We start from the raw sequence: 71599 nt of genomic DNA on the forward strand, positions 1-71599 counted from the left end.
ATTTCCTTCAGTCTCCCACTTGCACTAGAGTCAATAATCTAGTTCACATCGCCATGTGATTTAACATGAATAGTTCACAACACCATGTGATTAACACCCATGGTTCACATCGTCATGTGACCATCACCCAAAGGGTTTAATAGAGTCAGTAATCTAGTTCACATCGCTATGTGATTAACACCCAAAGAGTACTAAGGTGTGATCATCTTTTGCTTGTGAGATAATTTTAGTCAATGGGTTTGTCACATTCAGATCCATAAGTATTTTGCAAATTTCTATGTCTACAATGCTCTGCATGGAGCTACTCTAGCTAATTGCTCCCACTTTCAATATGTATCTAGACCGAGACTTAGAGTCATCTAGATTAGTGTCAAAACTTGCATCGACGCAACCTTTTACGACGAGCCTTTTGTCACTTCCATAATCGAGAAACATATCCTTATTCCAGTAAGGATAATTTTGACCTCTGTCCAGTGATCTACTCCTAGATCACTATTGTACTCCCTTGCCAAAATCAGTGTAGGGTATACAATAGATCTGGTACACAGCATGGCATACTTTATAGAACCTATGGCCAAGGCATAGGGAATGACTTTCATTCTCTTTCTATCTTCTGCCGTGGTCGGGCTTTGAGTCTTACTCAATTTCACACCTTGTAACACAGGCAAGAACTCTTTCTTTGACTGTTCTATTTTGAACTACTTCAAAATCTTGTTAAGGTATGTACTCATTGAAAAAACTTATCAAGCGTCTTGATCTATCTCTATAGATCTTGATGCTCAATATGTAAGCAGCTTCACCGAGGTCTTTTTTTGAAAAACTCCTTTCAAAAACTCATTTATGCTTTGCAGAATAATTCTACATTATTTCTGATCAACAATATGTCATTCACATATACTTATCAGAAATGCTGTAGTGCTCCCACTCACTTTCTTGTAAATACAGGCTTCACCGCAAGTCTGTATAAAACTATATCCTTTGATCAACTTATCAAAGTGTATATTCCAACTCCGAGATGCTTGCACCAGTCCATAGATGGATCGCTGGAGCTTGCATATTTTGTTTAGCACCTTTAGGATTGACAAAACCTTCTGTTGCATCATATACAACTCTTCTTTAATAAATCCATTAAGGAATGTAGTTTTGTTTATCCATTTGCCAGATTTCATAAAATGCGGCAATTGCTAACATGATTCAGAAAGATTTAAGCATAGATACGAGTGAGAAACTCTCATCGTAGTCAACATCTTGAACTTGTCGAAAACCTTTTTGCGACAATTCTAGCTTTGTAGATAGTGACACTACTATCAGCGTCCGTCTTCCTCTTGAAGATCTATTTAATCTCAATGGCTCGCCGATCATTGGGCAAGTCAATCAAAGTCCATATTTTGTTCTTAATACATGGATCTTATCTCAGATTTCATGGCCTCAAGCCATTTTGCGGAATCTGGGCTCACCATCGCTTCTTCATAGTTCGTAGGTTCGTCATGGTCTAGTAACATAACCTCCAGAACAGGATTACCGTACCACTTTGGTGCGGATCTTACTCTGGTTTACCTACGGGGTTTGGTAGTAACTTGATCTGGAGTTACATGATCATCATCATTAACTTCCTCACTAATTGGTGTAGGAGTCACAGGAACAGATTTCTGTGATGAACTACTTTCCAATAAGGGAGCAGGTACAGTTACCTCATCAAGTTCTACTTTCCTCCCACTCACTTCTTTCGAGAGAAACTCCTTCTCTAGAAAGGATCCATTTTTAGCAACGAATGTCTTGCCTTCGGATCTGTGATAGAAGGTGTACCCAACTGTCTCCTTTGGGTATCCTATGAAGACACATTTCTCCGATTTGGATTTGAGCTTATCAGGATGAAACTTTTTTCACATAAGCATCGCAACCCCAAAATTTTAAGAAACGACAACTTTGGTTTCTTGCTAAACCTCAGTTCATAAGGCGTCGTCTCAACGGATTTTGATGGTGCCCTATTTAACGTGAATGCAGCTGTCTCTAATGCATAACCCCAAAACGATAGTGGTAGATCGGTAAGATACATCATATATCGCACCATATCTAATAAAGTACGATTACGACGTTCGGACACACCATTACACCGTGGTGTTCCAGGTGGCGTGAGTAGTGAAACTATTTCACATTGTTTTAACTGAAGGCCAAACTCGTAACTCAAATACTCTTCTCTACGATCAGATCATAGAAATTTTATTTTCTTGTCACGATGATTTTCCACTTCACTCTGAAATTCTTTGAACTTTTCAAATGTTTTAGACTTATGTTTCATCAAGTAGATATACCCATATCTGCTCAAATCATCTGTGAAGGTCAGAAATTAATGATACCCGCTACGAGCCTCAACACTCATCGGATCGCATACATCAGTATGTATGATTTCCAACAAATCTGTTGCTCTCTCCATAGTTCCGGAGAACGGCGTTTTAGTCATCTTGCCCATGAGGCACGGTTCGCAAGTATCAAGTGATTCATAATCAAGTGATTCCAAAATCCCATCAGTATGGAGTTTCTTCATGCGCTTTACACCAATATGACCTAAACGGCAGTGCCACAAATAAGTTGCACTATCATTATTAACTTTGCATCTTTTGGCTTCAATATTATGATTATGTGTATCACTACGATCGAGATCCAACAAACCATTTTCGTTGGTGTGTATGACCATAGAAGGTTTTTATTCATGTAAACAGAACAACAATTGTTCTCTAACTTAAATGAATAACCGTATTGAAATAAACATGATCAAATCATATTCATGCTCAACGCAAACACCAAATAACACTTATTTAGTTTCAACACTAATCCCGAAAGTACAGGGAGTGTGCGATGATAATCATATCAATCTTGGAACTACTTCCAACACACATCGTCACCTCGCCCTTTTACTAGTCTCTGTTTATTCTGCAACTCCTGTTTCGAGTTACTACTCTTAGCAACTGAACCAGTATCAAATACCGAGGGGTTGCTATAAACACTAGTAAAGTACACATCAATAACATGTATATCCAATATACCTTTGTTCACTTTGCCATCCTTCTTATCCACCAAATAGTTGGGGTAGTTCCGCTTCAGTGACCAGTCCCTTTGTAGTAGAAGCACTTAGTCTCAGGCTTAGGACCAGACTTAGGCTTCTTCACTTGAGCAGCAACTTGCTTGCCGTTCTTCTTGAAGTTCCCCTTCTATCCCTTTGCCCTTTTCTTGAAACTAGTGGTCTTGTTAACCATCAACACTTGATGCTCTTTCTTGATTTCTACCTTCGTCGATTTCAGCATCGCGAAGAGCTCGGGAATTACTTTCATCATCCCTTACATACTATAGTTCATCACGAAGTTCTACTAACTTGGTGATGGTGACTAGAGAATTCTGTCAATCACTATTTTATCTGAAAGATTAACTCCCACTTGATTCAAGCGATTGTAGTACCCAGACAATCTGAGCACATGCTCACTAGTTGAGCGATTCTCCTCCATCTTTTAGCTATAGAACTTGTTGGAGACTTCATATCTCTCAACTCGGGTATTTGCTTGAAATATTAACTTCAACTCCTGGAACATCTCATATGGTCCATGACGTTCAAAACGTCTTTGAAGTCCCGATTCTAAGCCGTTAAGCATGGTGCACTAAACTATCAAGTAGTCATCATATTGAGCTAGCCAAACATTCATAACGTCTGCATCTGCTCCTGCAATAGGTCTGTCACCTAGCGGTGCATCAAGGACATAATTTTTCTGTGCGGCAATGAGGATAATCCTCAGATCACGGATCCAATCCGCATCTTTGCTACTAACATCTTTCAACATAATTTTTCTCTAGGAACATATCAAAAATAAACACAGGGAAGCAACAACGCGAGCTATTGATCTATAACATAATTGGCAAAATACTATCAGGACTAAGTTCATGATAAATTCAAGTTCAATTAATCATATTACTTAAGAACTCCCACTTAGATAGACATCCCTCTAATCCTCTAAGTGATCACGTGATCCATATCAACTAAACCATGTCCGATCATCACGTGAGATGGAGTAGTTTCAATGGTGAACATCACTATGTTGATCATATCCACTATATGATTCACGCTCGACCTTTCGGTCTCGGTGTTCCGAGGCCGTATCTGTTATATGCTAGGCTCGTCAAGTTTAACCTGAGTATTCCGCGTGTGCAACTGTTTTGCACCCGTTGTATTTGAACGTAGAGCCTATCACACCCGATCATCACGTGGTGTCTCAGCACGAAGAACTTTCGCAACGGTGCATACTCAGGGAGAACACTTATACTTTGATAATTTGGTGAAGGATCATCTCATAATGCTACCGTCAAACAAAGCAAGATAAGATGCATAAAGGATTAACATCACATGCAATCAATATAAGTGATATGATATGGCCATCATCATCTTGTGCTTGTGATCTCCATCTCCGAAGCACCGTGCTTGTGATCTCCATCTCCGAAGCACCGTCATGATCACCATCGTCACCGGCGCGACACCTTGATCTCCATCGTAGCATCGTTGTCGTCTCGCCAACTTATTGCTTTTACGACTATCGCTACCGCTTAGTGATAAAGTAAAACTATTACATGGTGATTACATCTCATACAATAAAGCGACAACCATATGGCTCCTGCCAGTTGCCGATAACTCGGTTACAAAACATGATCATCTCATACAACACATTATATCACATCATGTCTTGACCATATCACATCACAACATGCCCTGCAAAAACAAGTTCGACGTTCTCTACTTTGTTGTTGCATATTTTACGTGGCTGCTACGGGCTTAGCAAGAACCGTTCTTACCTACGCATCAAAACCACAACGATAGTTTGTCAAGTTGGTGCTGTTTTAACCTTCGCAAGGACCGGGCGTAGCCACACTCGGTTCAACTAAAGTGAGAGAGAAAGACACCCGCCGGTCACCTTTAAGCAACGAGTGCTCGCAACGGTGAAACCAGTCTCGCGTAAGCGTACGCGTAATGTCGGTCCGGGCCGCTTCATCTCACAATACCGCTGAACCAAAGTATGACATGCTGGTAAGCAGTATGACTTATATCGCCCACAACTCACTTGTGTTCTACTCGTGCATAGCATCAACGCATAAAACCAGGCTCGGATGCCACTGTTGGGGAACGTAGTAATTTCAAAAATTTCCTACGCACATGCAAGATCATGGTGATGCATAGCAACGAGAGGGGAGAGTGTTGTCCACGTACCCTCGTAGACCGACAGCGGAAGCGTTAACACAACGCGGTTGATGTAGTCGTACGTCTTCACGATCCGACCGATCAAGTACCGAACGTACGGCACCTCCGAGTTCAGCACACGTTCAGCTCGATGACGTCCTCGAACTCCGATCCATCCGAGTGTTGAGGGAGAGTTTCGTCAGCACGACGGCGTGGTGACGATGATGATGTTCCACCGACGCAGGGCTTCGCCTAAGCTCCGCGACGGTATTATCGAGGTGTAATATGGTGGAGGGGGGCACCGCACACGGCTAAGAGATCTCAAGGATCAATTGTTGTGTCTCTGGGGTGCCCCCCTGCCCCCGTATATAAAGGAGCAAGGGAGGAGGAGGCCGGCCCTAGGAGGGGGCGCACCAAGTGTGGAGTCCTACTAAGACTCCCTAGTCCTAGTAGGATTCCACCTCCCATATGGAATAGGAAAAGAGGAAGGAAAAAGAGAAGGAAGGAAGGGGGCGCCCCCCTTCCCTAGTCCAATTCGGAACAGACCAAGGGGAGGGGTGCGGCCACCCTTGAGGCCCTTTTCCTTCTTTCCCGTATGGCCCAATAAGGCCCAATACGTATTCCCGTAACTCTCCGGTACTCCGAAAAATACCCGAATCACTAGGAACCTTTCCGACGTCCGAATATAGTCGTCCAATATATCGATCTTTACGTCTCGGCCATTTCGAGACTCCTCGTCATGTCCCCGATCTCATCTGGGACTCCGAACTCCTTCGGTACATCAAAACTCAATAAAACTGTCATCGTAACGTTAAGCGTGCGGACCCTACGGGTTCGAGAACTATGTAGACATGACCGAGACACGTCTCCGTCTCCGGTCAATAACCAATAGCGGGACCTGGATGCCCATATTGGCTCCCACATATTCTACGAAGATCTTTATCGGTCAGACCGCATAACAACATACGTTGTTCCCTTTGTCACCGGTATGTTACTTGCCCGAGATTTGATCGTCGGTATCTCGATACCTAGTTCAATCTCGTTATCGGCAAGTCTCTTTACTCGTTTCGTAACACATCATCCCGCAACTAACTCATTAGTCACAATACTTGCAAGGCTTATAGTGATGTGTATTACCGAGTGGGCCCAGAGATACCTCTCCGACAATTGGAGTGACAAATCCTAATCTCGAAATACGCCAACCCAACAAGTACCTTTGGAGACACCTGTAGAGCACCTTTATAATCACCCATTTACGTTGTGACGTTTGGTAGCACACAAAGTGTTCCTCCGGTAAACGGGAGTTGCATAATCTCATAGTCATAGGAACATGTATAAGTCATGAAGAAAGCAATAGCAACATACTAAACGATCGAGTGCTAAGCTAACGGAATGGGTCAAGTCAATCACGTCATTCTCCTAATGAGGTAATCTCATTAATCAAATGACAACTTATGTCTATGGCTAGGAAACATAACCATCTTTGATTAACGAGCTAGTCAAGTAGAGGCATACTAGTGACACTCTGTTTGTCTATGTATTCACACATGTATTATGTTTCCGGTTAATACAATTCTAGCATGAATAATAAACATTTATCATGATATAAGGAAATAAATAATAACTTTATTATTGCCTCTAGGGCGTATTTCCTTCAGTCTCCCACTTGCACTAGAGTCAATAATCTAGTTCACATCGCCATGTGATTTAACATGAATAGTTCACATCACCATGTGATTAACACCCATGGTTCACATCGTCATGTGACCATCACCCAAAGGGTTTAGTAGAGTCAGTAATCTAGTTCACATCGCTATGTGATTAACACCCAAAGAGTACTAAGGTGTGATCATGTTTTGCTTGTGAGATAATTTTCGTCAACGGGTCTGTCACATTCAGATCCATAAGTATTTTGCAAATTTTTATGTATACAATGCTCTGCATGGAGCTAGTCTAGCTAATTGCTCCCACTTTCAATATGTATCTAGACCGAGACTTAGAGTCATCTAGATTAGTGTCAAAACTTACATCGACGCAACCTTTTACGACGAGCCTTTTGTCACTTCCATAATCGAGAAACATATCCTTATTCCAGTAAGGATAATTTTGACCTCTGTCCAGTGATCTACTCCTAGATCACTATTGTACTCCCTTGCCAAAATCAGTGTAGGGTATACAATAGATCTGGTACACAGCATGGCATACTTTATAGAACCTATGGCCAAGGCATAGGGAATGACTTTCATTCTCTTTCTATCTTCTGCCGTGGTCGGGCTTTGAGTCTTACTCAATTTCACACATGTATTATGTTTCCGGTTAATACAATTCTAGCATGAATAATAAACATTTATCATGATATAAGGAAATAAATAATAACTTTATTATTGCCTCTAGGGCATATTTCCTTCAATATTGTGTTGGTCAGGCTCAACTTCCCTCTTTCACCAAACCTCTTTTACTTCGCGATGTTCTAGTTGCACCCGCCCTCATTAAAAATCTTATCTCTGTTCGCCAATTTACTTGCAACAATCTAGTTTCGGCTGAATTTGACCCTTTTGGTTTATCTGTGAAGGATTACCTGACCAAGGCCGAGATCGCTCGCTTCAATAGCTCCGGTGATCTTTATTCTCTTAATGGAGTTCCTGCCGCCACTCCTCCAACATCCATGCTGGCCTCCGTCGATCTCTGGCATCGTCGCCTGGGCCATCCCAACCCCGCCGTCTTAGCTTCTATGCTTAGTGAATTTACCATACCATGTAATAGGGACTCTCATAATTCTGTGTTTTGCGAGTCTTGTCAATTAGGCAAACATGTGTGTCTTCCCTTTAGTTCCTCTAGTTCTTGTAGCACTTATCCCTTTGAATTAATACATTGTGATTTATGGACCTCTCCCATTGCAAGTGTTTCGGGTTTTAAATACTACCTCGTTATCCTAGATGATTTCACCCACTTTGTCTGGACTTTTCCTCTACGCAACAAATCCGAGGTCCATTCTCTTTTCCTTAATTTTCAACGCTATGTGTCTGTTCACTTCTTCCTCCCAATTCGCTTTATCCAATGTGACAATGGTCGCGAGTTTGATAACATTAAAAATCGTACTTTCTTCTTACAACATGGCATCCTGCTTAGGTTCTCATGTCCCTACACCTCCCCTCAAAATGGTAAAGCAGAACGCTCTCTTCGCACCCTCAATGATATAGTTCGCACTCTCCTCATTCAATCATCTATGCCTCCCAAGTTTTGGGCTGAAGCCCTACACATGGCCACCTTCCTTCTAAATATTCGACCTTCTAAAACTAAACCCAACACTACTCCCTATTATTCCCTCTTTCTTTCCCACCCCGACTACTCCGCGGTTCGTGTTTTCGGCTGTCTCTGTTTTCCCAATGCCTACGCCACTTCTGCAAATAAATTGTCACCACGCTCTATCCCATGTGCTTTTCTCGGCTTCTCTGACGAGCACAAAGGCTATCGCTGTCTCGACCTTCACACCGGACACGTTCATGTCTCTCGTCATGTCACGTTTGTTGAGCACATTTTTCCTTTCTCACAATGCACTACTACACCATCCAACACCCCTAGCTCCGCAAACACCCCCTCTCCCCGTCCTTTCCAACTATATACTCCCCTACCTGCCGAACACAACTTATCACCACCACCATTAACACCCACCATAGCCAATCCCAACCATACACTCACCCCACCCGAGACGTCCCCAACACCCCTGACCCCTGCTCCCTCCCCAACACCCCTGGCCCCTACTCCCACTCCACCACCCAGCCCTGCTCCCACTCCACCACCCAGCCCTACTCCTTCGTCCGACTCTTTCACTGCGCCGGACTCACCAATACCCACCTTACCCCCTCGTGCTATTCCTACAGCAGCCCCGATTAATAATCATCGCATGCGTACTAGGGCCAAATCAGGATTTCATCAACCCCAAGACCGCCTAAACCTTCATACCTCCGTATCTCTCACTTCTCTTCCAAAGAATTACAAAACTGCTCTAGTTGATCCCAATTGGGCCGCTGCCATGCAAGAAGAATATAATGCTTTACTTCAAAACAACACCTGGCAACTTGTTCCTCGTCCTCCCAATACCAATATTGTTTCTGGCAAATGGATTTTTCGCCAAAATTTCCACTCCGATGGGAGCCTCTCACGATATAAAGCCAGGTGGGTTTGTCGTGGCTTTTCTCAGCAACAAGGAATTGATTACGAAGAAACCTTCTCTCCTGTTGTTAAACCTAGCACCATTCGCACCGTTCTTAGTGTTGTTGTCTCCTCTTCATGGCCCATTCACCAACTTGATGTTAAAAATGCTTTCCTCCATGGTTCCCTTCAAGAAACTATCTACTGCCAACAACCTCTGGGTTTTGAAAATCCATCCTTTCCAACTCATGTATGTCTTCTTCAGAAATCTCTCTACGGTCTTAAACAGGCCCCACGAGCTTGGTTTCAACGCTTCTCCTCCTTCATTCAAACAATAGGCTTCACTCCATCTCTCTCCGACACCTCTCTTTTTTTGTATCATCAAACTTCTGACACTGCCTATTTACTTCTCTATGTAGATGATATCATTCTTACCGCCTCCTCTCAAAAGTTCTTAGATCATATTGTCTTTCTTCTTAGATCTGAATTTTCTATGACTGACCTAGGACTCCTTCATCATTTCTTAGACATTGCTGTTGCTCGAGATTCCACCAGCCTTTTTCTTTCCCAACGCCAGTATATTCTTGATCTTCTTAATCGTGCTGGTATGCTTGACTGTCAATCATCTCGCACTCCTGTCGATACTAGTTTTAAACTTTCGGCTACCGGTGAACCCTTTTCCGATCCTACTCTCTATCGTAGCCTAACAGGTGCTCTCCAATATCTCACCATTACTCGTCCTGAAATCTCTTTTGCTGTTCAACAAGCATGTCTCTATATGCATGATCCCCGGGTTCCTCACTATAATCATGTTAAACGCATTCTTCGGTATTTAAAAGGAACTCTCAATCATGGTCTCCACCTCAATAATTCTTCTCCAAACTCGCTTACCGCATACTCTGATGCAGACTGGGCTGGTTGTCCTGACACTCGAAGGTCCACTTCCGGTTTTTGTGTTTTTCTTGGTAACAATTTGATTTCTTGGTCTTCGAAAAGACAGGTTACAGTCTCACGTTCGTCGGCCGAGGCTGAGTATCGCGCTGTGGCACATGCCGTTGCAGATACAATCTGGATTCGGCAGTTACTCTCCGAGCTACACAGGCCTATTGAGCAGGCCACTATTGTCTACTGTGACAACATATCAGCAGTCTACATGACCAGCAATCCAGTTCAACACCGACGCACAAAGCATATTGAGATTGATATTCATTTTGTTCGTGAAAAGGTTGCTCTTGGTCAGGTTCGGGTGCTTCATGTTCCCTCTACGGCTCAGTTTGCTGACATTTTCACCAAGGCACTGCCTACTAAGCCGTTTCAAGATATCTGTTTCAGTCTCAACGTCGTCGAGCCTGCCGTTGATACTGCGGGGGGATGTTAGAGTAGTCATTATGGTATACGACTTCTAGTCCAAGTCAGTTTTGTACCCCTACCCCAAGTCGGTTTGTACCCTCTTATATACTCTTGTATGCCGCACCAAATCATCAATAAGCAACAGTTTTATTCAGCTTTCAGTGATCATGTCGTGTGATTCATATCTGCACCCATCTTTCTACTTCGTGCGGAAGCCTGACAAATGCTATGTTTTGTAACAGTTCTGCACTCTTGCAGTAAATCCTCTAGCTGCCCCGGCCGAAAGTTGAAACGTATTCTGGTAGACTGCCGCCCATTTTTGGCTGCAAATCAGTGGGCACGACTAAGCTAGTCCTGCGCTACTTCACATCACATGGGTTAGGTTCCTCGGGATAGCAAATAGAAACATAAGTAGATGGACATACAAATTTTAAGCTAAAGGCCCAGCTACGAGTCTGTGGCCTTTGTTCGGGTAAAGCGACCATTTTAAGCCAAAGGCACAGCCATGAGCCTGCACTACTCGTTTGCACAAACTAGGGAAAAAGGACGGTCCATCATCACTACACGCCTGGCCTGACCGGCGCAGTTGGTGGTGGAGAGTATAAGCAGCACCGATATGCCATGGCTGTGAGCCTGTGACCGGCCTGTACCCGCATCAATGGCGCGTAGCTAGAGTAGTGCTAGAATTGAACAGTGGACTGCGCCATGCCGGTTCACATTTGGGGAGGAGGAAACTTCGTGGAAGTTGCAACCTCAAGCTCACATCGATCGCATCATGTCATTTATCCATGCAGGTAATCAGGCTGCTAGAAAGAACGTTTAGTTTCCGTCAATTGTAGTAGCTCAAGCTTAGTTTGAGCTTACTGTGAGTTAATCGGGGGGTGGGCAGCTTCCCGGAAGTTTTTATTTAGAACGAAGACGCTAGAAGTGTCCGACTTTAAATTAATAAAGCCCACAACTTAGGCAACGTAACAAACAGAGTCTTAGAACATCGAACACGAGCACGGAGGCTCAGGCCACGCCGACGCGGAGTCTCGAGAGTTTAAAACAGGCCAAAAAAAGCACGCAGCGAGGCAAATACAAGGCCCGAAGTCAGAGCATAGAGCACGCAGGCTCGCTCGCGTGACAAAAGGGCCACTTCACGGCATAGAAGTGACAAACGGCTCCCTAGCCAAAACGTAGACCTGGCGAAGACGATCTTGAGCTTGCTTTAGTTTCTCAGCATCCTTGCGCCTCGCCAACGGACTCCACTGCTGCAGGAAAAGGTTGCATTTGTAGATTATGTTAGCAGGGTGTGATGGGAAGATTCCCTCGATCGCTAGTTTGTTCCTAGTGAGCCAGATAGCCCAGGCCAAGGCTCCTATGCAACTCCAAAGCACACGTTTGTTGCCTCCCTGAACGGAGTCTATTATGGCCGCGAGGTCGGAGGCCGACCGAGGGTCCCAGGAAGTATTGGCCGCTGCACGAACGGCACTCCAAGCAAAACGTGCCAGCGGACAGCGGAAGAATACGTGGTTCACATCCTCCGTGACGTTACATATCGCACACAGGCCGGTCGACCGGCCATTGCTTTTGGCGATGTTAGCCGAAATGGGCAGTCTATTGCGAAACAGTTGCCAGAAAAACACCTTAATCTTATGTGGGAGGCGCGAGTTCCACAAGCCCTTCGGCACCTGGAAGGACGGGCCCTGACACAGCTTACGGTAAAGTGACTTGACCGAAAACTTGCCGGACGGGGTGAGGGCCCAGGTCACTGTGTCCGCGGACGAAGACAACGACTCCGGCTCGGTGAGAGCAAGCAACTCCGTTAGGTGTGCTTGTTCCGTCCCCGTTAACTCTCGACGGAAGTGGATCGCCGGGGGGAAGAGGCAAGTGTCGTGGCAACAGTTTGCTCCGGGTTGACAGCCAGAGCGTAAAGGTCCTGGAAATCTGACCAAAGGGGTTGGGATCCCACCCAATGGTCTAGCCAGAAACGGGCCGAACGGCCGTTGCCAATGGAGAACTTGGCTCCCAGTGCAAAGGCCGGTCGGACCGCTTGAAGATCGTTCCAGAAAGGAGATCCCCTCGCCACACCCTCAAAAAAATTCCGTTCGGGAAGTACTTGGCACGCAACAGGTCAACCCACATACCCGTCGCCCCCTGCGAAAGCTTCCATATCCATTTGCACATAAGTTCAATGTTTAAGATTCTGGTATTTGTGATCCCGAGACCTCCCAGGTCTTTGGGACGGCACACCGCAGCCCATTTAACCATGTGGTACTTGCGTTTGGGTCCCGATCCTTCCCAAAAGAAACGAGACCGAGGTGTGTCCATATTGGCATGAACCCCTTCTGCCAGGAGGAACAGCCCCATAGCAAATTGCGGCAGCAAGGAGAGGCTCAAGTTCGTGAGAACCAGCCTAGCTACAGAGGATAGGAACTTCTCCCTCCACGGACATACCCGCCCTCCCACCTTGGTCCAGAGCGGAGCCCACCCGTCGATCGTGATGCGTTTGGCGTCCAACGGGAGACCCAGGTAGGTAAACGGTAGTTTGCCTAGTTTGCAATTGAGAAGGTCAGCGATACGCCTACCTTCTTGCGCCTCCATGCCCATAGGCATCCCTTCACACTTGTGGAAGTTAATTTTAAGCCCCGACATGAGTTCGAAGCTAATTAACAGGGCTTTGACCGTAGCCACACTATGGAGGTCTGGTTGGAACAACAATAGCGTATCATCCGTGTATTGCAAGTGTGATATCCCCCTGGGATGAGGTGTCCCAACACCCCTTTTATGTGCCCTGCCTCCGTGGCTGTCCGCAGCATAGCCGCCACGCGTCGGCGACAAAATTGAACAAGAGCGGTGACATGGGATCGCATTGGCGCAAGCCTCGCTTGTTCCTGAAGAAGTGCCCTACTTCTCCATTCACCGAGACCGCAGTTTGGCCCCCCGAGACCAATTGCATGACTCGATGCACCCACACCAGCGAGAAGCCTCGACTGGTGAGAATCTGACGGAGGAAATCCCAATTGACGCGGTCGTAAGCCTTCTCGAAATCTAATTTGAGGAGAATCGCAGGCTCGTCCGTGCGCTTAAGCTCGTGAATGGTCTCTTGCAAAGCTAACGGCCCCTCCAAAATGTTTCTACCACGTATGAACGCAGATTGGGAACGACTTATGGTGCGATGTGCGATTGGCGTGAGCCTTGTGGCGCAGCCTTTGGCACCGATTTTAAACGGTACATTAATGAGCGCGATGGGTCTGTACTGGCGAATGTTGTCCGCCCCAGACACTTTCGGGATTAACGAGAGCACGCCGTAGTTTAGCCTCGCGATGTCCACGAAACCACGCATGAAGCCATTACACACATCCTATATGGGATCGCGCAGCATAGGCCAAAAGTGTTTAAACATCGCCACCGGCCACCCATCCGGCCCCGGAGCCGTGTCTGATTTCATGCTAAGGAGTGCATCATCTATCTCCTTAGGGAGAAACGCGAGCCCCAACTCTTCGTTCTCGCTATCTAGGACCTTTTGAGACAGGAGCCAGATGTCCGCTCGCAGACGCGCGCGTTGAGCCTCGTCGGTCCCCATCAGACTAATATAAAAGTCGTAGATATGTTGGGTAATCTCCGATTGCTGTAGAAGTAGCCCCTGCTCCGTCTGCAACCTAAGAATTGAGCATTTCCTACGCCAGCCGTTCGCGTACGCGTGGAAATACTTAGTGTTTGCATCGCCTTTGAGCGTCCACTTGAGGCCTCCCCTACACCTCCAATATTCCTTCTCAAATTGCAACAGTGCTTCGACTTGCCCTTCCAAGGCATATCGATGCTTCCCGGAAGTTGCTAGCTTGGCAATGCGTATAAAAAGGCCACCGCCCGGCCGGCCACTCTCTCACGCCGTAGCTAGCATCCAGAACAGGTCGAGGAACGAGGTCCGTCGCGGCGCGCGTGTCTCCAAGCAGAGGCCGCCGGCCGGCTCTGCTCCGGTCGTCTCCAACTACGATCTTGGACGGACGGCGGCATACTAGTCCGACATCCGTCACGGGGACACAGCCGCCGGCACGGCGCACTGGAGGCCCTGCGCGCGCGCGGTTGGACACAGGTACGTTATTCATCCGGCCTGCGCGCGCGCGGTTGAACACAGGTACTAGCTGTAGATCAGAGGGGAACTTCTTTATTTACCTTTTGTACTAGTTGATCTGAATCTGATTGCTAGCTAGCTGGATAGGATTTTATGTAAGCTTAATTAGCTTGGCAGTTAATTTGGTGCATGCATACATGCACGCAGTGGCGGAGCGTGATGAGCAACTAAGAGGAGTCAATCTCTTTTCAATCCAAAATCAAAATATGCATGAAAATATGTGCGATTAAGATCTAATGCTCCATGGCAGTAGCATACACCCGAATGAGGGCCTGTTTGGTTTCAAATAAGTCACCAACTTATACGTCGAAAAGTGAAAAAAGTGACTTATTTTGCCAAACAGACCCAACTTATAAGTCACCCCAACTTATAAGTCATAAGTTGTTCCACCCCAACTTAAAACTTATAAGTCACCCCTTTTGCGTGGATCCCACCACCTTTACATTAAAAAACAAGGTGGGAAGGTGTAGTCAGGTGACTTATAAGTCAGGTGATAACCAAACAGGCGTGACTTATAAGTCAGGTGACTTATTGGAACCAAACAGGCCCTGAGAAAAGTGGAATAGTAGAATAGTTTGCATGCTGTCAAAAAAGTAGAATAGTTTGCATTGCAGCTACCATCCTGCTGCTAGGTGACATGATTGACTCTGCAGTGCATACACATGCATCTATTATTATTTTTGGTCAGTCATATAAAATAGAACAAATAGGTATAAACAATTAAATATACACATGAAAGGGCTGTTTGGTTGCCGGCCGCACCTTGCCACGCCAAAGTTGCGGCGCGCCACAGCTCCCTAGGCTGCTGTTTGGTTTCCTACGAAGGTTAGGCTCACCACAATCTACAGTGTATTTTGCGGCAGACTTTTTCACCAAATGTGTGGTGCTTGTTTTGTACGCCACACTCTGCAGCGTGCCACACAACTGTGGCTCAATAAGTTTGGCAATTTAAGTAACCAACCAAACAGGCCTGAAGTACATATATCTGGATTTATCGTGCATGCATGTACAATATATATTACTTGATGAAACATGTGTTTTTTTCATCAATCCATTTACAGTACGTGGTATTAAATGAACACATTAACTCTAGCCATTATTTCAGTTTCCTATATTGGACAAGTGAAGTGTGGTAGCTGCTCACTGACACAATGGAACAACTTGACATTTGGGCGTCCATCTTGGCCGATCCTCTTCCAAGCCAACGGGTACTCACTTTGTTGATCAGATCACATATCTATGTTAGAGACGATGACTAGTTGGATGAATAGTTGGATGCTTGGGTTTATTTCAATATAAAAGTGGAGCCAGCCTATATGTCTAAACTAGAAAATCTTAAGTTATTTGAAAGAAGAGTATAAGCACAACCAAAATGGTCAATAAAAAGTATTGAAGCATACTCCATGGTTTATGCAAGCTTTATTTTAACTGGATGTAATATATGTCAACAAGCATAGTTCATATACGATCCCCACTCTTTAGATCTTATCAAAATTGACTTGGATATAGAGTTCGGAGTAAATTGCAAAAAACCACCACATTCGTGGACCCTAAATCAAAAAACTGCCACGTTTTTTTTTTTTTTTGCAAAAACACACCGCCATTGTACTGACAAATTGCAAAAAACGCTGATCAGTCAATAAGCAGCGATTGACGCCAAAACTAACCGATGGGTCCCACTTGGCAGGCTGACATGGCACCAAGTTTTCACACCGTTTGACTAGCCCATTAAAAGGTTCCCAGGGCCCACCCGTCAGCTTCTTGGCTTCTTTCTCTTCTCCAGAGCCTCTTATCCACGGATGATGGCCTCGCCAGCGCCGCTCCCCCGCGCCTCACCTGCTGGCCAAGCCTTCCCTCCCTCCCCTTCCATTGCCGGCAACCACGGCAGTTCCCGTGCTTCCCGGCGGAGGCAGGGCCCGACGGAGGCTCGGTGGTCACGGGCTCACGGCGGCTGGAGGTAGCGGCGGTGCTGTCGTAGGTCGGGTCGAGCTCCCCCACGCCGAGCTCGCCGGTGACCTGAGACCAACACGAAGAGCTCCCCGACCTCCAGTGCTCCTTATTTCCCAACCCCGCGACCCGCCCCATACTCGATTATCCCCGTCGCTGTTGCAAACCTCGGCCCGCCATCGACGCCGTTCATGGTTGTCGCGGCCAACGACCACCGCAAATCACTGAAACTTGCCGAATAGACTCGTCGTCGTCTGAATACTCTCTTCCCCAGAGGAATCGGCGTGAGGAGCCAGGAACGGAGGAACCGTCGGCGTCGCTTTCATCTTCTCTGCCTCCGGTGGAGCTCCGCGGCGCGCTGATCTCCTCTACAACTAACCCATGTGATCTACCTCAACTACATCTGCTTCGCAAGGACGTGCAGAAGGCACTGATGCCTCTTCCTCGAGCTCTCTGCATCCAAGGCCGCCCCCGCCCTTCACCTCTGCTATGTCATCCGCCACCGACGTTGCGGCTAACTGCCGTGTCCCCGTGTCCTGGACCCACCTAGGCGTGCTAATCCATTGATTTCTGCCTGCACATTGGCAGCTCACAACCCCACAGCAAACACACCGCGCGGCGAAGCTTCAGATTTGCTCTAGATCCAGCTCGCCGCCGCCCTCGCAGTTCATGTCGATGGCCACCTCCGGCGCCCGTTGCTCCTTCCCATCGCGTGCATGGCCACCGCCACGGCGTCGGGCGGCTCGACGAGGAGCAGGTGGTGGCGGCGCGTCCAAAAGAAGAAGGTTGCGGTAGCCCAGCAGCAAGGGGCGGCGGCGCCGACGAGCGTGCGGGCGCGGGCGCGCTGTGGCCTCGGGGGCGCGACTGGTTCGATTTTGACTGGTCAAACCTGACCAGTTAGCGCCGTTATTCCCTGCGTGACGGGCGCCGTCTCCCCCTCCGCTAGGTGGCATCTGACAGTGGGACCTAGCGGTCAGTTTTGCATCAAACGACTCTAATCAACCTAGCAGCGTTTTTTGCAAACTGTCAGTACAATGGTGGTGGGTTTTTGCAAAAAAACGAAACGTGATGGTTTTTGCAATTTACTCTACACTTCGCAACAGGGCTCGTCGAAATCCCGACACAATAACAACATATATTTCATTGTTCTTGATGACAGCCGGAGATTAAAGTTAACTCAACATATGTGGATTACGCCACCATGGACTTTCAAGCACTCTTGGAAGGACCCCATGATTTGGACAGATGGCTGAAAGGTAAGATGTTTAATTCTTGTGGTCTATTCCAAACTTTGTTACACAAGCAAGCAATTTATCAATGGTTCAACTTTCAAACCAAATAATGTATGATTCCTTGCAGGTGCATTCATTCCTACTTATATAAAGGAGGCGAATTTAACTCATGAGGCAAGATTTTCGCACATCCAAAAGTACAAACTTGCAAAACAAATGAACGTGGCAAATGGCATTGAAAAATTGTTTCATCATTGTAGAATGAATGCAAATTTTATTCACCAACTAGGGACCATGGCATGACAATACAAACACCTATGGCTGAGAAAGAGGAGGCCACTGCCACCACGACTCTCAATGGCGGAGGAGGAGATGAGAGAGGGAGGAGGGGCCATGTACCCGCTGCCTTGTCACCGGAGAAGCAGAAGGCTTGCGGCCACCGCCACACCACCGGAGGAGGGGACCTGCGATCTACTAGGTGTGAATTATGAAGGCTACATTTGTTGCAATGTACCATTTGTCATTGTCTCAAGTAGTTAAACACATATGCTATGTGCTTCAGATTACATAGCAAAAAGTGGTTGGAGGCATGGAAGTCGTGTGAGAAGTGCACGTGAGAGAGGAACATGGTCGATAAACATAGAACCATGCTCCCGGGACTTGCGTTCTACAAGTGAAGGCCAAAAACATGGGAGCAGAAGAAACAATGACCATTGGACATCTGAAGAGGTGAAAGAACTAGTGGATGGCGTATCTGTATATGGGGTTGGACCATGGACTAAGTTGAAGAATGAAAGGTTTCCAATATCAATTCGAACAGCGGTGCACCTTAAGGTATAGTCAATTGGTGATTAATTGCACTAAAGCACAAGCATTACATGCTCTCTCTGCTCAGTGGTTTTTTGTATTTCACACTTTCTCTGTTCATCTTTTATTTATCTATATATATTTTATTGTAAAAGATGCTAATTTTTATGTTTTGTTTAATCTTTCAGGATAAGTGGAGAAACCTAGTGAAAGCCTTCACGGTCAGGCCCACATCTAAAAATAAGATTTTATATCATAACTTTATCAAACTCATCATGGAGCAGCACTGATTTTTTCATCTCTTGCATTTCTTGAATTCCAGGGAAATGTGAAAAGAAGGATCTCGCCTCGTCTAGATAAGGATTGCGTCGAAAAGATCAAGAGGCTAGCAGCTGATTACCCTCGAAAATGAAGTAGCACTCGTGAATGCTACGCGAAACATCATACAGTACTTTCGGTGTAGCAGTGACCCTGCAACAAGAGTTCTGTTATTTTTCCAGAACTGTGAAGCATAGGCTGTCATATTAAGTGTGTCGAGAGTAGAGAGTAGACTGAACCATCTGAATGGAACAGCCTCTATCTCCTGCCTGACTGCCCTGTGAAGTACTATTTTACTATATTAATGAAATGGGAATAGCGCTCGCTCCTCCGACCTGTTTGCCTTGCCGGTTTTGCTACAGTGCTGTAATTAGCTTGACCTTTGGTTTTGCTACAGACCTGTGAAGTACTCCCTCTGTAAACTAATATAAGAGCGTTTAGATCACTAAAGTAGTAATCTAAACGCTCTTATATTAGTTTACGGAGGGAGTACTCTCTTATTTATTAATGAAATACTCTCCTATTATATTAATGAAATGAAATGGCACATTTTGCTGGAAGCTTATGGACCTGTGAAGCTTAAATGATATCGTCTAGCACTGCTTCAAGCACCAGGTTTCTTCACTACTCTGCTTGTACCTTGAGCGACCATCAGGTGCCGGAATGGCTGCTTGTACCTTGAGGCCAGCCAGCTAGGGTAGTGTCTTTCTTGCTGCTGTATGGTATGGTTTGTTGTGCATCCTGTCACTCACTCAGCCGGTCTGGTTGTTTGCACCGATAGTCTCTTGGGTTTCATCCATTCTGCAAAAACTGGAGCCTGGATACGTCCCTCTTGATCTTCTCTACAAAGGAATTCAGTATGTACCCTTGAAGATTTTAATAGACGTTCAGGTTGTTTTCGAGCTTAATTAGAAATGGATACCATAAAAGGTTTATAGTTCAGCACTTACTTTAAATTTTATTTATGGTGAAGAAACAACACAATTGTTCAGGTGTAAACCTTTTGCTCAATGCCTGAACCTGAAGAAATGCTACTATTGTTCATCAGAGTCAGAGACCATGCATTTTTGTTCAATTGCCTAATGTGTGTTTGAGTTACATTTCCACCACCTGATCAAACCGTAACAGCTATATATATACACGCGTAAAAAAAGCACAGCTATATTATATATACACCATGGCTGGCTATACAAAGAAAGTCTGGATGTGATACTCAGCTATGGCTTTTGCCTGGAGAACATGATGAATGACCTCTGCACCTTGCTGCTGTAGTTGACCAGGCCACAGGATCTGCACAGGTCTTCCAGCTCTCCTTCAATGAAGAAGTTGTAGCTGCTGTTCACTGGCCCAACAATCTGCAGCGCATAGCAGAGAAGGTGCATCAGACTAGGTGCCATGCAGAAAAGAAGTAGTAGTGCTAGATGTTCGACGACTTCTTTTACCTGTCTCAGTGGCTTTAGTGCATCGATAGAGAATAGGCCGCTGTTCGTGGGGGTGGATAAGAAGGTTGTCGCTACGAATACACCGCCGGGCTTCAGCACACGGCTGATTTCAGCTATCTGGTTTTCAAACAGCAGTGGGAAATGTCATGGTGATGAATAAGTTCATATGACAAAAAGATAGGTACACAGGTCAGATGCCCTGTTCCTGCGCAAAGCTGTTCAAAGCAAACTAACTAAGCACTAAACTATCGTGGTTGACTTTATACACGCATTCAGCGGTCAATAATTAACAGAAATACAGAATATTATTTCTCATGTAATCCCGAAGTGGTTTAAGCTTTCTAGATTGGCTAATTGTTCAATGGACTCTGGTGAATAAAATAGCAATTCCGAAGACACCAGTTTTAATATGTTAAGTTATGAATCACGTACAATATTGAATCAAAAGTGCAAACGAGACAGGTACTATACCGCATTTGAAGGGGATGGCCAACAGTGGATAGCGGCTCCAGCATGAATGGCATCAATTGAACATGAAGCAAAAGGGAGCCTCAAAATATCAGCCCTTACAAGTGCGAGGTTCCTGCAGAACCAAAAGAAGAAAACAGAAAGTATTTGCTGTACTGTACTTAGAACAAAAAGAACATTCTGAGGTAGTAACAGATTGAAGTAAGGGAGCAGATTATCACATATCATTCAATTACATACTGAACACATAGATCCAAGTCTTTTTTGTTATTAAACTAAAATAATCACTAGTTTCCACACGAAAATTTGTGATGGCCCAAGTTGTCTACTTGATGGTTTGTTGGAGTTGGATGTTGCAAGACATATTTTCATGCCTCACAGGAAACGCTCAAAATAAGCACGAAGGAAAGCTCACGTGTTCATAGGGGTTTCTTCTTGTTTGATGTAGTCATAGCATTGGCGGAGCATATTCTCAGAAAAGTCCAAAGCAATCACAGATGAGTAGGCCCCAGAGCTTGCAAACTTCCTTGAAAACAAGCCACTGCCGCAGCTGACATCAACGAGTATACCACCAGCAACTGATTGGAACTGATAAAGCAAACGGTACATCAGAATTATACGCATAAAAACATGACTATTATGTAGACATGAAAGAGTGGTGATCATGTTTTGTTGCAACACCAAAACATGAAGCACCAAATCTTACCTGCGACGGATGTATGAATTTACAGGCCAGGTGTGTAAGAACTTAGTGAGCAGCAACAACTTAAGGTTATGCAATAGAAGAGTGAGGCGTCCTAGAAATCTACCTCTTCGTCGCGGCCAGGGAAGCCACTCCGATTGAAGTTCTGACGCCACCCCCTCTCGTAAAGAAACGAGACAAGTGGACTCCTGAATAGCTCAGTTCTAGCAGGCTTGAGTTCACTGTATTCTTTTATTCCTGAGGTGACAGTGAGATCCAAGAAGACGTCTTTGCTGGTGAATGACTTGTTGCATTTTGAACACTTGAATCCGGACCTATAAATCGCTGGCCTGGGACACACGTAGAAGCCAAAACAAGATAAATCTTAATCCAGCCAACAGATATGCATGAGAGATGAAAGAACGTAACTCATGAACTTTAGACGTACAGGTTCATGCCTGGCGGCCCTTTTCTTATCAGCGGTTCATAGCAAACAGGGCATGCGAACACCTCGGTTTTTGAGGCATCATTCAGCTCGGTTTTGATCTCCTGAAACTGTAAGCATAGTGAGCGTCAGTTTCACACGGTATGAATAAAGTCCAACCTTGGCATAACATCAAGCGCTTACACTTAACACGACTGTAAACTATGCTAGGAGTATTAAGCAGGCTGCTTCTTTTCCGAAGCATACACGAACGATTGCTAGCAAGATTAGCTCTTGAGAGTTAAATAGTGGAAGCTAGATTCCAGTCATCCTATGCATGTAAGGCAACACAAATACAGATATCAGCAGCCATATAAATATAACCATTTAGCTCAGTCACTAATCCACCATGCGAGGTTCAATCTTTGCATCTGGTGGCCAAATATCAGCAGTGCAGGCCATGACTGAAAATATCTGCTAAACTTACGCGTAGCTCTCAACTGATTACTCTTCGAGCAAATATAAAGCCCGGTTCCTGCCAAAAGCCCCGACTAGGCATAACACCAAACATTTGGTGTGCGACAATCGTTCCCCCCTTTTTCTAGCACACACACAACGTGTTCCCTTGCCTTCCCTTAGACGAGAATCAGCAAGAGGCGTAGGTACGTACCGGGTCGAGGGCGATGGCCGCCGCGGCGGCGACGGCCACCCGGCGAGCCGGCAGCGGCAGCGGCAGCGGCTGCGACAAAGGCGGCAGGGTACGCGCGGGGGATGGAGGGACGGGGAGGAGGAGGAAGCCGCCGCGGCTCTCACTGCGAGCTCCATGGGAGCTGCAAAGCAATTGCAGCCTGGAGTGTGGAGACGCGCCGGGGAAGAGAAGGAAAGAAATGCTGTTTGGCAAGCTCGGGCAGAGGAGAGGAGCAGGGGTGTGGTGGTGGTGGTGGGCTCAGGCGTGGCGCCAGCTGCGTCCGTTCGGGCCTTCGGCCGGCCGTTGCATCCCGATATTAGGGGCAGCACTCTTGCGCCGGTCGATCGGCTGGATTCCAGATCGGTCACCTCCTGAGCCCTTGGATTCGCACAACTAGAGTCGTTGGATCAAGTTAACCCCTTCACACGCACGACTCGTGCTCTCTGCTGCACGCGCACTCCACACTGGGAAAAGAGAAGGGGGACGCCGGCCCGCATCCCAACCGAGTGTTGGTCTTCGACCTCAGCAACGCCGGCTGCCACGGGAGGCGGCACGCAGAACCCGCTCGCCGCTCGCATCACCACTAGATCCTTCTCGCAGCACCCGTTGTCCCCGCTTCCGGCGATCGAGCACGAGGTCGTCGCCATTGCAATGCAGCCCACCGCAGCATTCCTTCTCCGATGGTCGTAGCATCTGTCGTGGCCAGTCCCAACATCCTCGATCGACACCCCTAGGTGGTCGCCGGGACGATGAGCGTGTACTCATTCGACTGCACTTGACGTAGTTGTCAACAAGCGGGTAGCTTCAGACTTCATGGGAGTATCAGAAGTACAACTCAGCAAAAAAAAAAAAAAAAACGTTCCCTAGTAGCCACCAAATTGCAAAACCCGGAATTTCTTTCCAGTTTGCACTGCCCCCCTCCACCCACCCTTGCAACCGCGCAGCGGACGCACTGCCAACCACGCTACCAAACAAACATTCAAAGAGAAAAAGGGGAGGAGATGTAAATTTCCTTCACAGTTCATCTAGCAGAAGACAACCCCATTGTTCAAATGCTTCTTCTTCTTGTACATTTACTTCAGTTACAATGGCGAACAACCGGGACATTGACTTGTAAACTGACAAAAAAAATCATTTACGCACGTATGGTAGCTGCTACTGGTAGGATGGTACCTCCTGAATTGCTTACAAAATCAGAGAGACAGAACCTACACAAGTAAAAAACGACGGTTGCTAGCTACTATGATTCAGTTCAGGCGATGGCGACCGTGGTGAGACGCCGGGCAGCCGGTGTCGGCAAGGGCGGAAGTCGCGAGTTGAAGTTCCTGTACCGGAAGGCGTCGTCGTCGCTGCCGCCCTCGTCGAAGTTGAGCGCATAGCTGAGCGGGTCGTACCTGAACTCCCCCATGGCTGCCACGCGTCGCCTCCTCCTGGCCCTGCCGCCGCCGGTGTGCGGCCTCCCCGCGCCGGTGACCGGTGAAGAAGGCGAGCCGAAGCAGCCGCATACGGTGGTCCGCAGCTTGTGGCGCAGCTCGGGAGGCGAGTAGGGCGACGAGGACTCCACCGCGTCCATGGGGACTCCCTGCTCTTGTACTTGTGGAGTTGGAGATGATGTGGTTGGTCGAGTTGTGAGGTGTGTGATTCACATTTGACAGTGTGCTCTGCTGCTGGTGTAGCAGAGCACACTGTCAAATGTCAATCAGAGACTAAACCAGCGAATACCAAGCCTTGTCTCATTTTCATGAGTCACGCTGGCAGGAGGGGAGAACAGAAGAAAAGTAGAAACAGCCAGGGAAAAAGAAGAAAATGGAAACCTCTCACTGTCATTGCGAACAAAGCTTCTTAAACTGTAAGTAGCCATGCTGGCACCCTGATCTCGCAAATGCTGACCACACAGGGTAAGCCTGGACAGAAGGGAAGTCATAAGTAAAAATTATGTATGTGTATTGATATAGCAATCATTCACTCAAAAATTAAAGTTAAACAACATGGTACAATTTCAGGACATTTTTGGGACGTCAGATAAACCCGTTCCCATTAATTTATCAATAGGAGTAGCCTCCAGCAACATTCTAAAGTCATGCAAAAGGAGAAAGCTCAAAAGCCTGCTCCCTCTCTCCACTATTCTGCAATTGGGAACAAAAACAAATCCGTAGCCAAAAAGTAGGGAACACGAAAACTGATTAGGAAGATAAAAGATTCCTTTTCAAAACAAGCAGTGTTTCTTATTTCCAAAATTGACCACCATATTAGGTTGCCGCCATAAAAAAAAATAGGTGATCAACTTTCTCCTTCGTAGTACAAAAACAACACCTTGTATGCGCAACTTGTGTATATAGATACCACATAACGAATTCACACCAATATAAATTTCTGGGAGAATCTCATGTGGCCATCCCGTAAAATAAACACCCCCTTGAGCAGTACTAAGCATAGCTTATGCCAAGAATCATTCAAGTTGACCAAACATACTTGACTATGACTGAATCCAAGACTTTAAATTCTAATTATGTACTTCTAATGAGAAGTCCAAGAAATCTGCTTCGACAATACCAGGCACAGACAATTACATTATAACTGGAAATTATACTAAATAATGACAAGCACAAAGACTCATCTTCCATCCAGGGGTCAACAAACTATATAATCTAAGCAATTGTGCACCGTAAAAACATGAATGGTAAAACAAGGAAGGATAAGGTCTGGCAGTACACTTGAAGTAATTACCTGTCCAGAGGCCATCGGAAATTATCAGTTGAAGCATTTCCGAAGTAAGAAATGGGAGTACCAGCCTCCAAGATCTGCCGAAATAAATTGACCACAACCAGTATGAACATCACCTGCACAAAATTTCGGATTGAGATGATATCAGGATAATGTAATTGTTTGGTGTAAGAAGGAACTGTCCATGAACGGGAAAGACATATAGGGGAACCTAGCCGAGCACCATACTAATGGATGTTGTGTTGCCGGAGTGGAAAGAATTAGTGAAGAGTGGTAGGGGCATAAATACACGTACCTGTAACGAGTCAACGTAAGGATGGGCACATCACCTGCCATGAATGCCTGCAGAGAAACTGAAGGATGGTGGATTCTTCAAATCCCAGCGGGGCAGTTGTGCTCAGCCAAACAGCCATGGTGTCGGCCTACATCTCCCGCGCAGGCTCTCCTTGCCCTAAACCATGGGACCGATCGATACATCACCTCCTCTCTCTAGCAGAGACTGTCCGCGTCAGCTCGCTCCCCACCCCCGTCTCTCTCTCTCTCCCCCTCTCCCTCCTCCTCCTCTCCCTCCCTCCCTCCTTTCTCCCTCTCTCTCTCTCTCTCTCTCTCTCAGCCTAGTTACCATAGGGCTTCAATTTTTCCTCTGGAAAAGCAGCCCTCTAGGACTTTTTGGCCCAGGAATCAGAATGTATGGTGAAAACCGGAGTAGACAACAGACTAACGTTCAAGGTTGCCCAAGTGACGAAAATGGATGTCCAGAAACGCGCAGGGCGTTAGACGGTTGGAAAGCTGCTCAGTTTTACTGTCCTAAAATGTGGCTAAATTTCCATATATCAGAAACATAGCTCGTCACGACATAGTTCATTGACCGCGAACGAAGGCCTAGATTTTGTTTGTTATTGTGTGAATCACTGAATCGAAAATGACCTGAGCGGGTTGTGATAACTCGGGTTGCCAATTTCGCTGCTTGTTTAACAGAAGAAAATCGCATCTTCTAACATTTTCCTAGAGTGTTTACAAAAGCAACTGTTGAAAAAGCACAGTTCAACAACCACAAACCAGAGAATTTCTTGAACGGACTAAGCAAATCTATACCAATATAAGAAAAAATGAGTTAGGATGAGGTTCGTTTGATCTAAGCTCACCAAAAAATATATTTAAATTTTATAACCATCAATCCCATGGTTGTGGGCAAATATTATACATTTGTTTGGCTAAGCTCTGTTAGGATGGTTGTCACCAAGAAAACACCAATATGCATGGCTTTAAAGTATATGTTTGGCTAAGAAGAACTGGCGAGTATACAACTGCATCTGACCATCGGAGTGCTACACCGATAAATAGAAAGGCTAACTTCTGTCCCAATGCTCTTTTTTGCGACGAAAATCTCATAGCAGCGCTTTTTAAACTATATGATTTCATCGGCATGGACAGGATGAACCCGCATCAGAAAATCCCGGTGCATCTTTTTCATCCTCGTTCACCTCTTTGGTTCTCCCTTCACCACCATTTCCTTCTATTCTCTTGAGCTCATCTCCCACCTACATGCTAAGAGTCACCACCACGATGTAGGCTTCTAGGATCTCCTTCCTACTCCTAATAGTCGCCACCAGGATGTAGCGTCAGAATTCAAGTGCATGGATCCCTAACTCCGGCAAAGGAACATTCATATAAAAGTTTGAATCATCATTTTTGTCAAGGGATGTAATATATTTTTGTGTTGTTATTATTTTGCTAGACACAACCTCAGCCTAAGGTTGACAAAGGGATAGAAATAGAAATATGTTCTCTCCAAAGGACAATATAGGGATCTCACAATTTCAATAGATGTTCCAACATCTTCTGCGCGCCAGAATTCTCCGCATCCTTTACCCTTGACATCTTATCACTTAAAGTCACCCAAATACCACCTTGGGTTTCTACCTGAACGGAGTAAACAAATGTCCTATCATGCGCCAGGCCTTCTTCCTTCTCTAACCTGAAAAAAAGAAAACAATGAAGCAACTGTGTAGGGCTGATCTAGGCAAAATGTCAAGTTAGATAATGCAACGAGTGGTAAGCATTCAAATCCCCAATGTGTCACTAAACTTTGCTGGTCATCTCAACTAAAACCATCAGTTAAATTAAAATAATTCTCAATCCACCACCCAAACATAATGGCATTACAATCCAAAGCTATACTTTTACTTCCATGTTGCACCTAGTGGTTTCTGATGAATTGAATTCTCACGATGAAAGATTGACTGAACCAATATTCATACCTTCTCTCCAGGGACATAAAGATCATCAAACCATGATATGCATCAAAAGACAAAATATGTTTGGATAGAAGTAGTACATGGATGATGACCACTGGTGTGACAGGGGCTGCAACTCAGCCCAGATCTTAGTGAACATGCAAGAAACCGGCGCGCCAGATGCACACTATGGGCCATAGGACGAGGCTGCAGACCGACCCTCCTGGTCAGATCTAGCAGAGGGCGGCAACTCTATGCGTGGGCAAGCACCTCCCAGCCCAAAGAACCGACTGACCAAGGTCAGAGGCCATGACCGCATCGCCGCCACGCGGCGACGATGGAGGACAATAGCTCCACTGCAGAGGCCAACAAACGAGGCCATCGACTGGCCTTCTTGGACAGATCCAGCGATGCACATCACCTCCATGCCTCGGCGGGCATCTCACGTCCCAACGCAACAACAGGCCGAGGCAGCGGCCAAGAACGTGTCGCTCGTGCGCGCAACACCACGGGAGTTGCACGCCACCATGCCCGAGTGGAACCCCACAGTTCTCCGAGCCGCGTAGCTGACAACGCCATGCGCGGAGGTACAGAGAGGAGGAGCAAGGGTAGAGGGAGGGAGGAGCGCCCCGCCGCCGTCGTGAGCCAGCCTGTGGCCGGTGACGGCGGTGCGGGGAGGACACGAAGAGAGTAGCGGTGGCGATGAGAAAACCTAACCCACAACCCACCCAAGAGGGCGATGCGAGGTCCTCGCAAGGAGTTTTTTCACGTCGTCGTTTACTGCCCATTTTCTGAAAAAAGAGGGATAATAATACTACTATTGAGCAAGAACAATGAAGGATCAGGCTGCCAACATGTATGGAAGTTAGGATTTTCTTGATTTGTTCAATATATTTCTCTACACGAACACGGTAAGGTCAAGACTGAAGGTGAGGAAGGATGGTGACGGGTGCATGGAAAGGAAGATGTGTGAGTGGGTGATTTCTGTGTGTGGGTGGGGACAGCATGAAGTAGGCTAGGCGCGCAAAAACAGATATGGGAGCGAGATAGGAGATGAATGTTACAGGAAGTAAGAGAGGAGAAATGTGGGCATGGGCTACTAGGAAGGAACACAAAAGCGATGGAGGGAGTGGGACGATGCCCGGAGTAACAGCGGTGGGCAGGAAAAAGAATGGGATAAAGCAAGGATACATGCCCATCAAATTTTCTATTTTTCTGATTGGTTAAGATAGTAGCTGACTGCAAGGTGGCTCAATGCATACATACAAATAATCATGTCAAGTAGCTGCCGACTTAGTCAAAATAACTTTGTTTCGAAACTAACAAAGTGCACATTTTTTACAATTCAAGGTAATGTTTTAGACGGTTTTGGAGTTCTAGGTTGAAAAGACATACTCAAACCATAGTTTAAGGTTGAAAAGTGTCACTTTTTTCATTTCAGAAATGTCTTAGCACTAACTAAGATGCTAAAATGTACAACGAATGCTGAACTGATTTTATGAGTTCCCAAGGACGGTATATATAGTACAACCATGATTCAGACAAAATAAAGAAATCATTCTGGTTTGAGTATTAAATCAACATGAAAGCTTCCCCAACAGCATTAGCATATAGTTTTTTTAGTTTATGGAGTATGGCATTACTCTTTGCAATCTGAAGCTTGAATTCCCAGCAAACCAGGACTTAAGAGAAACAAAACAAGTTTAATCTAAATAGTTACTTTTGTTTTCCACTTTTATGCTTTTTAAACATACCTTATTCAGAAATTTCCTTTTTTTTGGTAATAGAGAAGATATGACTAAACAAATTTTGAATTAAGAACTATCTAATCAAGTTTTTTTTGGGGGGGGGGGGGGGGGGGGGGGGGGTGTTCATGCTATAGTGTTTGGCAATCAAACCAAACTAGTGGTTTCCATACTGCATCTGAGTGATGGTCTCGACAAGTCTGTTCCAGACCTACCGAGGTCAAAGTACTAGGTTGTTTAACAGAAATGACCAAAAGTTACTACCCTAAGATAAATGGGAACAAAGGTGAAACTACAATAAAGAAACAAAATAAAATGTGCAGCGGTGAAACAGTTCTAAAGATGCCCAGAACAAATATATGATAAACAAACAGTTGTACTGTAGGTGTGGGAAAGAGGTGCCTCATCTGAGGAGCATTGCAGGAAAAGTTCAACTAATGAACAGGATATATAAAACTAAAAACTGACAGAGTAGTAAAGAATCTTACTTAAAGATGGGTTTTGGCCAATGCTTCCTGCTGCACTGCTCAATAAGCTTCTGCTTGCATTCCCTAAGCTCTCCAACCTCAACCCCCAATCCATGGCCAACTCCGGTTGTCAACACTTGCTGATTGCCCCCACCAAGAAGCTTGCTTAATGCATCCCTGGTGGCATTGAGCTTAGCGATTACCATCTGCTCTGAGGAGCCCATCCCAACAAGTGCCCCACCAACAAATACATTTACAACCACTGTTCCACCCTTCTGCCAAGTCTTGAATTTTACATCTTTCCCATGTTTCTGGCACAGTTCATGCAACGTAGACACAGGTTGCTCGTCTATTGTTTCTGCCGTGACAATGGGCTCAAAGAGGAACCTTGTTACCTACATAATAAACAGTGATATCATTATCACCACCCATTATTCTAGTGAACTACTCTCTTCGTAAATAAATATGTCGTTAGAGAGCAGAGATCCATTTTTTTTTTAACTTTCACAAATATTATTGGTAAAGCTATCTTGGATTGGTCATACCAAAATGAAATCATTCGATTCTTCATGGAAAGTTACATAGATTTTTATCAGCGTATTATGACTAGAATTATTAGTTAAGTTATTTTCTGGAAACCTCAGATCAACATATTAATGAATGGGAAATAACATGAAAAATGGATTACAAACCTTCCAGAGCTTCTCAAGATTAAAGTTGCAATCCACATAGACAGCAGCGGCAATGGCCTCAACTATATCAGCAAGCACCTTGGGAGCCTTAAATACAGTGCCACCATAGGGCGTAGTGCCAAGGTCATCCTCTAATTCTTGTTTCACTGACTGGATAAACTGTCCTACCTGCATAAAGGTATACCCAGTAAGATAACAATGGTAGCCAAAAACAGTTCATCTAATATCCACATCTCCAAGAGATAACATCAATCACTTAACAATTGAAATGTATTATGCCTTACGAACCCGAACGGAGCGGCGGGAGTACTTACCAATTCCAGCATTCCTAAATACAGAAATAAACTTATTCTTGCATCACTAAATCAAAACTAAGATGTGGCGAGAGCTGCTGTAGATACAGTAGATGTTTAGCTCTATGTTTTGCCCTCAAATTAAGCCCATCGAACCGCTCGAACGGACAGCCAAACGTGGATGCTTTTAATATATAACATCTATATGTAAAAACAGAGTCCAACAAATCTATGACTTCTAACTCAGGGGAGGAGGATCCGAGGATGCATACCAAGAGATCGAGGCGAGGACAGTTGCGTCGGAGCAGCGGGTAGAGGTCGTGGCGCACGGCGACGCGGGCCAGCTTCTCGGTGGAGATGTTGGCGGCCCGTAGCGTGGAGAGCACGCCGGGGCCGACTGTGGGGTTGGTGAGGTAGAGGAAGTTGGAGAAGGCGAGGCCGAGCGCCGCGTCCCCGACGAACTCGAGCCTCTGGTACGAGGCCGCGGCGAAGGACTGGTGGGTGAGCGCCTCCTCGAGCAGGGAGCGCTTGTTGAACTGGTACTGGAGAAGCCGCTCCACGCGGGCCGCCGCCTCCTCCCTGTCCGCCACGAAGCCCGGCGGCGGCAGCGTGACGGGGGCCGACGGCGCAGGCGGCGAGGCGCGGCGCTTGCGGGAGCCGGGCTTCATCATCTCTCCCTGGTGTGCCGGTGCGCGTGACCGTCTGGCTAGATCGGAAGGCGGGGAGATGAAATTTTGGAGAGGAGGCGCCGCCAAAAAGAAAAAAACAGAGGAGCTCACCTTGCTAGACGAGCTCGTGGTGGCGTCGGCAGCTGCTACGAACTGAGAGGAGGGCGGGGGGGGACGGGGATCCGGCCGGAGTTTTGGCGGCGTCCGCCGGAGTAGAGTGCCGGCCGGGCCTGTTGCTGCTGCTGGAGACCGGGGCGGGGGCGGGTCACGCCAACGGGAGGAGGAGGGACCCTACCCGCCCGCCATGACGCCGGAGGGAGCCGCGCCGAGGAGCTGCTCACAAGGGAGCGGCGGCGGCTGCGAGCGGGACTGGGCTGCGAGGGTTTCGCGTGAGCGAGGGGGAGGAAAGGGGATCCAGGCCTGCGAGCGGGACTGGGCTCTTCGCCTGATTCTTTTTTTGCGCGTGGGGGTTGCGGACTTGCGGGCCTGCCAGTGGCATTTTTGTTGTAATATGCTCAAATAATAGTGTCATTTCCCTATACCCCTTCGGGTTTAAGAGCATCTCCACCCCCGCCTTCTTTTTCGCGGGCGCAAAACAAATCGGCCAGTCGCGCCCCGAACCCAAATTTCGCCGGTTTGAGCCGAAATTGGCGCCGGAGGACCCAGGACAAACCTAGCACGCTGGGGAGACCGGTGGCGCCGCGGAAAAGAAAAATGGCGCGAAAGCAACCCACACCAGATTCCCCCTCCCCTTTGGGCCCGCCGAGTCAGCGACTGTGCTTCGTCGTCCTCATCGCCTCGCCTCGGCTCCCGCGCGATTCAATGCTGTCGCCGGTCAACCTTCCATCAAGACTGGTGGCACAGTAATGGCGAGCCACCGTCTCGTGTCCCCGCCCTTTCCTGCCACGCGTCTACACCGCTCCCGCCCTCTCGCCGTTATAAAAGCCAACCTTCGCCGTCGCTCGCCGCACACTCGCCATCTCTTCGCCTACACCGCTCCAGCGCCGACCATCTCTTCTCCTCACCTTTCTCGCCCAAAATTTCGAGGAAAGCGCCATGGCGGAGAGGTTTCCCGGAGATGGAGCGCCAGCGCCGTGCTCCGGAAGAAATCGTCGAGTGGCGCCGCGGCCGCGACCAGGGCAGCGTTGTCGTGCTCGACGACAGCGACAAGGAGGTCACTGCGCCGAGCAAGCCGTTCCGCGCCAACGATCCAGGGCAGGGCTGTAGCCACGCCGCCCCGAAGGACGAGCCGCCAAGCGACGGCGACGATGACGACGCTGGCGACGACTACACCGTCTTCTACAACCTCCTCGGCATGAATTAGGCGTAGTTTTTTAATGTTTTTATCAATGTTTTTTTAATTCGCCAAAATATCAATGAAATCGCCTATATTTCATCCAAATTGACATAATTTCGTCAAGTTTGGGCGTTTTAAAAAAAATTGCCTTCTGTCGTTGCGTGCGCGACTGGGAATCGGTGCCCCCCCCCCCCCCCGGCAAAAATTCCGTCGGCGACGCCCCAAGAGGCACTATTTTCCCCCGAAAAACGCCCTTGGGGGCCGAACGGCTGGAGATGCTCTAAGTGAGAAGCTGCCGGAAGCACCCCTCCCACCCCCCCAGCTTTTTTCCATTGTGAAGGGAGTGAGGGTGGTTCGACAATAAGGGTCTTTTCTCAGCCCGATCGGCATATCAAATTTGCTGTGAGATGCAGCGGTCGGAGCAACCATCCGCTTGGTGAGAGCTCGGTGGATGGGATGCATGGAAGAACGGAGAATGTGGACCAATCTCTAAAAGTTGCGATGCCCGAGGAAAGTTCACCATTTCTTGTGAAGACTAGCCCACAATAGTCACCCGGTGCTAAGAAATGTGGAGCGAGTTGGCGTGGAGTTGGACACGAGTTGTGTTGTGTGCCATAGGCTTCCAGAGGACGGGGCAGAAATGCTACACTTCCGCCCTGATTCTTACTGAATATAGTTACGGGCTGAGCTGTGAAACATTGATTGGCAATCAGGAGGTGGTGGGACCCGCACTGAAAATCAGGGGTGGGAAGAGATTGGTGGAGAAGAGTCCGTAGGTGATTTCCGTGTCATCTTGCCCGTAAGTGTACGTGGACGGCGCCTTTGATCCGTCTACTCAGCGGGCCGGGTGGGGTTTTATAGCGCGCGATCATGAGGGAGATGCCGTGTTCGCTGGTGCAAATAGGCGAGGCCCTTCATGCAGAGTCGTGTGCCATGATCAATGCAATCCAGTTGGCAGTTGGCAGAGACACATGGAATTGGGAGGGTTGTCTTTGAAACCGACTCGTTGGGGCTGGCTCTACCTCTGAATTCCTCTGTGCTCGATCGCTCACCGCTCGGCACTGTTTTTCGTGAGACAAAGTATATACTTCAGTTGGGTTTTAGTCTTTGGAGTATTGTCCACTGTCCTCGTACTTAATTGTAATGTTCCGGCACACGAGCTGGCTGCGGTAGGTAGGAGTGGAGCTTATGGAGAACAACATGTTTTTTTTTTCGAAAAGGGGACTCCCCGGCCTCTGCATCAGAACGATGCATATGGCCACATTAATAAATAAGTAAAAAGGTTCAACAAGATCTTAAAGTCTGGAAACAAAACAAAATAAAGGCGAACTCACAAAGAGCCTCAACGCCGCAAAAAAAGGCCATAGAGCCACAACCGGCTGGCAAAACAAAGATAGGTAAACTAATCGCCTATCCTATTACATGGCCGCCATCCAAACCGGTTGAAGATATCCCGTGCTACCATCTCCCACCGGACAGATCCAGTAACCAAACGCTCCCTGGCCTCCATCGGAGTGAGTAAGAACCACATACGGAGCAGCGCCGTAGCTCGGAATAAAACCTGCAAAAGATGAATAGTTGTTGTTCTGTTAAAAGTCAAATCATTTCTGCAGTTCCAAATTGCCCATAACAACGCACATACTCCTACACGAATATGTCTAGCTGTGTCGGGCTCAATCCCGTCAAGCCACGTTCCAAATAACATACCTGCCGAATTCGGAGGAGTGATGTTAAAGGCAATTTGCACGGTGCGCCACAAAACTCTTGCCAGCGGGCACTCAAAGAAGAGGTGCTTAATGGTCTCGTCCCGATCACAAAAACTACACCTAGTAGATCATGTCCAATTGCGCTTAACCAAGTTGTCCTTTGTTAAAATGACTTGTTTATGTACAAACCACATAAACACTTTGATCTTCAAAGGAACTTTTACTTTCCAAACATATTTGGAACTAGGAATGACACTGGAGTTAATGACGTCGATGTACATCGACTTGACCGTAAATTCTCCAGACCTAGTAATTTTCCAACACAACTGATCGGGCTGATGAGCTAACTGAACCTCCATCAGTCTACTCACCAAATGGAGCCAAGCTTCCCATCGATCACCAACAAGCACCCTCCGAAACTGGATATTAAGGGGAATGGACTGCATAATCGTTGCAACTAACGCTTCACGTCGTTGAACAATACGGTACAGGGACGGGTACTGGAGGGCCAGTGGCGTATCACCAAGCCAAGTATCCTCTCAGAAACGGGTATTGTTGCCATCACCGACTATAAACTTTGTTCTATTAAAGAAGGCTGTCTTAACTCTCATAAGACCCTTCCAAAATGGCGAATCAGTTGGCCTCACTGTCACCTGAGACAAAGTTTTGGACTGCAGATACTTGTTATGGAGAATCTGCGCCCAAGTTGCGTCAGTCTCAACAGATAACTTATACAGCCACTTACTGAGAAGGCATCTGTTCTTGACCTCAATCAAGATTCTCAATACCCAGACCCCCTTGATCCTTTGGTCTACAGATTACATCCCACTTGGCTAGTCGGTACTTTCTCTTTAGTTCATCACTCTGCCAAAAAAATCTTGATCGGTAGAAGTCCAGCCTTTTCCTAACCCCAACTGGAACTTCAAAGAAAGATAGTAGGAACATCGGCATACTCGTGAGCACCGAATTGATAAGGATCAACCGGCCTCCATAAGACATAAGTTTGCCCTTCCAGCAACTAAGTTTCTTCTCGAACCGATCCTCGATGCATTTCCACTCTTTGTTTGAGAGCTTGCGATGGTGAATGGGTATACCAAGGTAAGTAAAAGGTAAGGCCCCTAATTCACATCCAAACAATTGCCTATAAGCCTCTTGTTCCTCCTTGGCTCTACCAAAGCAGAACAGCTCGCTTTTATGAAAGTTAATCTTTAATCCTGACAATTGTTCGAATAAGCATAGCAGCAGCTTCATATTTCTCGCCTTTGCCAAGTCATGCTCCATGAAGATAATTGTATCATCAGCGTACTGTAAAATGGATATACCCACATCGACTAGGTGGGGCACCAAGCCACCCACCTGGCCGGTCTCCTTTGCCCTACCTATGAGAATTGCCAACATGTCAACCACAATATTGAACAAAATAGGGGACATTGGATCACCTTGCCTCAGACCTTTGTGTGTCTGGAAATAATGACCTATATCGTCATTCACTTTAATTCCAACACTCCCTTTTTGCGTGAAGGATTCTACCTGGCGCCGCCAAGCTTCATCAAAACCCTTCATGCGTAAAGCCTGTTGCAGGAAGGGCCATTTGACCTTGTCGTACGCTTTCTCGAAATCCACTTTGAAAACAACCCCATCCAACTTTTTCGTGTGGATCTCATGGAGCGTTTTGTTGGGGAACGTAGTAATTTCAAAAAAAATCCTACGCACACGCAAGATCATGGTGATGCATAGCAACGAGAGGGGAGAGTGTTGTCCACGTACCCTCGTAGACCGACAGCGGAAGCGTTATCACAACGCGGTTGATGTAGTCGTACGTCTTCACGATCCGACCGATCAAGTACCAAACGTACGGCACCTCCGAGTTCTACACACGTTCAGCTCGATGACGTCCCTCGAACTCCGATCCAGCCGAGTGTTGAGGGAGAGTTTCGTCAGCACGACGGCGTGGTGACGATGATGATGTTCCACCGAAGCAGGGCTTTGCCTAAGCTCCGCAACGGTATTATCGAGGTGTAATATGGTGGAGGGGGGCACCGCACACGGCTAAGAGATCTCAAGGATCAATTGTTGTGTCTCTGGGGTGCCCCCCTGCCCCCGTATATAAAGGAGCAAGGGGGAGGCAGCCGGCCAAGGGGAGAGGCGCGCCATAGGGGGGAGTCCTACTCCCACCGGGAGTATGACTCCTCCTTTCCTTGTGGGAGTAGGAGAAGGGAAGGGGGAAGGAGAAAGAAGGAAGGGTGCGCCCCCCTTCCCTAGTCCAATTCGGACCAGACCATGGGGAGGGGTGCGGCCACCTTTTGAGGCCTTTCTCTCCTTTCCCGTATGGCCCATTAAGGCCCAATACGAATTCCCGTAACTCTCCGGTACTCCGAAAAATACCCGAATCACTCGGAACCTTTCCGAAGTCCGAATATAGTCGTCCAATATATCGATCTTTACGTCTCGACCATTTCGAGACTCCTCGTCATATCCCCGATCTCATCCGGGACTCCGAACGCCTTCGGTACATCAAAACTCAATAAAACTGTCATCGTAACGTTAAGCGTGCGGACCCTACGGGTTCGAGAACTATGTAGACATGACCGAGACACGTCTCCGGTCAATAACCAATATCGGGACCTGGATGCCCATATTGGCTCCCACATATTCTACGAAGATCTTTATCGGTCAGACCGCATAACAACATACGTTGTTCCCTTTGTCACCGGTATGTTACTTGCCCGAGATTTGATCGTCGGTATCTCGATACCTAGTTCAATCTCGTTACCGGCAAGTCTCTTTACTCGTTCCGTAACACATCATCCCGCAACTAACTCATTAGTCACACTGCTTGCAAGGCTTATAGTGATGTGCATTACCGAGTGGGCCCAGAGATACCTCTCCGACAATTGGAGTGACAAATCCTAATCTCGAAATACGCCAACCCAACAAGTACCTTTGGAGACACCTGTAGAGCACCTTTATAATCACCCATTTATGTTGTGACGTTTGGTAGCACACAAAGTGTTCCTCCGGTAAACGGGAGTTGCATAATCTCATAGTCATAGGAACATGTATAAGTCATGAAGAAAGCAATAGCAACATACTAAACGATCGGGTGCTAAGCTAACGGAATGGGTCAACTCAATCACGTCATTCTCCTAATGAGGTGATCTCGTTAATCAAATGACAACTTATGTCTATGGCTAGGAAACATAACCATCTTTGATTAACGAGCTAGTCAAGTAGAGGCATACTAGTGACACTCTGTTTGTCTATATATTCACACATGTATTATGTTTCCGGTTAATACAATTCTAGCATGAATAATAAACATTTATCATGATACAAGGAAATAAATAATACTTTATTATTGCCTCTAGGGCATATTTCCTTCAGTCTCCCACTTGCACTAGAGTCAATAATCTAGATTACACAGTAATGATTCTTACACCCATGGAGCCTTGGTGCTGATCATGTTTTGCTCGTGGAAGAGGCTTAGTCAACGGGTCTGCAACATTCAGATCCGTATGTATCTTGCAAATTTCTATGTCTCCCACCTGGACTAAATCCCGGATGGAATTGAAGCGTCTTTTGATGTGCTTGGTTCTCTTGTGAAATCTGGATTCCTTTGCCAAGGCAATTGCACCAGTATTGTCACAAAAGATTTTCATAGGACCCGATGCACTAGGTATGACACCTAGATCGGATATGAACTCCTTCATCCAGACTCCTTCATTTGCTGCTTCCGAAGCAGCTATGTACTCTGCTTCACATGTAGATCCCGCCACGACGCTTTGTTTAGAACTGCACCAACTGACAGCTCCACCGTTCAATGTAAATACGTATCCGGTTTGCGATTTAGAATCGTCCGGATCAGTGTCAAAGCTTGCATCAACGTAACCATTTACGATGAGCTCTTTGTCACCTCCATATACGAGAAACATATCCTTAGTCCTTTTCAGGTATTTCAGGATGTTCTTGACCGCTGTCCAGTGATCCACTCCTGGATTACTTTGGTACCTTCCTGCTAGACTTATAGCAAGGCATACATCAGGTCTGGTACACAGCATTGCATACATGATAGAGCCTATGGCTGAAGCATAGGGGACATCTTTCATCTTCTCTCTATCTTCTGCAGTGGTCGGGCATTGAGTCTTACTCAACTTCACACCTTGCAACACAGGCAAGAATCCTTTCTTTGCTTGATCCATTTTGAACTTCTTCAAAACTTTGTCAAGGTATGTGCTTTGTGAAAGTCCAATTAAGCGCCTTGATCTATCTCTATAGATCTTGATGCCCAATATATACGCAGCTTCACCGAGGTCTTTCATTGAAAAACTCTTATTCAAGTATCCCTTTATGCTATCCAGAAATTCTATATCATTTCCAATCAGTAATATGTCATCCACATATAATATCAGAAATGCTACAGAGCTCCCACTCACTTTCTTGTAAATACAGGCTTCTCCAAAAGTCTGTATAAAACCAAATGCTTTGATCACACTATCAAAGCGTTTATTCCAACTCCGAGAGGCTTGCACCAGTCCATAAATGGATCGCTGGAGCTTGCACACTTTGTTAGCTCCCTTTGGATCGACAAAACCTTCTGGTTGCATCATATACAACTCTTCTTCCAGAAATCCATTCAGGAATGCAGTTTTGACATCCATTTGCCAAATTTCATAATCATAAAATGCGGCAATTGCTAACATGATTCGGACAGACTTAAGCATCGCTACGGGTGAGAAGGTCTCATCGTAGTCAATCCCTTGAACTTGTCGAAAACCTTTCGCAACAAGTCGAGCTTTATAGACAGTAACATTACCATCAGCGTCAGTCTTCTTCTTGAAGATCCATTTATTTTCAATGGCTTGCCGATCATTGGGCAAGTCAACCAAAGTCCATACTTTGTTCTCATACATGGATCCCATCTCAGATTTCATGGCCTCAAGCCATTTTGCGGAATCTGGGCTCACCATCGCTTCTTCATAGTTCGTAGGTTCGTCATGGTCTAGTAACATAACTTCCAGAACAGGATTACCGTACCACTCTGGTGCGGATCTTACTCTGGTTGATCTACGAGGTTCAGTAATAACTTGATCTGAAGTTTCATGATCATCATCGTTAACTTCCTCACTAATTGGTGTAGGTGTCTCAGAAACTGGTTTCTGTGATGAACTACTTTCCAATAAGGGAGCAGGTATAGTTACCTCATCAAGTTCTACTTTCCTCCCACTCACTTCTTTCGAGAGAAACTCCTTCTCTAGAAAATTTCCGAATTTAGCAACAAAAGTTTTGCCTTCGGATCTGTGATAGAAGGTATACCCAACAGTCTCCTTTGGGTATCCTATGAAGACACATTTCTCCGATTTGGGTTCGAGCTTATCAGGTTGAAGTTTCTTCACATAAGCATCGCAGCCCCAAACTTTAAGAAACGACAACTTTGGTTTCTTGCCAAACCACAGTTCATAAGGCGTCGTCTCAACGGATTTTGATGGTGCCCTATTTAACGTGAATGCAGCCGTCTCTAAAGCATAACCCCAAAACGATAGCGGTAAATCAGTAAGAGACATCATAGATCGCGCCATATCTAGTAAAGTGCGATTACGACGTTCGGACACACCATTACGCTGTGGTGTTCCGGGTGGCGTGAGTTGCGGAACTATTCCGCATTGTTTCAAATGTAGACCAAACTCGTAACTCAAATATTCTCCTCCACGATCTGATCGTAGAAACTTTATTGTCTTGTTACGATGATTTTCAACTTCACTCTGAAATTCTTTGAACTTTTCAAATGTTTCAGACTTATGTTTCATTAAGTAGATATACCCATATCTGCTTAAATCATCTGTGAAGGTGAGAAAATAATGATATCTGCCACGAGCCTCGACATTCATCGGACCACATACATCTGTATGTATGATTTCCAACAAAGCTGTTGCTCTCTCCATAGTTCCGGAGAACGGTGTTTTAGTCATCTTGCCCATGAGGCACGGTTCGCAAGTACCAAGTGATTCATAATCAAGTGGTTCCAAAAGTCCATCAGTATGGAGTTTCTTCATGCGCTTTACACCGATATGACCTAAACGGCAGTGCCACAAATAAGTTGCACTATCATTATCAACTCTGCATCTTTTGGTTTCAATATTATGAATATGTGTATCATTACTATCGAGATTCAACAAAAATAGACCACTCTTCAAGGGTGCATGACCATAAAAGATATTACTCATATAAATAGAACAACCATTATTCTCTGATTTAAATGAATAACCGTTTCGCATCAAACAAGATCCAGATATAATGTTCATGCTCAACGTTGGCACCAAATAACAATTATTTAGGTCTAAAACTAACCCCGAAGGTAGATGTAGAGGTAGCGTGCTGACCGCGATCATATCGACTTTGGAACCATTTCCCACGGGCATCGTCACCTCGTCCTTAGCCAATCTTCGCTTAATCCGTAGCCCCTGTTTCGAGTTGCAAATATTAGCAACAGAACTAGTATCAAATACCCAGGTGCTACTGCGAGCATTAGTCAAGTACACATCAATAACATGTATATCACATATACCTTTGTTCACCTTGCCATCCTTCTTATCCGCCAAATACTTTGGGCAGTTCCGCTTCCAGTGACCAGTTTGCTTGCAGTAGAAGCACTCAGTTTCAGGCTTAGGTCCAGACTTGGGTTTCTTCTCCTGAGCAGCAACTTGTTTGCTGTTCTTCTTGAAGTTCCCTTTCTTCTTCCCTTTACCCTTTTTCTTGAAACTGGTGGTCTTATTGACCATCAACACTTGATGCTCCTTTTTGATTTCTACCTCCGCAGCCTTTAGCATTGCGAAGAGCTCGGGAATTGTCTTACTCATCCCTTGCATATTATAGTTCATCACGAAGCTCTTGTAGCTTGGTGGCAGTGATTGAAGAATTCTGTCAATAACGCTATCATCCGGAAGATTAACTCCCAGTTGAATTAAGTGATTGTTATACCCAGACATTTTGAGTATATGCTCACTGACAGAACTGCTCTCTTCCATCTTGCAGCTGAAGAACTTATTGGAGACTTCATATCTCTCAATTCGGGCATTTGCTTGAAATATTAACTTCAACTCTTGGAACATCTCATATGCTCCATGACGTTCAAAACGTCGTTGAAGACCCGGTTCTAAGCCGTAAAGCATGGCACACTGAACTATCGAGTAGTCATCAGCTTTGCTCTGCCAGACGTTCATAACATCTGGTGTTGCTCCTGCAGCAGGCCTGGCACCCAGCGGTGCTTCCAGGACGTAATTCTTCTGTGCGGCAATGAGGATAATCCTCAAGTTACGGACCCAGTCCGTGTAATTGCTACCATCATCTTTCAACTTTGCTTTCTCAAGAAACGCATTAAAATTCAACGGAACAACAGTACGGGCCATCCATCTACAATTAACATAGACAAGCAAAATACTATCAGGTACTAAGTTCATGATAAATTCAAGTTCAATTAATCATATTACTTAAGAACTCCCACTTAGATAGACATCCCTCTAATCCTCTAAGTGATCACGTGATCCATATCAACTAAACCATGTCCGATCATCACGTGAGATGGAGTAGTTTCAATGGTGAACATCACTATGTTGATCATATCTACTATATGATTCACGCTCGACCTTTCGGTCTCCGTGTTCCGAGGCCATATCTGTTATATGCTAGGCTCGTCAAGTTTAACCTGAGTATTCCGCGTGTGCAACTGTTTTGCACCTGTTGTATTTGAACGTAGAGCCTATCACACCCGATCATCACGTGGTGTCTCAGCACGAAGAACTTTCGCAACGGTGCATACTCATGGAGAAGACTTATACTTTGATAATTTAGTGAAGGATCATCTTATAATGCTACCGTCAAACAAAGCAAGATAAGATACATAAAGGATTAACATCACATGCAATCAATATAAGTGATATGATATGGCCATCATCATCTTGTGCTTGTGATCTTCATCTCCGAAGCACCGTGCTTGTGATCTCCATCTCCGAAGCACCGTCATGATCACCATCTCACCGGCGCGACACCTTGATCTCCATCGTAGCATCGTTGTCGTCTCGCCAACTTATTCTTTTACGACTATCGCTACCGCTTAGTGATAAAGTAAAACTATTACATGGCGATTGCATCTCATACAATAAAGCGACAACCATATGGCTCCTGCCAGTTGCCGATAACTCGGTTACAAAACATGATCATCTCATACAACATATTATATCACATCATGTCGTGACCATATCACATCACAACATGCCCTGCAAAAACAAGTTAGACGTCCTCTACTTTGTTGTTGCATATTTTACGTGGCTGCTACGGGCTTAGCAAGAACCGTTCTTACCTACGCATCAAAACCACAACGATAGTTTGTCAAGTTGGAGCTGTTTTAACCTTCGCAAGGACCGGGCATAGCCACACTCGGTTCACCTAAAGTGAGAGAGACAGACACCCGCCGGTCACCTTTAAGCAACGAGTGCTCGCAACGGTGAAACCAGTCTCGCGTAAGAGTACGCGTAATGTCGGTCCGGGCCGCTTCATCTCACAATACCGCTGAACCAAAGTATGACATGCTGGTAAGTAGTATGACTTATATCGCCCACAACTCACTTGTGTTCTACTTGTGCATAGCATCAACGCATAAAACCAGGCTCGGATGCCACTGTTGGGGAACGTAGTAATTTCAAAGAATTTCCTACGCACACGCAAGATCATGGTGATGCATAGCAACGAGAGGGGAGAGTGTTGTCCCTCGTAGACCGACAGCGGAAGCGTTATCACAACGCGGTTGATGTAGTCGTACGTCTTCACGATCCGACCAATCAAGTACCGAACGTACGGCACCTTCGACTTCTACACACGTTCAGCTCGATGACGTCCCTCGAACTCCGATCCAGCCGAGTGTTGAGGGAGAGTTTCGTCAGCACGACGGCGTGGTGACGATGATGATGTTCCACCGACGCAGGGCTTTGCCTAAGCTCCGCAACGGTATTATCGAGGTGTAATATGGTGCAGGGGGGCACCGCACACGGCTAAAAGATCTCAAGGATCAATTGTTGTGTCTCTGGGGTGCCCCCCTGCTCCCGTATATAAAGGAGCAAGGGGGAGGCAGCCGGCCAAGGGGAGAGGCGCGCCATAGGGGGGAGTCCTACTCCCACCGGGAGTATGACTCCTCCTTTCCTTGTGGGAGTAGGAGAAGGGAAGGGGGAAGGAGAAAGAAGGAAGGGTGCGCCCCCCTTCCCTAGTCCAATTCGGACCAGACCATGGGGAGGGGTGCGGCCACCTTTTGAGGCCTTTCTCTCCTTTCCCGTATGGCCCATTAAGGCCCAATACGAATTCCCGTAACTCTCCGGTACTCCGAAAAATACCCGAATCACTCGGAACCTTTCCGAAGTCCGAATATAGTCGTCCAATATATCGATCTTTACGTCTCGACCATTTCGAGACTCCTCGTCATATCCCCGATCTCATCCGGGACTCCGAACTCCTTCGGTACATCAAAACTCAATAAAACTGTCATCGTAACGTTAAGCGTGCGGACCCTACGGGTTCGAGAACTATGTAGACATGACCGAGACACGTCTCCGGTCAATAACCAATATCGGGACCTGGATGCCCATATTGGCTCCCACATATTCTACGAAGATCTTTATCGGTCAGACCGCATAACAACATACGTTGTTCCCTTTGTCACCGGTATGTTACTTGCCCGAGATTTGATCGTCGGTATCTCGATACCTAGTTCAATCTCGTTACCGGCAAGTCTCTTTACTCGTTCCGTAACACATCATCCCGCAACTAACTCATTAGTCACACTGCTTGCAAGGCTTATAGTGATGTGCATTACCGAGTGGGCCCAGAGATACCTCTCCGACAATTGGAGTGACAAATCCTAATCTCGAAATACGCCAACCCAACAAGTACCTTTGGAGACACCTGTAGAGCACCTTTATAATCACCCATTTATGTTGTGACGTTTGGTAGCACACAAAGTGTTCCTCCGGTAAACGGGAGTTGCATAATCTCATAGTCATAGGAACATGTATAAGTCATGAAGAAAGCAATAGCAACATACTAAACGATCGGGTGCTAAGCTAACGGAATGGGTCAACTCAATCACGTCATTCTCCTAATGAGGTGATCTCGTTAATCAAATGACAACTTATGTCTATGGCTAGGAAACATAACCATCTTTGATTAACGAGCTAGTCAAGTAGAGGCATACTAGTGACACTCTGTTTGTCTATATATTCACACATGTATTATGTTTCCGGTTAATACAATTCTAGCATGAATAATAAACATTTATCATGATACAAGGAAATAAATAATACTTTATTATTGCCTCTAGGGCATATTTCCTTCAGTCTCCCACTTGCACTAGAGTCAATAATCTAGATTACACAGTAATGATTCTTACACCCATGGAGCCTTGGTGCTGATCATGTTTTGCTCGTGGAAGAGGCTTAGTCAACGGGTCTGCAACATTCAGATCCGTATGTATCTTGCAAATTTCTATGTCTCCCACCTGGACTAAATCCCGGATGGAATTGAAGCGTCTTTTGATGTGCTTGGTTCTCTTGTGAAATCTGGATTCCTTTGCCAAGGCAATTGCACCAGTATTGTCACAAAAGATTTTCATAGGACCCGATGCACTAGGTATGACACCTAGATCGGATATGAACTCCTTCATCCAGACTCCTTCATTTGCTGCTTCCGAAGCAGCTATGTACTCTGCTTCACATGTAGATCCCGCCACGACGCTTTGTTTAGAACTGCACCAACTGACAGCTCCACCGTTCAATGTAAATACGTATCCGGTTTGCGATTTAGAATCGTCCGGATCAGTGTCAAAGCTTGCATCAACGTAACCATTTACGATGAGCTCTTTGTCACCTCCATATACGAGAAACATATCCTTAGTCCTTTTCAGGTATTTCAGGATGTTCTTGACCGCTGTCCAGTGATCCACTCCTGGATTACTTTGGTACCTTCCTGCTAGACTTATAGCAAGGCATACATCAGGTCTGGTACACAGCATTGCATACATGATAGAGCCTATGGCTGAAGCATAGGGGACATCTTTCATCTTCTCTCTATCTTCTGCAGTGGTCGGGCATTGAGTCTTACTCAACTTCACACCTTGCAACACAGGCAAGAATCCTTTCTTTGCTTGATCCATTTTGAACTTCTTCAAAACTTTGTCAAGGTATGTGCTTTGTGAAAGTCCAATTAAGCGCCTTGATCTATCTCTATAGATCTTGATGCCCAATATATACGCAGCTTCACCGAGGTCTTTCATTGAAAAACTCTTATTCAAGTATCCCTTTATGCTATCCAGAAATTCTATATCATTTCCAATCAGTAATATGTCATCCACATATAATATCAGAAATGCTACAGAGCTCCCACTCACTTTCTTGTAAATACAGGCTTCTCCAAAAGTCTGTATAAAACCAAATGCTTTGATCACACTATCAAAGCGTTTATTCCAACTCCGAGAGGCTTGCACCAGTCCATAAATGGATCGCTGGAGCTTGCACACTTTGTTAGCTCCCTTTGGATCGACAAAACCTTCTGGTTGCATCATATACAACTCTTCTTCCAGAAATCCATTCAGGAATGCAGTTTTGACATCCATTTGCCAAATTTCATAATCATAAAATGCGGCAATTGCTAACATGATTCGGACAGACTTAAGCATCGCTACGGGTGAGAAGGTCTCATCGTAGTCAATCCCTTGAACTTGTCGAAAACCTTTCGCAACAAGTCGAGCTTTATAGACAGTAACATTACCATCAGCGTCAGTCTTCTTCTTGAAGATCCATTTATTTTCAATGGCTTGCCGATCATTGGGCAAGTCAACCAAAGTCCATACTTTGTTCTCATACATGGATCCCATCTCAGATTTCATGGCCTCAAGCCATTTTGCGGAATCTGGGCTCACCATCGCTTCTTCATAGTTCGTAGGTTCGTCATGGTCTAGTAACATAACTTCCAGAACAGGATTACCGTACCACTCTGGTGCGGATCTTACTCTGGTTGATCTACGAGGTTCAGTAATAACTTGATCTGAAGTTTCATGATCATCATCGTTAACTTCCTCACTAATTGGTGTAGGTGTCTCAGAAACTGGTTTCTGTGATGAACTACTTTCCAATAAGGGAGCAGGTATAGTTACCTCATCAAGTTCTACTTTCCTCCCACTCACTTCTTTCGAGAGAAACTCCTTCTCTAGAAAATTTCCGAATTTAGCAACAAAAGTTTTGCCTTCGGATCTGTGATAGGAGGTATACCCAACAGTCTCCTTTGGGTATCCTATGAAGACACATGTCTCCGATTTGGGTTCAAGCTTATCAGGTTGAAGTTTCTTCACATAAGCATCGCAGCCCCAAACTTTAAGAAACGACAACTTTGGTTTCTTGCCAAACTACAGTTCATAAGGCGTCGTCTCAACGGATTTTGATGGTGCCCTATTTAACGTGAATGCAGCCGTCTCTAAAGCATAAACCCAAAACGATAGCGGTAAATCAGTAAGAGACATCATAGATCGCGCCATATCTAGTAAAGTGCGATTACGACGTTCGGACACACCATTACGCTGTGGTGTTCCGGGTGGCGTGAGTTGCGAAACTTTTCCGCATTGTTTCAAATGTAGACCAAACTCGTAACTCAAATATTCTCCTCCACGATCTGATCGTAGAAACTTTATTGTCTTGTTACGATGATTTTCAACTTCACTCTGAAATTCTTTGAACTTTTCAAATGTTTCAGACTTATGTTTCATTAAGTAGATATACCCATATCTGCTTAAATCATCTGTGAAGGTGAGAAAATAACGATATGCCAGCACTTCTTATAAAACTCGGCAGGAAAACCATCGGGTCCCGGCGCCTTGTTATTTTTCATTTGCGAAATGGCCTCAAAAACCTCTTTCTCAGAAAAAGGAGCCGCAAGAATATCATTCTCCACCTCAGTGAGTTGAGGAACATCCTCAACCCGGGACTCATCCAGAGACACATAGTTATCCTCTGGAGGACCAAATAACTGCTTGTAATACTCTGTAATATACAACTTTAGGTTTTCCTGTCCTAAGATTGCTCCTTCATCTTGCTCAAGCTGAAAGATCCTCTTCTTTCTATGTTTACCATTAGCAATCATATGAAAGAATTGGGTGTTCGTATCCCCCTGGACTACTCGCCGGACCTTGGCCCGCGACGCCCACTTCAATTCCTCTTCTCGAAGAAGTTCTTTCAGCCTCATCTCCGCGTCAAGCTTGGCATGAAGCTCCGCGGCCGGCAGCACCGTGGTTTATGCTTTTACATCTAGGGACTGAATAAGGGAAAGGAGCCTTTCCTTTTCGACCTTATAAATCCCGCTAAGATGCTTAGCCCACCCACGCAGAAAACTTCGCAAATGTCTAATCTTATTCTGCCAGCGCTGAAGCGCAGTCTTCCCTCCTGCATCCTTAGCCCATTCTCTGGCTATGAGATCAAAGAAACCTTCTCGCTCAAACCAAGCCAGCTCAAAGGAGAAAGAGTTTTTGTTACCCAGATGGGTGGCCATGGAGAACAACATGTATGGTTGTCTAATCTCTCTATCAATGTAACCACTGCTGTGGCCGTCGATTTGGTCGATCCATCGTAATCTATGAAATGCCAGGTGTTCCAAGTCAAAAAAAGGGAGTAAGGGTGGAAATAATAAGTTGAGCTGATTTTTACAAAACGAGTTCTTTTACACTTTTTGCTTATTTTGACAATAAGCTACTAGAAGCTATAAAAGAACTGGCCCTAAGAAACGAAAAGGAATCTGAGAAGAACACGGATGCGGTAGCACTTGAAGGAGCGTCTCCACCAGCAGAAAGAAACCGGAAATGTAACTGGCGACCGTTCGCTAGGAGGCTAGTCCCGGTGAACGTACTCTCTCCCGTCGGATTGGTGTGCATGAATTTTTTTCGCAGGATCGAAGCCACATCAGATCTTTTTTAAACTCATTCGCTACAAGATGAAAGACAGCGAACACATTGCCATTGGAAACACTACAGCCCCCGCAGTGGCTAGTGACGCGTCCCTGGAGACTTGGTATTGCACTCTAGCCTCTCCCTTTTTCATCAGATGGCAATTTAAAGAGGGCAAAAAAAGATGCCCATCTTACGCACACAAAGAAAAATGACCATCCTTTTTAAAATAAAACAACAACGTAGATATGGAATTGAAATTTCATACATATGCCACGGGAAATAAAAGAGTGAAGTGCATTGTAGGTCCCTAAACTATTTTAGAAGTATCATGTAGGTCCTCAAACTATGAAAATGGGCATTCAGGTTCTTAAAGTGCAGTAAGTGTGTTATTTAGGATCAAAATATGTCCGACCACGCCTGACCGGCCAGCTGGCGCAATTGACCCATGACACGTCGGACATGGGGCCCTGCAAGGTAACGGCCGGTGATGAAAATATGCACAAAAAAATCAAATAAATTCCAGGGAATGATAAATGCACTTCACTCCAAATAGATTCAAATTCATGGTTTCAAAAAATGTTTGCGAATATGGAAAAAATGTTCATGACTTTAAGAAATGTTCACGAACGATAAATTTGAAAATGTATTCGTGAACCACAAACATTTGTGGTTCATGAAGAAGTTGTGAACATATTTGAAACCATGAACATTTATATTAATGATTTATTTGTAAATTCATAAACATATTTTAGAGTTCATAAATATTTTCTTAACCCCAAACGTTTTTAAAAAAAATTGTGAATATTTTTAAAATTCACAACTTTCTAAAAATAGCTAATGTTTGAAAAAAAGATCATTTATGAATTTGTTGAAAAACAAATTCAAATACGTCGTTCGTGATTTTTTTCCATATTCAAGAAAAAATTTGGGGTTCGCGAACATATTTGCAAATTTATCATTCACAAACAATATTGGTGGTTTTTGAACATATTTTCTTTTCTTTCAAAATTTATCATTCACAGATATTTTTCTAAAGCCGCGAATAGTTTTTTCCATATTCATCGTACGCGAACTTTTTTTCAAATTCATCACTCGTGAGCATTTTTTTAAGTCACGAACATTTTTCCATATTCGCCAACAATATTCGTGGTCCATGACCATATTTTAAAATTTATCTTTCGTGAATACTCTTTTGAAGTTGCGAACATTTATTCCATATTCGCGAACATTTTCTGTTGTTTGCGAACATATTTCCAAATTGATCGTTCGTGAAGATATCTTTTTTTCTTTTCAAATTTATCGTTCGCAATCATTTTTTAACATCACGAACATTTTCTCCAAATTCATCGTTCGCAAACTTTTATTCCAAATTCATCGTTCATGAACTTTTATTTAGATTCATCGTTCGCGGACATTTTTCTAAAGTCGCGAACATTTTTCAATACTTGCGAGCGTTTTTTTATTTAATGAACATTTTTTTCCATATTCGCGAACATTTTTTGAAATAATGATTTTAGTTTATTTGCGTATTTCCATCACTGGCCGTTACCTTGAGGGGCTGTCTGACGTGTCACGGGTCAGCGACACCAGCTTGCCGGTTAGGCAGGGGTGGACAATTTTTGGACTTGAATGACACACTTACGGCACTTCGAGGATTTAGATGACGATTTCATATTTTGAGGACTTACATGACACCCATCAAATACTTCAGGGACCTACAATGTACTTCACTCGAAACTAAAACAACCATCTAATTTGACCATGACCCCTACCACATCCAGGGCCATGTCTAACTCATCTTAACCAGGTTGCTCACACATCCTTAAAGACAAGGGGCGGCGGGGGAAGGGGTGAATCCCATCGCCGTACTCTTTGTACATGTGACCAAGGTTTCCACACACCGAGCACCAGTTTGGGAGTCGTTCATATTTCACGCGAAAGATCTAGCTCTTATTATCCGGGATAAGTGAAACAACATAATTTAAATGCTTATTAACATTGATCTTAACTTCAGCTCTGGAAAAAATTCCTCAAAATCCTGCGACTTCGGCTCAGCATAGATAAATTCGCTAACCTTCCCTGCTAGTGATTTCAGTAACAACACATACTCATCTGGTAGGGCGTGGATTTAGGCCCATATCTTTAGAGAATCGAGCTTGATCGGCGAGGGTTTTGTAAACCCTTCGTATGGCGCCAACACCACGAAATTACCACGAAAATTCCAAGGCCCTTCTTCCATAACCCATTTCGAATCGTCAAGGCAATAGGACTCCAATGTGTAAAGGTTGTCGTTCAGGGTGCGAACGGTCACCTCCTTGGCAAAACTCCACACCACTCTCATGTTCTTGTAAAAACAGTACTCGGGCAATGGCTATCCATATGGACTCGGGCAATGGCTATCCATCATGTCAAATTAGCCGCCAGTGCTTCATCCTGTTGCACAAGAACATCATGGAGGTCGTCGTCTTTGAGCCCAAGTTGCCATCACCGCTGAGGAGAAAAGCTAACCCTAGCATGAGGGGAAAAGGAGGTCTTGGTGATGTCTAATATGTTTTTTTTAGACAATGGCGGTGTCCAATTGGTGATCCGCATTGGAGTTGCCCTAAGACTTGGTTTGGTGCGTGTGATGTTATTTCATGTAAACGGAATTTCAATGGTGTGGCCCATGAGTTGGCCCAAATAAGTGTGTGTGTATGTGCGCGGGTAGGGTCTCGCTGTTATTGGGAGTATAATGTTCTAACATATGTTGATACGGAGATTCAAAAGAGAAAATGTTGATAGCCTTATAATAGCCGATTTGCCAACTATTATGCCGTAATAAAGCTTATGATTTTCCTTAAAAGAATTTGTCATTTCTTAGCGAGTCGTACTGACGATGGTATAGTGATCGTTCGGTGGCCCAATAACCTTGATGTAATTTTTATTATGTTCGAAATATCTTGTACTTTAAACTTTTATAATAGATGTTGGTATAAAAAAAGTGAAGTCTCGGAAGAAAAGAAAAGAGAAAAAGACTGACGTCAATCCGTACTTCTAGCCCCCCTCATGCTGAGTTAACAGCAACTTCAGGTGACAGGCCCGTGGCTTGGCCCGGCTAGAAGTACGTGATGACTGCTTTTTGCCTCAGCAGACCCTGGACCAGCAAGCTGGTGTATATGCTTGCGTCGTCGGCAATACGTGGGTCACTACCAGGCTATTTAGACCGCGACGTATGCTTCGTAGCGAGCGGTGTGGTACTAATGTTTCTTTCGGCACAGTGTGGTACACCGCTCGGCCTAACCGAGCGGTGTCACGGCCCAGCTAGCCACCTCGATCGTCTTCCGTCCAGCTAAACTGTGCCTCTTGTCCATACGGGGGTCATCAGCACCATGCAAATGGTCACCCATGCTTCATCTGCCGACGACTGAGCCCCATGCCGACCTCATGCATCTCTAATTAGTTTCAAAGCTACGTACTATTGTATTATACACATGCAAATTTTTATACTAGCATGTTGTAACAAGATGCAATCAATCGTCTAAAAAATGTTTCATGATGCAATTAACAATCGCAATCCTGACGCCTCTGGTTGGCTACAAAACTGAGATAGCCAAGTCTGCATTTGCCATTGGATCCATTAAGTAATCTCGTTTCCATGGACTCTCGCCGGTTCTCCTCACCTGCTCCGGCCCCAATGACCACGACAACACGAGCAAAATCACCACACGAGCCATTCGCATTATATACGCCACATGTAGACGCATGTCCAGTCCAGTCCAGGTCACTACGGCTTTCCATCGACACAATATCAAGAGGAGCTCTAGGTCCGGCCATGTCAGCGACAGTGGTGGAGAGGTGGGTGGGGCTCGGATCAGCGGTGGCGACCGTCATCTTCCTCTGGTCCGTGGTGCAGAACTACGTGCCCCCGACCGACCTTCTGCCTCTACCTCACCACCTGGGCCATCAAGCTCGCAGCCTCCCTACCTCCAGATCACCATTTCCGAGTACGGTGCCGAGCGCTTCCAGCGCAGTGACTTCTTCCTCGCCATTGAGGTCTACCTCAGCGACGCCTGCGCCCGCCACGCGCGCAAGCTCAAGGCCGAGCTCGGCAAGGACAGCAAGAACCTTTGGGTCTCCGTGGACAACCACGAGGAGGTCACTGACGACTTCAACGGGATCACCATCTGGTGGTACGCCTCCAAGAGGCAGTCCAAGGCCAACATCATCAACTATACCCCGGCGGGGACGAGAGGCGCTTCTACCGGGTCGTCTTCCATCGGCAGCATCGCGACCTTGTCGTTGACTCCTACCTTCCTTTCATCCTCGACGAGGGTCGCGCTGTCACTGTCAAGAACCGCCAACGCCGCCTCTTCACCAACAATGCTAGCGGCAGCTGGAACCCCTACTGGGGCAAAAGCGTCTGGAGCCACGTCCCCTTTGAGCACCCTGCCACCTTTGACTCGCCATGCACCCCGATGAGAAGGAAGCCGTCATCGACGACCTCATGGCATTCCAGGAGAGCAAGGAATACTATGCCAAGGTCGGCAAGGCATGGAAGCGCGGGTACCTCCTTTACGGACCGCCCGGCACCGGCAAGTCCACCATGATCGCCGCCATGGCCAACTTCCTCGACTACGACATCTATGACCTTGAGCTCACGGCGGTCAAGAACAACACCGAGTTGTAGAAGCTCTTCATCGAAACAACGGGCAAGTCCATCATCGTCATAGAGGACATCGACTGCTCCGTCGACTTCACAGGAAAACGCCGCAAGGACAAGAAGGCCTCAAGCGACAAGGACTCCGGCAACAATGACAAGCCCAAGTTACCGATAGAGCCGGAGAAGGACGATGCCACCAAAGTGACGCTCTCGGGCCTGCTTAACTTCATCAAAGGGCTGTGGTATGCTTGTGGAGGTGAGCGGATCATCATCTTCACCACCAACCACAAGGAGAAGCTGGACCAGGCGCTGATTCGGCGGGGCAGGATGGACAAGCACATCAAGATGTCCTAATGCTGGTATGAGGGCTTCAAAGTGCTCGCCAAGAACTACCTAGATGTCATTGAGCACGAGCTGTTTGGGGGAAGTTCAGCGCCTGCTTGAGGAGACCGACATGTCGCCCGCTGACGTTGCAGAGAACCTGATGCCCATGTCGAAGAAGAAAAAGAGGGACCCCGACGTGTGCTTGATAGGCCTCATCAAGGCGCTCAAGCAGGCCAAGGAGGAAGCGGTGGCGGCCAAGGTGAAGGAGGTAGAGGATGCTCAAGCGAAGAAAGTCAAGGAGAAAGAGGAGACACAGGTGAAGAAAGCCAAGGAGGAAGACAAAGCACCCGAGGCAGCCAATGGGGATATTAAGCAAGGTGACAAGTGAAGTGACATCATGCCAAGAAGCCAAGTAAAATGAGTGAGCTTGTTCACTAGTGCTCCCTTACAAAGCAAAAATGCAGTGTTTAATGCACCTCTCAACTGAAACAATATTTCTTTCTTCTCTCACTTGTAATGTTGCTGCATACAAAGCGTGCAACAGTACAAAATGCTTCTGTAATAACAACCACATGCTTTACCTACACCAAAAGGCTAAGAGCATCTCCAGCCGTTCGGCCCCCCAGGGCGCCGAAAAAGAGCGGCCTGGGGGCGAGCTGGCGCTAGATCGGTCCCTGGGGTTCGTTTCTCCCCAGCCACGCCCCCAGGTGCCGCCCCCCAAGGCGCCCCATATTCGAACTCCATCGTTTCCGCTCAAAGAAACAACAAACCGGTGATCATCGCAATAGTTCGGCGATTCGGTGCCACAGTTCGGCGATCAAATAAAAGGACACGCAGTAGTTCGGCGTACAGAAAAGGAAGGATGCGGAAGGAGTACATCAAACGTCGAGCTCAACCTCCGACGGCGGCGTCGTCGGCGTACGCGGGCTGGAAGGAGTCGGCGCGGCTTCCGGGCTGGTCGGCGCGGCTTCTGTGCTGCTGGGCGCGGCGGAGGCATCGTCGGTGGGGCTGGGCGTCGCGGAGGCATCGTCATCAGCCACCGGGCTGGGCGGCGGCGGCGGTATATGATTCAGGATGCGGCCGCGCTCCACCAAGAACCACGCCTTGAGCTTCTCGTCGCTGCTCTGGAGCATGTCAGCGCCGCCCATCAAGAAGGCGAGGTCGTTGTTCCTCTTCTTCGCGTCTTGAGCTTTGAGTTTCGCGGCGGCGTTGGTCCAGAGCAAGTCGGGTTTGACGGCGCTGTTCGTCATCAAAACAGCCCACCTCGCCTCAGTTTTCTCTTCTCGCTGGGCGGCCCTGGTCTTGGCGTCGGCGAGGCAGTGTTCGATGGACTCTTGCACGCGCGCGGCAGCCGACTCGGCGTATTTCGCCTTCTTGGCACATTTGTTGCCGTCCGGGCGCCCGTCGGCCGCACCCGCGGTCGGCGCGTCCGGCTTGTACGTCTCTTTGGCTTTAGCGAGGGTGCGTCGGACGGCCGCCCATTTCTCGCACTTGTCGATCCGCTTGAAGACGTGGAGGTACTTGAACTCTACGTCGCTGTTGTCATCGTGGAACATGGCGAGCATGCGTAGCAGCTGCGCCGAAGGAAAGAACATCGGACTCTACACTAAAGCATATCATCGACTAGATTCCACACAACATATCATTGGACTCTACACTAAGCATATCATCGGATTCACTAAGCATATAATCGGATAATTTGCATTTGTAAGTATAACAATAAAGCATATATATATATATCATCAAATTACTACAGTTAGTATAACATACCATATCATGCCGATCAACCATGGTACTTGTCAGGCGGGTCACGAATGGCACCCCGACAAAGTTATCACGTGGCGGAATTATGTCCCATAGGTTGCACACCTCCTCCTCGCTCAGCCTCATTCTTTGAGCTACAATGGCTTCATGAAGTGGGTCCTCATCATCTTCATCGAGTGGGTCCTCATCATCTTCATCCTTGTTGATATAAATGACAGCCAGCTTGGGTCTTTCTGCTCTAAAGGAGAAGCTGATCAACTCACCACCAGTAACACCCATGCGGGCAAGGAACGGACCCATCCATCTCCTCCAATCTGCAACATATTGCGTCGTTTCTCGACCTCCATAGTGTAGGGCCCCCTGAGGGAGTCCTGGACTAAGGGGTCCTCGGGCGTCTGGCCTATTATCCATGGGCCGGACTGATGGGCTGTGAAGACATGAAGGCCGAAGACTGTACCCGTGTCCGGATTAGACTCTACTTGGCGTGGAAGGCAAGCTTGGCGACCGATGATGAAGATTCCTTCTTATGTAACCGACTCCATGTAAACCCTAGATCCCCCCGGTGTCTATATAAGCCGGAGGGGTTAGTCCGGAAAGGATACACACATTACCATAGTCATATAGGCTAGACTTCTAGGGTTTAGCCATTACGATCTCATGGTAGATCAACTCTTGTAATACTCATATTCATCAAGATCAATCAAGCAGGAAGTAGGGTATTACCTCCATAGAGAGGGCCCGAACCTGGGTAAACATCGTGTCCCCCGTCTCCTGTTACCATCGATCCTAGACGCACAGTTCGGGACCCCCTACCCGAGATCCGTCGGTTTTGACACCGACATTGGTGCTTTCATTGAGAGTTCCACTATGCAGTCGATGAAAGGCTTGATGGCTCTCCTTGTCCTTAAAGATAACATCACCGCCGGGGTAGCTCTAGCCCCGGGCCAAACCCTCCGGGTGGGCGACTTTACTATGATCGCCCGTTCGGCCGTTGAGCCGACGATGACCTCTCGGGCCATCGAAAACCCCCTCCGCATCAATTCCGAGCACTCCAAGCAGATGGATCCGGCTAAGTTTTCGTCCTTAAACGAGCTCCTAGATCGCATCGACGCTTTGGGAATCGCCACAAATTACGATCGGATCGGGCCTAAAACCGATCAGGGAGAAATCGAAACTCTATTGATCACCCACTAGCTTGCGGTAGTCGTGGAGCAGGACGGCGAGTCTTCTTCTATACCGAAGACGGACTATGTTCGGATCGCCGTTCATGAAGAGCCGGATACTCACCCGCGAAAGGATGTGACCCGCCCTCCGAACATAGCATCGGAGGGCGGTCCCAAACAATCAGAAGATATTCCGTGTCAAGCCCAGAAGGTCGTCAGACTCCGGATAATCGGTCAGGTCGGGGTTCGGATTTAATTCCACCCACCCACCCACCCGGACATAGACGCTCTCATGAGCATAAAACAACAGTCTCAGGAAACGGTCCACCACTTCTGGGCCAGATTCCTCCTTGTCAAGGACAAGGTAAAAGATTGCCGTGACGAGGACGCAATATCAGCTTTCTGCAAAAATTGCGCAGACAAAGGAATCCTCAACGCCATCAATCGCCGCCGCATACTGAAATTCGCTGACTTAGCAACCATCGTACAAAAGTATAGCGCGATGGAGAGCGCCTGGGAAACTCGGGCAGTTCGCTGGGAACCGTCAGTCCCAACCCAACTCCCCCTACAGGAGAAAAGGGCGCACCCTCGTGGCATGCCCAGTCCAACAGTCAAGACACACAAAGCCGCTATACGGCATGGCACCGTTCTGGAGGGATGGCTCGATGCCTCATGCAAAATACATACAACAACGGATACCGTGGCAACCCACGGCCTTAGAGCATGTTGGATACTACGACAGGTAGCCAAGAGCGGCGAGGACATCCTTATCAAGGACGCCCCGGAACAGCATACCCCAGAAGACAACGACTCAAGAGTATTGACGGTCTTTGAGACATTCGCTTCAAACAACAAGTGCAAAAGGGCACTTCGCGAGCTCGACGAAGTTTGCCAAATTGCTGTAATAAACCCATGGAACGACACGGCGATAACATTCAACGCCGGTGACGAACCAAAGTACAGAACAGTACGAGCACCAGCCGCGTTAGTCCTCAGTCCCGTCGTGGATGGGTTTCGACTCACCAAGGTCCTCATGGACGGCGGCAGCGGACTAAATCTCATTTATGGGGATACACTCCATAAAATGGAAATAGACAGGAGCCGCATCAAGCAAAGTAACACAACCTTCCGGGGAATTATTCCTAGTCGGGAGGCGCAGTGCGCGGGCAAAATCACACTTGACGTGGTATTTGGCACGCCGGAGAACTATCGGTCCGAAGAAATAACTTTCCAAGTGGCCCCTTTCAGTAGCGGATATCACGCCCTGTTGGGGCGGGATGCTTTTACATGCTTCCAAGCTATACCTCATTACGGGTATATGAAGCTCAAAATGCCCGGACCAAACGGTATAATCACTCTCGTAAGTGATCCGGACATAGCACTCCGTGCTGAAAACAAAACCGCATCCCTGGCCCTGGAGGCGCTATCCGAAGCCCTCGTGGCCGAAGAATTAACCGCACTACGCTCCACGGTGGACAGGACGATGTGATCCTCGACAAACGCCCCAAATCCACCTCATTCAAACCAGCAGAAGAAATAGTCAGATTTCAGGTCCACCCAACGGACCCCAAGAAGATAGCATCTATCGGAGCTCAACTGAACCCAACAGTTGACGCCGCACTACGAGAATTCCTGCGCGAAAACTGGGACATATTTGCCTGGCACCCTTCGGATATGCCAGGGATCCCACGCAAGTTGGCCGAACATAGCCTCAATATATTAAAGGGATTTAAACCAGTCAAGCAAACACTACGGCGCTTTTCCGAACCCAAGCGACAAGCCATGGGGGAGGAGCTGGCCAAGCTTATCGAGGCCGGATTCATTAGAGAAATCAAACATCCGGACTGGCTGGCAAACCTGGTGATGGTACCAAAAAAGGATAAATCCTGGCGCCTGTGTGTCGATTTCAAGGATCTCAACAAGGCTTGCCCTAAGGATCCCTTTCCCCTTCCCCGCATTGATCAAATCATTGACGCCACCGCAGGACATGACTCATTGTGCTTCCTCGATGCATATTCCGGATACCATCAAATCAAAATGAAGGAATCCGATCAAGCTGCAACAACATTTATTACCCCATACGGGTCATTCTGCTTCAACACTATGCCCTTCGGGCTCAAGAACGCCGGCGCGACATACCAACGCATGATTCAAACATGCCTGGAGAAACAAATCGACAAAACGGTAGAAGCTTACGTCGATGACGTCGTCATCAAAACTAGGCATGTTGAAACACTAATAGACGACTTACGTCTTACGTTTGACAACCTCCGGGCATATGACATTAAGCTCAACCCGGAAAAGTGTGTCTTCGGCGTCCCCGCTGGAAAACTGCTGGGCTTCATCGTCTCCAATAGAGGAATCGAAGCAAATCCGGCTAAAATCCGAGCTCTGTCACAGTTGGCTACACCAACAAACCTCAAACAGGTCCAAAAACTGGCCGGATGCGTGGCAGCACTAAGCCGCTTTATCTCCAGACTAGGAGAAAAGGCACTCCCACTCTATCGCCTCTTACGGCGCACTGATAACTTTGAATGGACAGACGTGGTGACTGCCGGACTGGAGGAAATAAAGACCCTCCTAGCAAGCAATCCAATCCTGGCCGCACCAAACGCGGGTGAACCCATGTTGCTATACATATCGGCAACGCATGAGCGCCGTGCTCATCGTCGAACGAGAACAGGACGGACACAAATTCCCACTTCAAAAACCAGTATACTATGTATCTACTGTCCTCACACCATGCAAATCCCGGTACCCCCACTACCAAAAGATAGGGTACGCGGTCTTCATGGCATCCCGCAAGCTACGACACTACTTCCAGGAGTGTTCAATCACGGTGGCTTCTGAGGTCCCACTCAATGACATAATAAACAACCGCGATGCCACGGGACATATCGCCAAATGGGCCATAGAGCTACTTCCATTCGACATAACATACAAGCCACGTCGAGCCATCAAATCTCAAGTACTGGCCGACTTCGTCGCCGAATGGACATAGGCCGAACTTCCTAAAGAGTATGGCGCATACTCCAATTGGGTCATGTATTTTGACGGTTCCAAAATGTTGGCAGGACTAGGAGCGGGAGTCGTATTAACATCCCCCATTGGAGACGTCGTCTAGTATGTACTTCAGATATTATACACAAACTCCAACAACGCAGCCGAATACGAGGCCCTACTGCATGGTCTTCGGATGGCCATATCCATGGGCATAAAACGCCTGGAGGTGCGCGGGGACTCGAACCTCGCGATATCTCAGATAAACGGCGACTTTGACGCCAAAGATCCAAAGATGGAAGCTTATCGCAATGTCGTATTAAAAATATCAGCTCGGTTGGGGGCTTGAATTTCATCATGTTTCCCGAGAAAGCAATCAAGCAGCGGACGTCCTGGCTCGCATCGGCTCTAAGCGCGACCCCGTCCCACCTAAGATCTTCCTGGAACGGCTTTTCAAGCCATCCGTGGTGTGGCAAGGGGAGGGCGGCAACAACAATTCAGATCCGAACACAACCTCAAACCCCGAACATACAGACAGTGCCGGGGGCTCAGCCACCGAAATAACACCATCTGCCCATCTCATCATGGCAGTCATTGCCCCATGGACCGAACCCTTCTTGGCCTACATTAATAGGAACGAGCTTCCCAACGACTAGAATGAGGCTCGCCGCATTGTCAGGTGTTCGAAGGCCTACAAGGTTCACGATGGAGAGCTCTACAAGAAAAGAACTACCGGAGTACTTCAAAGATGTATCTCCGAAGAAGAGGGGCGACAGCTTTTAGCGGAAATTCACGCTGGCCTCGGCGGACACCACGCCGCAGCTCGGGCCCTCGTTAGCAAGGCCTTCTGTACTAGGTTTTATTGGCCGACAGCCCGAGCGGACGCGCAGGACCTTGTCCAACGTTGCGTCGGATGCCAGCTCTTCGCCAACCAAAGCCACATGCCCCCAACTTCCTTGCAAACTATCCCCATTACTTGGCCTTTTGCGGTCTGGGGCCTCAATATGGTTGGACCCCTTAAAGGGGGAAGCCATAAGAAAAAATATCTGCTGGTTATGGTGGACAAATTCACTAAGTGGATAGAAGCTAAACCGGTCAAAACGGCTGAGTCCGGCCTGGTGATTGACTTCATATCCGGTGTTGTGCACCGTTATGGTGTCCCACACAGCATCATCACCGACAATGGCTCTAATTTCACAGCCGATGAGGTAAAAACCTGGTGTACTAATCTGGGTATTAAACTCGATTACGCCTCCTTCTACCACCCACAAACCAACGGTCAAGTCGAATGAGCCAACGGTCTTATTATGAGCGGCATCAAGCCCAGACTAGTGCGGTCTTTGAAAGAATCAGACAAGCACTGGGTTGAGGAGCTCGACTTCGTACTCTGGTGGCTGCGGACCACGCCCAACCGTACTACCGGATACACACCTTTCTTCATGGTGTATGGCACAGAGGCCATATTGCCTTGCGATATTATTCACGACTCACCTCGAGTGCGTATGTACGAAGAGAGAGAAGCCGAGCTTGATCGGCAGGACAGCCTAGATGCCCTGGAGGAGGAACGCGATGTCGCAAAAGCCCGTTCAACATTTTGCAAACAGCAGGCTCGAAGATACCAAAGCAGAGAAGTACGGGCCAAGACTTACAATGTTGGCGAACTCATTCTACGCCTGCTGGAGAAGAAAAATGACAAACTCAAGACCAAATGGGAGGGTCCCTTCATAATTGACGAAGTTCTCACCGGAGGAGCGTATCGTCTTCGTGATGCATCAGATAATCGCCTCGAGCCGAACCCCTGGAATGCGGCCAGACTCCGAAGATTCTATGCCTAGCGTCGAACTCCTTGTTCGTCTCCTTCTCCCCTGTAGTTTCCATTATTTTTTCTCTCTTTTCCGATTACTTTTTCATTCTTCACTTTAAAAGTTTTGGTATGGCTAGACCGCACACCGCTAACACATACATATTTAAAATATGTATGTCCATTATACCTGGGGGCTTCTTGGATAGAAGCTTTTTATCATTATTCTTGGAGCATCAAGCTCTTCACATATGAGTTCTTCCATATGTACCTTTTCTTCGCCACTATATGCATCGATATGACTTAAGTTTTGGCCAAGCTGGGTTGCCTGGCTCCTGTGCTTATGCCCTACGTTCTCGTTAGTTCGGCTAGGGCATAAAGGGAGCACCTCTGCGATTGTTACTGTTGGGTCATCCGGATGTGTACCTCAGACTGGGTGAAGCCGAAAGCTAGCGTTCTTAAGGGAATATTCGGTCGGTGAATTAAAGATGTTTTTGCAATTACTCCATTGGTAACCCCCAGAAGTTACATACACTGTGATTTTTCCATCACAATTCGGACATGTACATTAATACATGCACACCCAGGGAAAGGAACCCTTAACGGAACTATTCTCTCTGGAAGATGTTTCTTACGATCTCAATGCAATATAACATAACTAGCAGAATACAACTTGTCTGTTCAAGCAACTATGACCTCTATGCCTAGTTTTCCAGGCATACCTCGGCCTATTCGGTCGTGAGGGTATTCGGAAGCACTCTGCACCCTTGGGTCCGGAGGTTGAAGCGAAAAGGTCTGCCATGACAAATGCTATACAATTCAGCTAGAATTACATAGGGTAAGGAATGTACATAGTCACTTGGACTCAAACACTTCACCCTCTATACCGTCCAACAGTCGGTCCAACTTACAATCCTGTTGGGAATATTTGGCGGCCACCTCTACTTGGTCATATAATAAACTAACGGGAATTTTCTCCCCATTTGACCCTAGCGGTCCAACTCGGGCCATGTGATTCAGATCCAGCTTGGTATATCGCGTTTTCATCATGGCACAGGCCTCTTGTGCACCCTCTCGGTAGGCTGATATCTTCCATAGTCGGATACGCCGCCGCACTCCCTTGAACAGCTCTACAAGCTCCTCCATACTTCCTGGAGGGGAGGTGGACGACCATAAGGCCTTGGCCACGCTCCGCATGGCTAGCCGAGCATGCTCGTGCACTTGTGACTGCCTTTGCAGCAGATCACTTCATGATCCGGACACCTCCTCTTCAGGATGGCCCGTCAGTATACCTGCAAACATGACTATATCAGTCCCATTTATCTCTGAGCTACTTCAAAAATAGTCAAACACATACTGAAGATACCGCCCCACAGCTTTTTGTTTTCCTTCACGGAATCATCTAGCTGGGCTCGAACATCTTTCAACTCTTCACCCAATGCAGTGTTGGAATCCTGTAGCTTGTTTTTCTCATCTCTGACGCGGGTCAGCACACACTCGCCTGCGGCGTGTTGCCTTTTCGCCTCTTTTTCTCCCTCTTGGGCGACCTTCAACTTCTCTTCAAGTTGATCAGACGACCCTATAATGCGAAATCAGCAGCAGCATTAGCGCAGCATGTACACAATTATTGTTCCTCGGTGGAGGGGAACATTACCAGAAGACAACTTCTTCACGTTTCCCAGTTCGGCGGTAGCAGCTTTTAGCTGCGCCCGACACTGCTCCATCTCTTGGGCTAGCAGGCCATTCTTCTCTGCGAGGACCTGGTTGTTCAACGATCCTTAAATCAGTTGTGCCAACTGCTTTCAGTCTCGGGGGCTACGGGCATATGGTTATCCTTTTTTGACAAAGAAAACTTACGTGCACATCTGTCAGATATTGCCTTGTGGCTTTTCTAACCCCGTCTCGAGCAGCCTGGATGTATGCGTCGCCCGAGCTAAAGGCATTGAATGCCTCGTCCGAGAACTTGGGGTCTTGTAAAACAGCCATGCAGCGCCGATGATTCATGGCGCTCTCTACCTTCGAGTTGGTGACGGACATATTGTCCGAACACTCGGCCGACGGGCAGTCCGGCGTTGTTCCTACATCGGCCCCCGTCTCCCCGGCTGGATCTAAATCCTGGTTGTTGGGAGCGCGGCCGGCCGGGCCCCCGGATATAGTTCGGCGAACCTTTTTCCTGTATCCAAACAAACTCACAAGTCACAGTCGGGTATCGTCGCTGAAAAACATATTTTTCCGTACCTCCTCAATGAAGGCCCGGCTGCGTTTTCACGGGCCTTCCTCTTCGAAGGCTTGCCCGGCGCAGGAATCGATCTCTTTGGAATCGTCGAACGCCTCCCCTGTGGAGCACGATACAGTGTGGTGGGTGAGGCAGGATAAAAGCACCATTTTAGAGAAGGCGTTTCTGGATCACTCACATGTGAAGCAGGGAGAAGGCCAGGGTAGTCGGCGGTGATGGCCACTTCTGTGCCGTCATAGCTCGCCTGGTAAAATACCCCCTCTGCGAGTATCACGAATATGTCCGGATCCTTTTCAAATCCGGGGTCAAGCTCCCGGTTGTGGTTCTCCGGATGTGGGGCGGGACTATAAAGTCCTTCGGTGACCTTCCGCCAGTGCTGTCATAACAGACGGATTTGAAATTTATCAAAAATAATCTGGAAGCAAAATAAGTGAAACAGAGGGGTTGAGGCTTACCCAACTGGGAGGATTATACATAGAATACCCATCTCTGCGCTTAATGGGAAGAAATTCCTCTTCTTCTCCTTTAAACAGCTCGGCCAATATCTTGGCCAGAGCGGCGGAGGTGTCCGGCCCTTTTCGGCCTCAGCGGGAGGCGTCATCCTCTCCGTTATAGTGCCACATTGGCAGCCCTCTGTATTGAAGCGGCTGAACCCCTCGCACTATGGAAATCGCCATAACTTCGACTATTGTAAGTCCGGACTAAGCGAGCGTCTTTATCTTGTTTGGGAGCTGACGAACTTCAGCGCTGTCATCCTCTTCAAGACTCCGGGGACGCCAACTGTGGCGTTTCTTCAGCGGAACACTTGCGAATTCAGGAAGACCTTTTCGAACCGGGTTAGGGAGTGCGACGTCCTCAATATAGAACCATTCGGAAGGCCATTCTTCAGATGCCTTCCTGGGTGTGTCGGACGGATACCCGGTATCGGTGATACGCCACACTTCGGCTCCGCCCACTTCAAATATTGACCCCTCATGATTGCGCGGGACAAGACAGAACAATTTCCTCCACAGCTCAAAATGGGCTTCAATGCCCAGGAAGAATTCGCATAAAGCGACATAACCTGCAATGTGCAGAATGGAGGCAGGGGTGAAGTTGTGCAGCTGGAGGCCATAGTATTCCAGAAGCCCTCGGAGGAACGGATGGATGGGAAATCCAACACCTCTTAGCAGGTAGGGGATGAAACATACTCGCTCTCCCCCGGATGGATTGGGGAAGTCCTCTGCCTGAGTCTCACCGTTGAAGAAGTCTAGCCCCGCTCGGACAGGGACTAGATCTGCAGGAGGAAGAAATCCCTGCGTTTGCAGCTTCGTCAATCGGTTGTGGGACACCGAACACCTCTCCCACTCGCCTCTCTCTAGGCCGGTATGGGTGGAGGAGCGGGGGACGCTAGCCATCTGGAATGGTTTCTCTTAAACAGTCTTCGGGAATTTTCTCTGCATGGTGCCCGATGGATCTAGGATCCAACCTCTTTAATAGGCGCTCTTTCGTGCATGGACGGGGTGTTATCTGCAAAAATAACCTGACCTTCCACCTTCGCTCAACGCGTGGAAGACGAAGAATTTAAGGCGCAGAAGCCGAGGGGAGCGACATTGGGTCACTGGCCGAATACTTTACTTGAAGATCATTAAAGGAGGAACCCGCCTTGCAATGCCGAAGACAATTTGTGTGCCGAACACCTCGCTATTGAAGACTGGTTCGGGGGCTACTAAGGGAGTCCTGGACTAAGGGGTCCTCGGGCGTCCGGCCTATTATCCATGGGCCGGATTGATGGGCTGTGAAGACATGAAGGCCGAATACTGTACCCGTGTCCGGATTGGACTCTACTTGGCGTGGAAGGCAAGCTTGGCGACCGATGATGAAGATTCCTTCTTATGTAACCGACTCCATGTAAACCCCAGATCCCCCCGGTGTCTATATAAGCCGGAGGGGTTAGTCCGAAAAGGATACACACATTACCATAGTCATATAGGCTAGACTTCTAGGGTTTAGCCATTATGATCTCGTGGTAGATCAACTCTTGTAATACTCATATTCATCAAGATCAATCAAGCAGGAAGTAGCAGTACTAGAAAAAGCCCTATTAGTGGCGCACCTGTTTTCGTTAGTAATGGCGCACTATAGGTGCGCCACTATTAACACGCCACTAGTAACAGATAGTAATGGTGCACCTCTGGTGCGCCACTACTAACCCTTAGGTGCTCCACTGGTATTCCCTCTAAGTGCGCCACTAATAGCCTTATAGGTGCGCCACTAGTAATAAAGGAAGGTGCGCCACTAATAAGGGCTGAAATGCGCCACTAGTAATGTATTTGGAAAACAAAAAAAATCCAAATTTACAGAAAACAACCTATAAGGAAAAATAATTTAAAAACAAAAAATGAAATAGAATCATAATTTTTATTATAGTAAGAATATTACAATGTCTTTACAAGTATCAAATAAAAGAAAAATTACAAGGAAATAAAAGAAAATTCTAAAACTAATCTTCGAGTAATCTTTTCTTCTTTTTCTTTACTTTATCCCTGCAAAGAATGATAGAAATATGTGAGAATGAACATTGCAGAGAAGTGAAATTGAGCAATTATTTGCATCCGACATCGAAGATCTAAGATACCTTGAATCATAGACATGGGTCATTTCATGAAGCCAAGAGTCTATGCCATTCAGGATGCATAGTTCCCTGTCAGAAGAACTTATTTATTTAGTAAACACAGTCCTAAGCTTTTTACATGAGACAAAACATAAGGTACATGCACTACACCACGGTCAAGTATTGGTGACACATCAATCTGTCGGCATATGGTGTCTTTGCCGACACATAATTTGTAGCTAACACATATGCTGACAGAAGACTGAACAGTCGGAGGACTTGCTGTGGGGAAAGGCATTGCCGACAGAAGTTCATTTGCCGACACATTTTGAGTCGGCATACACCCTACCTACGCCGACAGTTTCCCTGTGCACATACACCTACCTACCCCGACACATGATTTGTGGGCATACACCCTAGCTACGGCGACAGACGGGGTGTGAACATAGACCCCACTTTTGGCAACACATAAGTTGTCCTGCTAGGTATATACCTTTGCCGACACTTGTTCTGTTTGGACAGATCTATACCTTTGCCGACACTTATGTTGTCTAGATAGGTACATACCTTGGACGACACATACTCTGTCTAGCTAGGTACGTACAAATTGCCTACACTTATTCTGTCTAGCTAGGTAGTAACCATGGCTGACAATTACTCTGCAAGAATCTGTTTACCAGCAGATAAATTGTTGGAAATGTAGTGTACAGCCAAACCAATGATTTGATACATATACTATATACAATGTCAAATGCAATCAACAAACAACATCAAGATGAACACATATTGGACAACAATGATGATAGGTTCACAAACATACATAAATATATATTCACACAGGTTCACAAGCATAGTTTGACCATCCAGAACACACAAGTCAAAGGGCCACTATTTGCTAGTCTGAACTAATTCAAACAATGGTCCAGAACACATAAATCACATACATGAGCACAAAGTTTCTACTCCAAAACACTTGAAGCACCAAATGGTCCAGAACACACATAAGATTCAAGAAATGATTGAAGTTGGTTGGTCCAAAATACTGCAAACAGCCATATGTGTTCCATGACACTCCAAGTCCTCCTCACATCCAATGCTAGGTGTGGCTAAGTACCTGAAAATATTCCATATGAATTTGTCACGAAAGTGCAATCATTCCAAAAGTTGTTCAAAGCTCATATGAAGATTGTTAGGATAGAGCGGCACATGCTAGCTTATACTTGATTGTTCATGTGAGAGTAACATTGTTATATGACCATGAATACACACAAATATATTTGTTCCTATGCGGTGAAGTGTAGTGTTGCGGGCTTCCTTCTCCACAGGAAACAATGTTCTGCTATTTTTGTCAACATCATTTGATCAACACACTTGAGTTCCTTTTGGTTTCATGTCCCAGAATTATTAGCAAGAGCATTCCCAGAAAATCTACTTGTGCATATATGCTACAGAAATGCTTATGGCGAGTAAAACACATTCTCAAAAATAAGCTTGGTATGGCAACAAACAAACTAAACTAATACAAGGGGAAAGGATGCAGAATTAGGATGTGGCTATTTTCAAGTTTGTAACATATTTGACCAAGATCAGGACATGGATTATCAATATGCTTCCGCAGAATCGTTTCTTAATTGAGCCGCACGACACCATCAGAATTACAATATTCTATTCTGGAGCTCAAAAGTTCAGACTGGTGGCAAGTTAATAAGCTAACATGGCAGCTCTGTGAGTCTGCAACAGGTTATAAAGGATAAGATGATGCCTACAAACTTGGCAATAAATGCCATAAGATAGGATTCCTGATCAGCAATATTATTTGTTAACAACTCATAGTAGTAGTTGTAGCTTGTTATATTTAAGAACAGGCAGTAGTAGTTTATAAAGAAATGGGCTTGTCAGATACTAAGAGTTGTAGGTTGTAATAATATTTAAGAACTGGCAGTAGTAGATTGTACTAAACTTTTATATGCTATAGAGGAAACATGGCTGGGCCTTATGTAGTTATGTTGCACTTCTTTGTACATTGTCTTGACACATTCAGTTTACTTGTAATGTATAAATTAGATGAAGAGATACTACAATATCACGATCCATTGAGGATGAAGCTGAGGTTACCATCTATGATCTATTTAAAGAGGAAATAAAAATCTAAAGCTTCAACAAGTAGAGGCAACTGCTGTTAGTACCTGCAATTCCTGGCACATTAGTTGTCTTCTTGGCATCTTTGATCTGCAACAAGACAACAACAATCATTACTCTTTGGTCTGATTCCCAAAACAACTGAAAAATAGGCATTCAAAAATAGGCCTACATGTAATTATTACTAGTACGAATGCCGTGCTACAATCTTCAACTTCAGTATCAAATATACTGTCATCAGAGACGCCCGAGTAGTTCCGCTGCACTGAGAGCGCTCTGCTGATGTTGCACAGCACGGCCTGCTCGTGCTGCTGCTCTTGCATGCTCGGGCTGTCGGGCGTCCGGAAAGAAGAAAAATTGTAGAGCTGCGACAGCAGCAGCTTCAGGTGCTGATGTGCTCTTGAGGAATCCTTCCATGTTGGTAAATTCAGTCTCCGGTCTCTTAGCATAGATAAGATAAATAGCAATTTCTTAGTCTGTGTTGCTACTCATTAATTCTTTTAGACCACCGATGTGGTTAGTAAAAAGATCAAAAAGTTCAGCATAACTCAGACCGATGTGGATAGTTCACACGGGTTAATTTGTTCTTTCATGCGCACATATTAATCAAATAAATTCTTCCAATCTAGTTAATTGTGCTGCTGGATTTTGGTGGTCATTCTGAATGTATAAATTTGTTGTGCGGATCTCTAAACTAATATGGATCTGTTTACGAACTATGACTTAGCACTATATCAAGTTCTTGCTATCAGTTTGATTTTGGTGGTCCAAGTGGATATATACACGAGTCATACAGCCACAGTCTGCACTATTTGGTTAATGAGAACGGAAGGAGCACAACACTGACCCCATCGCTTATCTCAGCCAGCTTCAGGTCCACCATGGCCACCTACACCGAGCGCCATATCACGTCCCCGAGCTTCGTTGTCGACTCATCTACACCAACCCAATCACCACAAACAGAGATATCAGAATAGTTCATGACATAATTATACCGCTTATGAGTTGGGGAAAAAGGAAACTTTGATGTACCTAGGCTTAGACAACCACGTTTTGTCCATGATGCACCATTAATATCAAATTTTCCAAGTATCTGAATTTGGCTAGTGCGACAGTGTTAGTTTTGCATCGGTGAAGCAACAATCATTATTCATTATTCAGGCAAATAGCAGTACAAAACAATCAAGCAACAGAAACACATTCTTGTCCGGTTGTCTACTGTCACAAGCAACGACATATGAATTAAGTGCAGCAGTACAGCAAAGGAAAACTTAGGAGGAGTTGACGCTTACCTCAAGGCACGGGGACGGCTGGATTCGGGAGGGGCACAGCTCGAAGGACATGGAGCCCCGGCAGCAGGTCCGGTAGCAGCGTAATGAGCCTGGAGATGGATCCCTGGCATCAGCATGTCCGGCAGCAGCGGGAGGCCGGCAATGGAGCCCCGATAGCAGCAGATCCGGCAGCAGCGGGAGCACGACGATGGAGCCCCGGAGGTAGCAGGGATGGAGATTCGCGAGGACGACGGCTGGATGTCAGGAGGACACGAGGACGGCCGTCGGATTGTGGAGTGCGAGGACCGCGGCTCGATCTCGGGGAGAGGGGGCAGAGTGCGAGGATGGGTGGATGTGGGGTGGAGCTTGGGGGAGGGGGGTGCGACCTCCGGGACGACGGCTTGACGACGGGGTCGAGCGCGAGGCCGGCGGCGATGGCGTCCGGACTTTGGATCGAGCGCGAGGCCGGCGGCGATGGCGTCCGGACTTTGGATCGAGCGCGAGGCCGGCGGCGATGGCGTCCGGACCGTGGATCGAGCGCGAGGTGGGCGGCGACAGGGCACGGGATTGTTTGCTCGGGGGTGGAGGTTATTTTGCACAAAAACCCGAAAAATTTCCACCCCCGCCGAAATCCCACGCCAAGTTTCCAACGATTGACACGTGTCCACCTACCTCGACACTTTGTTCGTGTCCATACACCCTATGTACGCTGACATATGTTAGGTCGCTAAATACCTACCTACGGCGACTGAAAAAATGTCAAAACCCAGACATCTGCCGACACATAACATGTTATTAAGCAATTACTGAAAGATACATTGTGGTTGTGTGGTTGCCGACACTTAGTGTGTCCACAATAATGTGCCTATGCCAACATATGATCCGAAGATAAAACTTAAAAGCTACGCCGACAGTTATTTTGTGGAGATTACTGAACCTTTGCCCACAGAAGTGTGTCATGTAAGCTCTACCGTGGTGTTGTGATGCTTGACGTAAGCTACGGCCACGCTAATCCTGCTAACAACGCACATGCAACTAGCTAATCAAGATTACTACTAACATAATTCACCGAAAAGAGTAACAGGTGATGCATCAAAAGGAATCTGGCCAGATCCGATCACATTAGACGAGCCTAGGTGTGTGGATCCAAAACAAGTGTGCAGATCTTTGATAAATGAAAGTTAAGGTTAATAATCTAAACTTTAATATTCTGAACTTTGTTACAGTTTAGCCCAAGGAGACATGCTCTATTCCTAAGAAATTAACTATTTAGTGACATAAACGTTGTGATTGATGTGACGATGAAGGAGTTTAAGTTCTGTACCTCATGCATTGCGCCACCGTACAGTGCGGCTCGCTGTGCCGTAGGGTCCTCATCTCGACAGTGTGTGCGTTTTGAAATGAGAATGTGATCTATTCTAGAACCATAACTGAATTCTTCAACTCCAACGGTTTGATTAAAGCAAGTATAAGCTCCCTCCCTGCACAAAACAAATGAAGGAAGCATACGGTACATCGTTAGAATGTGATTATCATGAAGTACACTATAGTTGTAATAATCCTATATAACTATAAAGTCAATCCCCACTGAACATTTTTCCTGCCCTCACAGCCTACCACATCAGCAAATTACTAACTTCTTTTAGTTGTTCAAAGATGGAAACCAGCACTGATACGTGCAAAGTTCCGAGGACATTGTTTAACCAATAGTAAAATATGTATTTACATTGTTGGTTATGAGGACATGGAGTAATAAGCTATAACAAAGTTGCAAAATTATGAGAAGAATAAGAGTAGCAAGTAAAAAATAGGAGCCGCGATACCTTTCAGGGTATTTTGATATGAAAGAATCCAATAAGGGACCTCCATGTTCTCTCAACATGTATCTCAGCCACTCACGAAACCTTGAATCAGAAGTAAAATTCAGTAAAACACCTACACATGTTCTACTGCAACTAGGACATCCTAAGCACTACATAGATTCCTATATACCTAAGCAACTACTGAATCGATCTAAACATCTCAAAAT

At 46.5% G+C, this 71599-nt stretch overlaps 3 protein-coding genes, 1 long non-coding RNA gene and 2 pseudogenes across 11 annotated transcripts; 2 read left to right on the forward strand and 4 right to left on the reverse strand.

Annotated features, from left to right (window-relative positions):
- The first annotated feature begins 11978 nt into the window (after positions 1–11978).
- On the forward strand, positions 11979–20055 carry LOC141027866 (uncharacterized). Of its 3 annotated transcripts, XM_073505411.1 has the most exons (7): positions 11979–14837; positions 15940–16042; positions 17941–18037; positions 18141–18491; positions 18576–18847; positions 19009–19041; positions 19143–20055. In XM_073505411.1, the coding sequence occupies exons 4-7, from the start codon at positions 18371–18373 to the stop codon at positions 19230–19232; spliced, it is 516 nt and encodes a 171-aa protein (XP_073361512.1). In that variant the 5' UTR covers positions 11979–14837; positions 15940–16042; positions 17941–18037; positions 18141–18370; the 3' UTR covers positions 19233–20055. The 3 variants fall into 3 exon arrangements, with proteins under 3 accessions (XP_073361512.1, XP_073361511.1, XP_073361513.1); XM_073505410.1 differs by having other exon boundaries at positions 11979–16042; XM_073505412.1 differs by having other exon boundaries at positions 15940–18037.
- A 98-nt stretch (positions 20056–20153) lies between these two features.
- On the reverse strand, positions 20154–23123 carry LOC109785331 (uncharacterized methyltransferase At2g41040, chloroplastic-like; annotated as a pseudogene).
- A 723-nt stretch (positions 23124–23846) lies between these two features.
- Positions 23847–24415, reverse strand: LOC109785333 (uncharacterized). Its single transcript, XM_073505413.1, has one exon. The coding sequence runs from the start codon at positions 24413–24415 to the stop codon at positions 24095–24097; it is 321 nt and encodes a 106-aa protein (XP_073361514.1). The 3' UTR covers positions 23847–24094.
- On the reverse strand, positions 23847–32115 carry LOC109785332 (ribonuclease 3-like protein 2). Of its 5 annotated transcripts, none has more exons than XR_012189859.1 (8): positions 31780–32115; positions 31273–31702; positions 30708–30875; positions 30037–30410; positions 27383–27544; positions 25862–27162; positions 25570–25682; positions 23847–24746 (listed from the first exon to the last, which is right to left on the reverse strand). XR_012189859.1 is itself a non-coding variant. In XM_020343927.4 (6 exons), exons 2-6 carry the CDS (start codon positions 31669–31671, stop codon positions 27196–27198), a joined length of 1119 nt encoding a protein of 372 aa, XP_020199516.1. In that variant the 5' UTR covers positions 31672–31702; positions 31780–32115; the 3' UTR covers positions 26827–27195. The 5 variants fall into 5 exon arrangements, 2 of the variants coding, with proteins under 2 accessions (XP_020199516.1, XP_040250998.1); XR_012189860.1 differs by having other exon boundaries at positions 31273–31706; XR_012189861.1 differs by lacking the exon at positions 25862–27162.
- Positions 32116–52451: 20336 nt separating this feature from the next.
- On the forward strand, positions 52452–53991 carry LOC109780631 (AAA-ATPase At3g28580-like; annotated as a pseudogene).
- A 12972-nt stretch (positions 53992–66963) lies between these two features.
- Positions 66964–70136, reverse strand: LOC109775915 (uncharacterized). Of its 2 annotated transcripts, none has more exons than XR_012189863.1 (5): positions 69592–70136; positions 69332–69392; positions 68472–69235; positions 68347–68389; positions 66964–67274 (listed from the first exon to the last, which is right to left on the reverse strand). It is a non-coding gene; the product is annotated as an uncharacterized lncRNA (long non-coding RNA). The 2 variants fall into 2 exon arrangements; XR_012189862.1 differs by having other exon boundaries at positions 69332–69402.
- Positions 70137–71599: the final 1463 nt, after the last annotated feature.

The sequence above is a fragment of the Aegilops tauschii genome, chromosome 7 (assembly GCF_002575655.3).
Source record: "Aegilops tauschii subsp. strangulata cultivar AL8/78 chromosome 7, Aet v6.0, whole genome shotgun sequence".
Lineage (NCBI taxonomy): Eukaryota > Viridiplantae > Streptophyta > Magnoliopsida > Poales > Poaceae > Aegilops > Aegilops tauschii.

Excerpts from the sequence above, each read along its gene's own strand:
- LOC141027866 (XM_073505410.1), top strand. The coding sequence starts at position 18,371 with ATGGCGGAGGAGGAGATGAGAGAGGGAGGAGGGGCCATGTACCCGCTG. Across the intron at positions 18,492-18,575 it reads GGGGACCTGCGATCTACTAG|ATTACATAGCAAAAAGTGGT; the intron begins GTGTGAATTATG and ends TATGTGCTTCAG. Across the intron at positions 19,042-19,142 it reads ACCTAGTGAAAGCCTTCACG|GGAAATGTGAAAAGAAGGAT; the intron begins GTCAGGCCCACA and ends CTTGAATTCCAG.
- LOC109785333 (XM_073505413.1), bottom strand. The coding sequence starts at position 24,415 with ATGGACGCGGTGGAGTCCTCGTCGCCCTACTCGCCTCCCGAGCTGCGC.
- LOC109785332 (XM_020343927.4), bottom strand. The coding sequence starts at position 31,671 with ATGATGAAGCCCGGCTCCCGCAAGCGCCGCGCCTCGCCGCCTGCGCCG. Across the intron at positions 30,411-30,707 it reads ATCTTGAGAAGCTCTGGAAG|GTAACAAGGTTCCTCTTTGA; the intron begins GTTTGTAATCCA and ends TTTATTATGTAG. Across the intron at positions 27,545-30,036 it reads TGGCCAAAACCCATCTTTAA|GTTAGAGAAGGAAGAAGGCC; the intron begins GTAAGATTCTTT and ends TCTTTTTTTCAG.